Consider the following 71,820-nt stretch of genomic DNA (forward strand, 5'->3'; position numbering starts at 1 on the left):
ACCACACGCCCGAGGGCACAGACACGGGCTCAACCCGTCAGGGTCAACGAGACCACGACGGGAAGGAAGAATCAGGAAGGGAGACGCCCCTACGAGGCGAGAAAACCCCAACCCAGGGGTCAAGCGAGAGGAAATCATCCGGCCAAGGAAAGGGCCAGACCAACAAGGTACGACTTCGTGGTGGAGTTGAAGTACTTGATCGCCGTACCTAATATAGCCGAAAGATTGAGGCGACCAGTGAAGTCTGACAAGGTGCTGGGGCCTCGCAAGGACTCTTGGTGTGAGTTCCACGAAGCTTTCGGTCACCATATCAACAACTGCCTATCGCTGGGGTACCAGTTAGACGAGTTAGTAAAAAGCGGGTTCTTGAAGGATTATCTCACTAAACCCGCCATGACCGTAGCCCTGCCGGAACCAGCGGAGGATCAAGCGCATGAGATGCCGGTCCACGGCGAAGTTCACACCATTTCTGGTGGTTTTTCGGGAGGGGGACCCACTGCATCCGAACGCAAGAAATATGCGAGGGGAGTAAATTCGATTGACGAAAAAATCTCAGGCGACCCGTGGGAGTCAGACCTCGTTTTCAAGAGGGCGGACCTACGAGATTGTGTCCCGCACGACAATGACCCTGTGGTCATTTCGGTTGTCACGGCTGGAAGGAAGGTGCACAGGGTTCTAGTCGACCAGGGAAGCTCGGTAGACGTTATGTTTTGGTCGACATTCAACAAGCTACGGTTGTCCCCCGACCTTTTGAGACCCTACACCGGGTGCTTGTATGGGTTTGCTGACAACCAGGTGGAAGTACGTGGCTACTTGGAGTTGAGGACGACATTCACAGATGGAGCGGCCTCACGTACTGAAAGCATTCGGTACTTAGTTGTAAATGCCAATTCGGCTTGCAACATCCTGTTGGGAAGACCAGCGTTGAATAGGCTGAGAGCAGTAGCCTCCACGTGCCACATGAACATGAAGCTGCCGGATCTCAGTGGCAGGGTGATCTTCATCAAGTCAGATCAAGAAGAAGCGCGAAAATTCTATGAAAACAGTTTAAAGACAAAGAGAGGTGTAATCATGGTATTCGAACGTCCACCGAGTTCAGACACAGCGATGGAAGTAGAACCCTCGAATGAGGCGACGCCTACAGAGTCAACGCCTGGCGAGGCCGCACCCGTAGGGGCAACCCCTAAAGCAGACGCGCGCACAGATGAGAGGCATGACGACGCTTCGCTCGTAGAAGAGGCGTTGCCTAGAGAGCACTATAAGGCGACGCCCCAAAAAGAAGATAGCAGAGACCAACCGGCGGCCAATGTGGTGGAGAGACAGATCGGCGGCAAAGCGTTCAAGCTGGGGCGTTTGTTGAGCCAAGAGGAACAGGACGAAGTGGCGAAGGTAATTTCACGCCACTTAGATGCTTTTGCGTGGTCCGCCTTAGACATGCCGGGCATCCACCACCTTAGCATGGACGCCACGGTTCGCCCTGTGCGACAGAGGAGGAGAAAGTTTAACGAAGAAAGGCGGCTCGTGGTGAGGGAAGAGACACAGAAGTTGTTGAGTGCTGGAAACATCCGGGAAATCCAATACCCCAAGTGGCTGGCCAACGTCGTTCTGGTGAAGAAAGCAAACGGGAAGTGGAGGATGTGTGTGGACTTCACATACTTGAACAAGGCGTGCCCCAAGGATTCATATCCACTACCCAGCATTGACGCCCTGGTGGATAGTGCCTCGGATTGCGAGATGCTGAGTTTTTTGGACGCTTTTTCGGGGTACAATCAGATCAAGATGCACCCGAGGGACGAGGGTAAAATAACATTCATGTCAGAGACATGTAGCTACTGCTATAAAGTGATGTCGTTCGGGTTAAAGAATGCAGGCGCCACCTACCAGAGGTTAATGGACAAGGTCCTGACGCCTATGTTAGGGAGGAACGTACATGCCTACGTGGATGACATGGTGGTAGCTTCGCGCGATAGGAGGCAACATACAACAGATCTGAAAGAGTTGTTTGCCACCATCTCAAAGTATCGCCTCAAGCTGAACCCTGAGAAGTGTGTTTTTGGGGTTGAGGCGGGAAAGTTTTTAGGCTTCATGCTTACGGAGAGGGGAATTAAGGAAAACCCTGATAAGTGCGCAGCCATCATCGCTATGAGGAGCCCGACATCAGTGAAGGAAATGCAACAACTGACAGGGCGAATGGCAGCATTATCAAGGTTCGTTTCTGCAGCAGGAGAGAAGGGACACCCTTATTTACAGTGCCTCAAGAGAAATAGCCGCTTTGCGTGGACTGACGAGTGTGAAGCAGCATTCCTCAAGTTGAAAGAGTACTTGGCGACACCACCAGTGCTTTGCAAACCAGTGGCAGGCGTGCCCCTCCGACTATACTTTGCGGTAACAGAGCAAGCCATCAGTTCTGTGCTAGTCCAGGAGCAGGACCAAGTACAGAGGCCCATCTATTTTGTGAGTAAAGCCTTGCAAGGCCCGGAGACGAGGTATCAGTCGCTGGAGAAGGCAGCATTGGCCGTGGTATTCTCGGCCAGGAGGCTCCGCCACTACTTTCACAGTTTTACAGTAGTGGTGATGACGAACTTTCCCATCCAAAAGGTACTACAGAAACCTGACCTTGCTGGAAGGATGCTTCGCTGGGCAGTGGAGCTGTCGGAGTTTGATATCCGGTACGAATCCAGAGGATCTATCAAAGGTCAAGTATATGCGGACTTCTTGCAGAGCTATCACCCAGAGGCGACCAAGAGGCGGACCTAGGATCGACGTGGTCGCTCTCGGTCGATGGTTCGTCCAACCAACAAGGAAGTGGAGCAGGAATAGTCTTGGAAGGACCTAATGGCTTGCTGATCGAGCAAGCTCTACGCCTTGCTTTTAAAGCGAGCAATAACCAAGCTGAGTACGAGGCACTGATAGCAGGGATGCTCCTGGCCAAAGAAATGGGTGCACAGAACCTCTTGGTAAAGAGTGATTCACAGCTGATCACAGGGCAAGTCTCGGGAGAATTTCAGGCTAAGGACCCACAAATGCCGGTGTACCTGAGGTATGTCCAGCTGCTAAGGGGAGCATTCAGCGCTCTTGAACTAGTACATGTCCCAAGGGAGCAGAATGCCAGAGCTGACCTGCTTGCCAAGCTGGCTAGCTCAGGCAAGGGGGGCAGACAGAGGATAGTGATCCAAGAGACGCTCAAAGCTCCGCGGAAATTCGTGGAAGATAACAAGGTGGACGTCCTCCATATTGGTACAGCAAGAGGAAGGCCGAGGAGTCATCGTTCTTTGACTCAAGATACGATGAAGACACCTCGCATCAGCACATATGCGGACGCACCCGAGGAAGGAAAGCATACACAGGTATATACTTTGGCCGAGGGAGACACTTGGATGACGCCATACAGGCGATACCTGGCGGATGGGATTCTCCCAGCGGAACCAGAAGAAGGCAAGAAGATTAAGAGGAACGTTGAAAGATATACCCTGGTAGACGGGATATTGTTCAGACACGGGTTCACATACCCCATCCTGACGTGCGTAAGCGGCGACGAGTGCACCAGGATAATGGCTGAACTCCACGAAGGTATTTGCGGGAGCCACGTGGGGGGAAGGTCTTTAGCTTCTAAAGTGCTACGTGCCGGCTTCTACTGGCCAACGGTGAAAGAGGATTGCGTGCGACACGCCCAGCGTTGCAAGCAGTGTCAGAGGCACGCTGATTGGCACAAGGCGCCGCCAGAGGAGCTGAGATCCATATATAGTCCATGGCCCTTTCATACGTGGGGAATCGACATCCTAGGCCCGTCCCCACTGGTGATAAGACAGATGAAGTACCTGATCGTCGCCATTGAATACTTCACCAAGTGGATAGAGGCAGAGCCCGTGGCCCAGATTACTGCGCACAAGGTGCAGCACTTTGTTTGGAAGAACATCGTGTGTCGCTCCAGTGTGCCTAGGCGGCTGGTGTCCGACAATGACACCCAGTTTGCAAGCCAACAACTGAGAAACCTGTGCGCAGAGGTAGGCATCAAGCAGGTGTTCGCATCAGTCGAACACCCCCAGACGAATGGACAAGTAGAGTCAGCAAATAGAGTTTTGCTGAGAGGGCTGAAGAGAAGATTAGAGAAAGCTAAAGGGGCGTGGGCAGAAGAAGTGCCGAGGATTGTATGGGCATACCACAACACACCCCAATCTGCCACCATGGAAATGCCTTTCAATCTAGTATATGGGTCAGACGCGATGATTCCAGTCCAGATCCACGAGAGCTCGCCACATTACCAGAATTTTGTGGCTGAAGAGTCCAATGAAGAAAGGCAAGTGAACCTAGACTTACTAAACGAAGCCAGGGAGGAAGCAAGAATAAAGGCTGAGGCAGTGAAGAGAAGAGTGGAGCGACAATATAGCTCCAAGGTGAAGCCGCAGCAATTCCAGGTTGGTGACTTAGTCATGAGGAAGGCTCACCCATATGAACTAGAGAATAAGTTATCTCCCAAATGGACCGGACCCTTCAGAGTCACCAAAGCCAAGGGGAATGGTTCTACAATCTAGAGACTTTGGAAGGAGGTCCCATTCCACGCAGCTGGAACGCGGCCAATTTGAAATTTTATTTCAGTTAAGTTATGTCAGTTAAGAGTAACGAAATACAAGTTGTAAAGGGGACACTCTTTTTCCCTCTCGGGGGTTTTTTAATGAGGTCACCCAAGTAAAAAAGAAGTTCAAGAAAACTGTCTCAGTTTTTCTCCTCCCACTCAAAGTGTAAGACCAAAGGCTAAAGAAATAAAAGACAAAGACTCAAGGCAACGCCAGGCGTCGCCAAGATGAGGCGTCGCTAGGATGAGGCATCGCCAAGGAGGGGGCGTCGCTAAAATGAGACGTCGCCAAGGTGGAACATCGGCGCTGCTGTAATAGGCCTCTCCTCAGGCGTGGGCACCAAGCACCAAGAGATAAGAGACAAGTCGCCTTGGTGTTTGAGACACTCCATGGACGATACGGCGCTGTTATACAGGCCTCTCCATGGGCGTGGGCACCAAAGCGCGACTTTGTCCCAAGTGTTTAGACACGCTAAGGGCACCCAGAGCAGGTATTTCCTCGAGCGTGGACACTCTGTACAGATGAGATAAGCCCTCCTCTCCATTGAGCAACGTCAAAGCCAAAGAAGAAACGAGACCCCTCCCCCTTTTTCCCATCTTGAAGTGATGGAAGAACCAGCTGTGCCTTTAGCAGTAAGTGCCTGAGAGCTCGAAACAAGCAAGTAGAAAGCTAATTGAGGGCTTTCATGAGCCCAGAAAGCTGGGGAGACTCGAAGAATAAGAAGAAGAAGAAGCGTGAAAGCGTGAGATGCCAAAGGCAAGAAAAATACGAGAGCCAAGTGAGGCTCTAAGAGTAGAGATAGCAGTCCAATGGCGTTCGGTTTCTCAGGAATGAACAAGCAATAAAGTGGAGATTAATAATGAAAGTAAAGCATAGATTGTGTTCCCAGTAAATGTATAGAAGGGCCAAGTGCTACAAACGTTGAGATATTTACAAGTCACAAAAGCAAAGGAAAAGACAAAAGGTAAAAATGGAGGCTGAGGGCCTGCAGTTCAATCATCCAAATCAAGAGGCACCACTTTTCCATCAACGATGTGGCTAGTATGGTAGCAGTTCGAGACGTTAATCCCTGGGTTCTCGCAAGATGCTTGAGCCAGGGCCTCCTTGAAGCCTTCATCGAACACGCCCGCCATCTCGTTGGTGAGCTCCTGGTTTGCCCTCTCCAGCTCGTCGATCCTGGAATCCTTGGACACCAGCTGCTTGTCAAAGAACTCCTTCCCCACCTGGAACTTGTTGGCTTCAGTGTGGAGTCTCTTACACTCAGCTTGGAGAAGGACGAGGGCCTCGACCTTTGCCGCCAGGGCACCCTCAGCCTCAGTCAGCTTCTGCCCCCGAGAAGCACACAGTTCTTCAAGTTTTTTCTGCTGCACTTCGGAGGCACGAACCACCTCTTGGAGACCAATGTTCTGGATTTGGTGCAAGGTGAGGTGGGCCAGCAGGTCTGCATACGCTTGTTCGACCTCATGTGCGTATGCTTCGGCCCCCTCTTTGGCCTCTTGGGTCATCTTCAGTGAAGCTTGGTGGGCTTCCTCCCTAAGCCCTCAAGCCTGTTTCTCCTCCTTCAGTGCCCCCACCTCCTGCTTCAGGCCCTCCCCGTTACAACGCTCTGGGCCTGGGAGCGCCAGTCGAGTGCTATCGCCAGGAAGGCCCCCATGTAGTAGGGCATGCCTTCTCCCCTGTTGGGGTTTCCTGGCGACATCCCCTCGGTGAATCCCCGCGCCAACTGCCTGAAGACGGGGCGGGGGATCAGAATTTCGGGGGGAGAAGGGACAGGAGCAGGCGCGGGAGGGGCTGAACCTGAACCTGCAGCTGCTTCAGGCAGTGGTAGTGGCAGAGGAACAGACTCAGCCCCTTCATCTCTTTCTTCTTGGACTGTTTGAGGTGGAGGCGACGTGGTACTTGGAGGGCTGTCCCTTAGAGAATCCACGCCACCTGGAGACGCGGTTGGTAGGGTAGGGACCCTAGTAGCCCTCCGCTTTTTGAAGACCAAGCCGCCATCTGAGTCTTCGCTATCAGAGGTTATCTCTAGCACCTTCTTCCCTTTATCTGGGGGTGCCAGAGCACATGTTGACGTCGCGGCCATTGGGACCACATCAATGGGAGAGGGGGAGGTAGGAGTTTGGTATGTTTGGAGAGAGGATGGTGGAGATGGTAGGGAAGTGACGGGCGCGGGGGAAGTAGTGGGAGGCACGTTGAGGGCGAGGGAGTCCCCACCTCCCTTGGCGGGTTTTATTTGCTTCAAGGCCTTGGCGAGTGTGCGGCGCCTTGAATAGTCCATTATCGAACCTGCATCAGTCAGAATAACCAAGCAAAGATTAATTCGGGTGAGGAAGAATGAAAGCACATGCAGGCAAACCACTGAAGTTCAAGCAATTCAAGTAAGTTCACATAACCTCAACGATTCAAACAATCCAAGCATATTCAAACAAGACCAAGTAAGTGCAAGCAAGTTCGAGCAGATGTAATCAAAAGCAAATACCGAAGTAGGTGGAGAGGCCATGAGCCTTGAACTCGTTGGCAATGAGCTTGGCGGTGTCAAAGACTACCCCGAGCCCAGCCAAGGCCTTGCATACCTCCCTGTCAGCGGAGGCAAGTTCATCCAAGGCCTTGGGCTTGGTCGATAGGGGCTTCTCCGACCAGTACAGGGGAAAGCCCTCTAGTGCAGTGGGATCGAATTTAGTGGCGTGCACCTTGAAGAACTTTCCCCTCCACCCCTTGAATGAGTTTTGGAAGAGGGTAAGGATGATGCGGCTGGCGACGCCGGAGAAGCTCATCCAGAGACTCTTGCCCTGCTTCTTCACCTCGAAGAAGTGAAGAAAGACGTCCACGGAGGGGAGGATGCCCAGGTACCTACAGAGAATTTGGAAGCCCCTTACGAACGCCCAGCTGTTGGGGTGAAGCTTGGCAGGGGCAGTATTAATCTCGGTGAGTAACTCCCTTTCGAAAGGAGTAAAGGGAAGGCGCAGACCCACTCGCTTAAACACCATTTGGTAGATGAAGAAGAAAGGGCTTCCCCTAGTGGCCCTTTCGTCTACGCATCATTCTGATAACCTCGTCCTCCGTACTTGTACCTCTTGAAAGCCTTAAGCAAGCCTTCCTGATCTTTCGGCGATGTGCCCCTTTCGGCGGTCTCTAACCACCTGATCTCCTAGTACTCATGTATGGCGACTATGGCGCAACTCTGGCGACCGCCGGTTACACACACTAGAGATCGAAGAACGCCAACTCAATGATTGGTGACTACACAGACTTCCCGTTGTACTTCCCTTCTGTCAGCCAGGTGTCCTGTTCAACACGCCTATATTATCGCTTGCTCCCACGTCATCACTTCCGATTACCTGATCGGTACACGTATAAAAACATTCCTTGGAACATTCGAATCTTAACCGAATTAACGCATACCTTGGCAAACTTTCACTGAAACCTTTAATGAGCACGTGTGCCTTGCCACGTGCCCTTCTGACTTGATCGTTATTCTGTGCAGAGGGTCTCACAGCGCCGTAACCCAACTTAGGGTTATTCCATTGTGTGAGCCCTCTTTCCTGCGAAGTGTGTCTGGCACGTGGGTTGACTTTCTGGGTGCCAACTCATGCGCCCCAATCACTAGTTACTTGCATTGGGGGTGGATGCACCTTTCCCTCGTACCATGCACGTGGTTCTCCCCTGGTTATGGCCCTCTCATGGGTCGTATCTGTTCCAGGGTCTCCCAGCGGTGGCATGGGTACTTCACGAGTCAGGATATCCCCTTCTGGTGCTAGACTTATGGCCTTGAAGCCATCTTTCTCTTCTCCTTACTACTATTCTGTATGGTCGAGGCTCGAAGCCTCTCGAGCGATGTCTTTACTCGGCGATGTCTCTCTTTAGGCGATGTCTTTTTTGGGCGATGCCTCTCTTGGGCGACGCCTCAGCGAGGCAATGACTCGAGCGGTCAACCTGTTGACTTCTCTTCCTTGGGTCCCTTGAGGGGCCCCACCATGCGTTGACTTTGACCTTTGGTCAACGCCCGAGGATGGGACGGTACAAGATTTAAAAATCAAAATGACACAAACACAATGTATTAAGAACAAGAAAACAGCAAGACATACCCAAAAATAAACCTAAAACAAAAAGGTAAAGACAAGAATATAAAGTTCTTGAATTAAAAGTGCCAAAACAACTCAAACACACACAAGAACACACCTAAGACTCATGATACCCCATGATATGATTTCAATAACATGATAGAGATATGATATGAACATGTTATGGATTCAATAAGAGTTGGAATATGATTAGGCACTTTTTAAGAATTGGATCAATGTTCTTTAACATTCAAGAACTCACCAAAACCAAGTAACCAAGCCAAACTCACATAGAAACCTATTTTTTGGTAATATGAACCGATTGAAACAAGGAAGAACACAAATGCACCGATTAAAAGTCCAAGAAACACAGTCTAAACCACAAGAACCGCAAACCAAATGAAAAGACTAAGGCTAGTCTTGCCCCCATTGTCCTTGCGGTATTTTGATGACGCGTCACTCCCTGACCGGTTGACGTGACCTTTTTTGCACCGCCGGCGCAGCGCACCCTCGAGGACTCTAACGATGTGATACTCTCTGAGTAGGAAAAGTGACTCTTCAAGTCATGCCTTAATCTCGTGACACGTGGCCCAATCGCACGATACCCTTTTAGCGTCCTTTGGCGCCTCAACTGTAACGTTTGGGTCTTTGAAATCCCGCACTTGCACTCATTGTTTCTACCTTTTCGCATCTTCTACGCAGTGTTCATCTTCCTTCCAAAGAGTTCTTCCTGCGTTCTTTCCTCGTCGACTCTTTCCTTCTGCACTACTGCTGAACCTTTCTTCTTTGATTTTTTAGTTCCTTCATTGAAAGTTCGTGCCAACATGTCTACCAACCCTCCTTCCTCCAAAGTTAACCATAAGGATCTTTACGCGTGGGCTTCGCGCGAACTTCTTGACGAGTGCTCGAGCCTAGTTTCCGTCAGAGCCTGGAGGGACCATGTAGGGGACCCGAGCACCTACGATCACCGTGCCTTCGTGAAAAGGCACGATGACGATATCCCCGTTCTTCCTTGTACCCTAGGGGAGCCGGTGTGTGGGGACGAGCGGGCCAACAACGTGGTCCCCTTTTTCTACTTCTATCAGGTGGTCTTTAAGTGCGTCGGCGTGCGCTTGCCTTTCTCTAGGTTCGAGAGAGAACTGCTAACGGAGATCAATGCTGCCCCCCAGCCCAGCTGTACCCTAACAGCTAGGCCTTTGTTAAAGCCTTCGACATACTGTTTGGTTTCCTAGGGTGTGCACCTTCTGTTGACATCTTTCTTCACTTCTTCGAAGTGAAAAGGCAAAGAAATAACCTCTGGGTGACTCTCAGCAATGTTCCCGGTAGGGTCCTCTTAACCCCCTTCCAGCAATCCTTCACGGGGTGGAAAGGCAAGTTCTTCAAGGTTTGTTGTTCCGACCTTGTACCCTCCGCCCTTGACGGCTTTCCCCTGTATTCGGTGAAGGAGGCCAGAGCCCTGAAGTCCAAGCCCCTCAAGAGGTTGCCTTCGAGCGATCGGGAGGCTTGCCGGATCTTGGCGGGTGCAGGGGGCTTTGACGCTGCTGCTTTGATAAGCCTGGAATACAATGCTGAGGCCCTGGAAAAATACATATGTATGAGAAATTCCCCGTATGACCTTCCTATTCCTCGCTTTTGCTGGGTTCTTGCATGATTTTATTTTGTAGTGCCTTAGTTTGTGCCTGTCTTTTACCATGCTTGTCCCTTTTTTGCACAAGTTCTAAGATAAACAGGAAACAAAAGCAACTGTGCTCGAATACTAAAACTGGGTTGCCCTAATTGTCTTATGCCCACAGTGGGTGCGCAGCAAAAGCAACTAGGGTTTGTGTTCTATGTAACTGCGAGAATTAGGTCAAAACTCGGATCCTCCTCTCAAACGACCCAAGGCCCCTTTTTATATACTTTCTGCATTTAAAGCGCGTTGAAGCGCATTGAAGACGTATAAAAATGTGCCTTGAAACATTTGATACGTACACTAAATTAACGCGTACCTTGGCAAACTTTCACTGAAACCTTTAATGAGCACGTGTGCATTGCCACGTGCCCTTCTGACTTGATCGTTTATTCTGCGCAGAGGGTCTCACAGCGCCGTAACCCAACTTAGGGTTAATCCATTGTGTGAGTCCTCCTTCCTTGAAGTGCATCTGGCGCGGGGGGTGACTTTCTGGGTGCCAACTCATTCGCCCCAACCTCTAGTCACTCACCTTGGGGGTGTATCTACCTCTCTCTCGTACCATGCACGCGGTTCTCCCCTGGGCGTGGCCTCCTCATGGGTCGTATCTGTCTCATGGTTTCCCAGCGGTGGTGTGGGTACTTCACGAGTCAGGTTACCCCCTCCTGGTACTAAAACTTATGGCTTTGAAGCCACCTTTTTCTTCTCTTCATTGTTGTTTTGAGCCATCGGAGCCCGAGACTTTCTCACGGTGTTGCCCCCTCCATGGTCTTTCCTACCCATGGGTATCGGGGGGTAACACCGTCGATGTCTTAACTTGACTATTTCTTAACTTGATGACGCCTTAATCTGGTGACGCCTTTGCGAGGCGACGCCTTTCTTAGGCGATGCCCCAAACGGTCCCACCATGTATTGACTTTGACTTTGACTTTTGGTCAACGCCCCGGGACAGTACATAAACACAAGACAAACAAGTTCTACCGATTGAAATAACAAGAAACAGCAAAGACAATTTTTAGAGTTTGTTTTGGAATGGAAATGGAAGAAGAAGATGAAAAGGACAAGGAAACTTATGTGGTTGGAGCTCTTGGAAATGTGCACGCCACTTGAAGGATGGTTGGCTTTAAGATGAGTGTTGTTGCCACCACTTGAGAGACCAAGAATTCACTCAAGATAAGACTAGAAGAGAAGAAGACACAAGTTTCTCTCAATCACTCACCAATGTGGTAGAGGTTCATTACTCACAAAATCAATCTTATTATTTTAAAAAATGGATAAGCTCCCCTTTTATAATAGAGAGGGCTAGTCACAAAGTACAAGAGAAGCTTTTGAAAGGTCACCTTCCAACTCCTTCTATTCTAGGGCCTAAAGGAGTGTGAAGAGACAACTTTCTAGTTTCTTCCTAAAAACTAACGCCTAAGGTACTTACAAAAGAGGTGCCTTTTTGGTTTCCCTCTTAGTACCTTCCTAAACACTACTCCTATATGTTTTACAAATTTATTCAAAAGAAATTACAAAGAAAGATATTAATTGGAGCCCATTCTTGATTGCTTGTAGTCATCTTGTTGGCTTTGGGTTTGATCCTCTCTTTATTTAATTCTTCTTTAATTTTTTAGAAGACTAGAAGGAAGAACAATCGGTTGTTTCTGCGAAATAATCGGTTGTTTATACCAGTAAAGCTAAAAACAAAATGTAAATGAGTTTAAGGGTAAGTGAAAAATACACCAACAGTTTATACTGGTTCACTCTTAAACCAACAGCTACATCCAGTGCCCAGAAAACCACTAGGTAATCCACTAAGTAATCAAACCAGATTACAACACACAATCCACCAAAGTAGTGACCTTAAACCCTTTAAGAAACACACTTGTACCGCCCTGGTAGTCGGAAGTGATGACGTGGCATCCAGCTACAGTATAGGTGTGTTGACAAGGCGCCAGGTTAGCAGAAGGGGAGGAAGTCGGGGGGCTCATGAAGTCGCCAGTTGTTAAGTTGGCGTGCTCCGATCTCCAGCATACCAGAACCGGCGATCACCGTGTTAAAGGTGAAGTCGCCAGATGTAAGCTCAGGCGACCTAGTGATTGGAGATCGCCAGAGAAAGCACATCGCCAGAGAATGAAGTTGGTGCAGATTATAAAGGCGGCCGGCGAGACCACAAGGAAGGTGTATGAAGGCACCCTAACTCGCCAGTTCCAGTAGAGATCGCACTCCCAAGTTAAGCTATGCACTGGGCAGTACCATGCATAAGTAACTTAGCCAAAAACGAGAGTAGAAGCAGCGCCCAAGTCAAGGAGGCTCCAGATGAAGGCACGTGTACGACTAGATGAGAGCCACGTGTCCAAGTCTGTAACTGCCAGGAGAGAGAAAGTAACCAGGTATATAAGAGTTCTCAACGAACTTTCTCAGGTACGCACGTTCAGATTATACTCTTTACGCTTGCGAGTTCTAGAGCACACTGTGAGAGAGAATTTGCACGGTTCCTGATCTCTTAGTATTTGGTGATTCGGTCACTGACTTGGGCGTTGGAGTGCGATCGGCCGCAGCGGCGTCGTTCTGTTCCTTTGCAGGTTCTTGAGGTGGATCTCGAAGAGGAACGGAGGGTTTGAAGCGGTGCGCACGTCGATCCCTTGACGAGGCAGTTTCCAGCGTTCCGGTCAACAGGCAGGATCAACACTCACTTTGGCAAATCACACACCAAGAGTATTGATCTTGACCACCTCAAGAGCATACAACACTCCTTGCCAACACAACACCATAAATACAGAAGGTTGAGAAGAGATTACACTTGTTTACAGAACAATGTAAAATCAATACAAATGCAATCCTATTCCACTCTCTTAGAAAACCCAAAGTTTTGATGTGAATGTTCAAATCTTGAATCAACTCTTTCACAACTGAAAAACTCAAATTTGTTTCCATTTTCTATTTGAAAACATAAACAACCTTTTTATATTTTCCAAAGATTGGTCAAAGCATTTAATGAAGGAGCGCATTTAGTTGGAAATCATTTAAAGCACATTCAACCACCAAAATAGAATTTTGTTAGGATTTTCAAAGAAACAACTGGTTGAAACCACGAAACAACCGATTGTTTGGTTTGGCAGTTAAGTCAACCAAATATAAACAATTTTCAACCTTTTCCAAAAACTCCTAAGAGTATAATAACCGGTCGACAAAACAACAGGTTGTTTTTCATTTAGTTTGAAAAACACTTTATTTCAAAAAGGTTGTTTTTCACATAGTTTGAAAAACACTTTATTTCAAAAAGGATTTAAAACACATTAGCTTTAGATTCAACAAAGGAGTGGATTACAAATAAAACTACCCAGATCCCTCCTAAAACACAGCAGCAACACAATCTTGCATCAAACACATAGGATTTGGATTCTTCAAAGCACAATTTGAATTCTTCAAAGCACTTGATCACTCTTTATCAAGATTTATGACTTGGTCATTTAAGGTGAGCAAAAGAATGGCACACATTCTTTGTGAATGCGTACAAATTCCACACTCATGCATGGAGCAAGGAAAAGAAAACAATAAGTAGTGGGATCCATCTAAAGGGTCTTACAGAAGGAGGTGAGGATGATTTCTACTGTGTGATTCAACACATGTATGAGGTGGAGTACAACTCTTCGACCACAGATAAGAAAGTTGTATTATTTTACTATATTGGTTTGATCCATCAAAAAGAGGTACAAGAGTGGATTCCAAATATGGTATTATGGATATTCGAATGTGATCCGATCGGTCATCGGTAGTCGATGACGTCAGCATCAGAGAACAACGTGGACCACTTGCAGGGTGACACGTGGACCGGGTGGCAGAGAGGTCGGGGGACGATCGCCAAGAGAGGTGATCGGTGGTCAGTAACCAAGTTACCACCGACAGATCAGGCGGCAGAGAGGTCGGGGGATAGATCACCCAGAATGGTGATCGGTGGTCAGTAGCCAAGTGACCACCAGCAGATCAGTTCCTAGACTCGCGCCTGGAGGCAGAGCGCGATAAGCGAATAAACATTGATCAGTCATCGGGTGTACTGTCGTCGGGGTCTCGTGTTACACGCAGTTAAACGGGGACTAAGGTTCCCAGCGAGAGCGTTACGCATGGACCTCGCATGAGCACACCTCAAGGAATCGTGCACGAGAGTGGCCTGAGGGAACTAGTAAGCCAGTCGGTGATTGGTGATTCCCTCAACCCATTACGTGCGTGTCATCCTGAAGGGTAAGTCGCCTACGCAGAGAGTAACGTTTGGTGAGTGTGCCTAGACCAGCCACACCTGACGTTCTCTGAAGAGTATGCAATTTACCCAGATAAGAGAAGCATCCTTAGTTACTCCGCAAGGGCGTAACTTAGGCAGACAAAGAGAGGCGCTAGAGCCCTTCCAATAAGTGACACGTGTGTGGTTAGATGTGAGTTGCAGGCCTCCACGTGTCATCATCTGAGAGGGGTGCGGTCCAGACAAAAGAGCACTCCGTACCGCTAAAGGTACAGACAGGCGCAGCCAAGCGCAGACATGCGCAGACTCTCACGCTCCCCATTGCTGATTCTGAAGGTACGCTTTCTCTGAGAAGCATGACAGGGTTCTGACACATGCCAGAAAAGCATAACAGAATTCTGTTATGCCCAGAAGCAGGGAAAGAGAGATGAAAGGGAGAATCAGAGAGTGAGAGTGGGGAGAGGAAAAAAAGAAAGATAGACGAAAAACAGAGTGCAAGTTTTTTCTCACACACACATTACTAGTTTCCAGTTTCTGGTGGTTCTGTTGGACTAACTTGATCGTCGGAGTGCAAACGGCCGCTAGAGGCGCCGTCTGTGTGTTTTGCAGGTCACATTTGAAGACATCTGAGAGAAAGTTCGGGGAGTCATTCCGCAGAAGACGCAGTCGCGTAGACGGGGCAGTGAGTGCCACGAAGCGATTCCTCCACGTTCGAGTTGCCGGCAGGATCAGAATGGATAGAAGAAATGTGTCATTTGATCCTTTTATCATTCCACATAATGTTCAACAAGTTTATTATATACCATATCCAACAACATGTAGAGACAAACGTGGCTGGTATATTGCAATCAAAACGAAGCCCAGAGGTCGTATAGATTCTGATGATGTAGAAGTTAAAGTGTCATATCAAGTGGATGAAATGTCACAAGTTAATGAAGTTATTGAAGTTGAACAACTTCCAAGATTAAGAGATTTAGAGGTTGAGTTTGAAGAAGTGGACATAAACAATGTATCATCATTTGAAGATGAGATAGTTGAAGAAACAAATGAATGGGAAGAAGACAAGTGAAGATGAATATGGAGCTGGCTTTGACATCTCTAGGTCTGAATAGACTTAGGCAACCAGTGTTAACAAATAATATCTATTATAGGAACTACAGTGGTACTGTTGTTGTTAACAGACTGTTTATTACTCTAGTTAATTTGATGTCATATTCTTAGGTTATGTTTGCTGATGAAATTTTTGCATCTTTATTTGAATTTTTTATTAAACTATATTCAATATTTTTTTCTCCATTGATAAACTTATATTACCTTCATTATCATTTAATGTCATATATATAGATGTCCTCAGGAGGTTCTGATCAACCATCGCCGAGTAACAACAAAAAGAAGGGAAAAAAACCTTATGTGATAAAATTGTAATCACGATTTAACAATCAAAATCCATCATCCAGTCAACCCAATACACATTCCTTCTTCAGCTCATGGATCTACCCCACCAGTAGCAGATGTTACCCAATCCACCCCACTTGATGGATTTGTGCCTTCATGACCGAATTCTTTGATTGAATTTTGGAAAAGATTGGCGAAAGCTTCAATGGATGATACGTGCGAGCAGCTCACTTAGAGCTTGTGGTTTCCTTGGAGGTGCATGCTAAGTATGGAAAGTGATAGGTGAGGCATAATCACTTGAGCTAGGTGGAGAATTCAAGACTAAAGTGTCTATCCTAAAGAGGCAAGACAAGAGTGAGAATTGGCTCAATATTTTGGCAACAATTTCGCTCATTCATTAATCTTACCAAATGAGAGCCAAGCACCTCAAGTTATAGGAGAGAGGGTTCAACATTTTGGATCCAAAATTTGAAAATTCAAAATAAAACTCTCTAATGAGAAGGTGTCATGTTGAGTCATGCTTTCCATGTTTCCATGTTTAGCTCACACCTTCCATGCTAAATCCTCTCCACTCCTAGGTTTCCATGTGGACATCCATGTGCTTCATGCCAAGGTATTTTCGTTCTCCAATATACCCTATACCTTTTATGGTTACATTGGACTCAAACAAGCCGAATTGTTACCCTAACTAGTCACTTTTAAACCTAACTAGTCATATTTTACTATTTCCCAAAAACCTATGCTACTTGGCCCAAATATTCAGTCCATTTATTTTATGCTAATAGGCCTAATACATGGCCCGTAAAATTCTAAACAACTTTATACAATTTATTTAAGCTAAAGCTTGGCCCACAAATAATGTTGACCAGTCAGCAGAAACTCGGTCTTCTTGTGTTCTTATGGCCAAAGCTCTTGTTTATGTTTTGATGACTTGGAGGTCTTCTTGAATATGTTTGTAAATTCCTTCACCCTAGAGTTTTCCTCTTGATAAGGCCTACAGAAATAAACAAAAGCCCAATTAGACCCATATTTGCAATTAAATCAATAAACAACCTTTAGGTCTTCATCCTCCTTATTATGGGGTTGTGTGTGGTTGGACGGTTTCCAACACCATCTCCACATGTTAGTTCTAATGCATCAACCCTAAACCCAACTATTACACCATCTCCATATACAAATCTTGGAGGGATGCATTCAAATTCTATAGCCAATAACTCAGAGGACGAGGTCCTCTCAGTTGGTGATCACCCTCTGATTCAACCTATTGGGGGAGGGTAAGAATATAATAAAATTAAATTTATATAATTTACTATTATTGTCTTATAATTTTGACTAACTTTGTTTTGGTATTTAGCTTTTATCCATCAAAAGTTGCATCAAAGGCCATCATTGCCACCATTAAGCAACAATTTGGTGAGGCATGGCTAACATGGGGGGCAATCCCAAAGGCTGACTGGGATCTATTTTTTCAATGTTTTAAGGTAGTCGTTTTTTATTCCCTTTAAAAATGCTTATATTTTACAATTTGGATTGATGATTTTTGTTGTTTTACAGAGGAAGGTCACGTGGAGGGTTGAGGATGAGGAAAAAGTTAAGAAAATTTTCCATACGAAGGCTTCTCACACCCTTTCACAAATGTTTAAAATGGTTCCAAGAAGGTAAACGACCAGAATGGATTGGCAATAATGTTTGGAACAGCCTCTTGGAACAGTGGAACATGCCTTTGTATCGATCCAAATGCAGTACAGCTAAAAAAAATTATTTGTCTGAAAAAGGTGGATGTTTGCACACCGGAGGATAACATTAGTGTGCATGAACACGCTATTCGTTTGGTATGACTTCCATATAAAATTTTGTATTAATCTATGATTAATTATTACTGTTGGGTTTAATAGTGCCAAAGTTCAAGAGGGGGGGTGAATTGACCTTTTAAAAGTTTATCGCAGAATCAGTATTTATCACAGTACACAAAAAATAAATCGATTTATTTGGAAATGAACAGATTTATTTTGGCACTGTTTATGTTTGAAAACGTTTATATCAGCCAAGTTAATCACGAGATTATGCAGATTGATTTTCCAGATACACACACTGATTTTAGGAGTATATTATGAAACACACAAAACAGTGACCTTCAATTTTATAGGCAAGTGATAAAAGTTCGATTATTAGCTTGACAATCAATTGGGTAACCTATCACAATCAACCTGTTCCAGTTGTATTTAACAGATCATATATCTTCTTCACAGAACCAAGATGATTTTCCAGAAAATAAGAACTGTATGAACAAGCCTAGAAAGAACATATTTATTTTTAATTGAACAGATTCAATTTCTGGCAGGTTAACAGATAAGCGTGAATTAGAGTGCAGAGATTAAGGGAGAATGAACACAAAGCAATTATACTGGTTCACTCTAATGAGCTACATCCAGAATTCACCTAAACCAAGGTGAAATTCACTAAATCACAATTCAAACAACCACAAACACAACTGTACTTGAACCCTACAAGAACTTTGGTACACTTGCTGAAAAACACTATTTCAGCATACACACTCTTTAAGAAACCCTATCAAGAAGAGTGTACCGTCCCGTACCCGGGCGTTGACTAAGTCAAGGTCAAAGTCAACACCAGGGGTCAAAGTCAACACAAGGCGTTGCCTAGGTGAAGAGACGCCAAGTGCCAGCGTCGCCAAGAAGGTGCGTCGCCAGGGCAAGGCGTCGCCTAGGTAAGGCGTCGCCCAGGTGAAGGCGTCGCCCAACCAGGGCGTCGCCAGATCAAACAGTACCAAAGCAAGGCAATCGCCGTGTGGTTCCCCGATACCCATGGGTAGGAAAGACCATGGTGGGAGCGACGCCGTGGGAAGGCCTCAAGTCCCGATAACCCGGGGCAATGATAAGGAGAAGGAAAAGGTGGCTTCAAGGCCATAGTGATAGCACCAGTGTAGGGCAGCCTGACTCGCGAAGTACCCCTGCCGCCCCAGAGACGCCTTTGGGACAGATACGACCCAAGAGGAAGGTCACGCCCAGGGTAACCGGGTGCAGGGTACGAGAGGAAGGCAGATACGCTCTCAGAGTAAGTGACTAGATGATTGGGGGCATGAGTTGGCACCCAAAAAGTCACCCCTAGCGCAGTAGCACTCCCAAGCAGGAGGACTCACACGTAGAAATGTCCCCAGGTGGGCAGAAACGCCCCCAGATGGGGTCACAATAACCATGTCAGAATAGAAACACCCTTTAGTCAGGTGCCAGGTAATTAAAGTCATTCAATACAGTTTCCGTTTCGAGCATTCAGGTACTATAATGGCTCCCAAGCGTTTCAACGTCTTAAATGCGCTACGTTTTCTAATTAGATACGCTGATTGAGTGCGTTACATTTGTAATTAAAGGCGCTTTAAGGCGCTTTGAATGCTTGGGTAGTTTAAATAGCGCGGAGAATGTTGGAAACATGGTTGGAACTTTTGGCAAATTTACCAGAACTCTCTTGTTGCTTGCTCGTGCTTCAAGGTTACGGACAAGGGACTGGGGAATATCTTTGCCTGAGAGAGAGAACACAGACACACAATACACAGTTCTTTTTACCACCTTCAGAGTGCCATACGCGGTGCTCAGAGACGTAGGTGAACAGTTTTGGTGTTTCTTGCTGGCTGACTTGAGCGTTGGAGTGCAAACGGCCGCTAGGGCGCCTCTTTGTCCTCTTTTTGCAGGAATCCACAGGTAACCAGTGGGAAGGAGTCCCTAGCTGACGGCTGAGGTCGCGCACGAAGACGTCCCGGTCAACCGGACGGAACATTTGGCGCCCACCGTGGGGCCGATATAAAACATCAGTCCCATCACAAGTTCGAGAAAATCTACTAAGTCGCAGTAACGTTGGAGGAGGTTGGAGTGACCATGGCCCCCACCAGACGAAGTACAACACGCGCAGCCCCAGCAGAACTATCCATGCAACAGGTCCTGGAGATAATGAGGGGGCTGCAGCAGGAGATGGCGGAGTCGAAAATGGAACAGGAACGCATGCAGGCAGATCTCGATGCCTCGCATGAGCGAAATGAAGAGCTCCACCGTGTAAATGAGGAGTTGCGCCAGGGCCTGAGAAATGATCGGAGGCGGCCTGGACATGACGAGATGGATAACCATTCCCCACCAAGGGAGTTTTCCACTCCTTTCTCACAGAAGATCCTAGATGCAGTGATCTCGAACACGTTCGCGGGGCCCAAGGTGATCTTCACCGGGATGGAGGACCCAGAGACGCACCTTGCTGCATTTCACACACAGATGGTCCTGGTAGGCGGTTCTGACGCTGCCAAGTGCAAGCTCTTTATGAGCACCCTGACCGGGATGGCTATGGACTGGTTCATCAGCCTTTCGGATGGTCATATCACATCTTTCCTCCAATTGTCACGATTGTTCAGGGAACAATACTTAGCAAACAAGGCCTCGCCGCCAGTCTCTTACGATCTGTTTGATGTGAAGTAGTATCAAGGGGAGACCCTAAAGGAGTATATCAATCGCTTCGGGGCCCAGGTCGTGAAGGTTGGTATGACAGAGGAGCCTATGATTGTGTACGCATTTGTGAAAGGCGTATGCCCCGGTCCTTTTGGAGAATACATCATCCGCAACCGCCCTAGGACTTTCGCTGATCTACGGCGTAGGGCGGTAGAACATGTTGCTTCTGAAGGGGAGGTGTGTGTGAAGCGCACCAATGTCGTACCCTCACGCCCGAGGGGACCGGCGCGAGCTCAACCCGTCAGGGTCAATGAGACCACGACGGGAAGAAAGAAGCCAGAGGCGAGACGGCCTTACGAGGCCAGAAAACCCCAGCCCCGGGGTCCAGCGGGAGGCGATCGCCCGGCCAGAGAAAGAGCGAGACCGGCGAGGTACAATTTTGTGGTAGAACTGAAAGACCTGATCGCCGTGCCTAATATAGCCGAGAGGCTGAGGCGACCGGCGAAGACCGACAAGGTGTTAGGCCCTCGCAAATACTCTTGGTGCGAGTTCCACGAAGCTTTCGGGCACCACATTGATAACTGCCTGTCGTTGGGTTACCAGCTAGATGAGCTGGTGAGAACTGGGTTTTTGAAGGATTATGTCGCAGAGCCCACAACGACCGCCACCTTGCCGCCGTCGGCGGAAGAACCAGCACACGAGATGCCTGTGCTTGGTGAGGTCCACACCATTGCTAGAGGTTTTTCCGGCGGGGACCCACCGCCTCCCAGCGGAAGAAATACGCGAGGGGGGTAAATTCGAGTTAGGAAGTTCGATGAGCCCAGAAGAACAGGAAGGAGTGGCGGAAGTGATTTCATGCCACCTGGATGCCTTCGCATGGTCCGCCTCGGATATGCTAGGCATCGATCCCAATTTCCTGTGTCACCACCTCAGCATGGACGCCACGGTCTGCCCCGTGCGTCAGAGAAGGAGAAAGTTCAATGAGGAACGACAGCAGGTGGTGAAAGACGAAACGCAGAAGTTGTTGAGTGCAGGCCACATCAGGGAGATTCAATACCCTGAGTGGCTTGCCAACGTCGTCTTGGTGAAAAAGGCAAACGGAAAGTGGAGGATGTGTGTTGACTTCACGGACCTGAATAAGGCATGCCCAAAGGACTCGTATCCGCTGCCCAGCATCGACGCCTTGGTAGACAGTGCGTCCGGCAGCAAGGTGCTGAGTTTCCTGGACGCCTTTTCAGGGTACAACCAATTCAAGATGCACCCAAGAGACGAGAACAAAACGGCATTCATGACTGAGACCTGCAGTTACTGCTATAAGGTGATGCCTTTTGGGCTGAAAAATGCGGGCGCCACGTACCAAAGGTTAATGGACAAGGTCCTGGCACCAATGCTCGGGAGGAATGTGTACGCCTATGTAGACGACATGGTGGTGGCGTTGCAGAATAGGGCGCAGCACATGGCGGACCTGGAGGAGTTGTTCGTCACAATATCCAAGTACCGCCTCAAGTTAAACCCTGAGAAGTGTGTTTTCGAGGTAGAGGCCGGTAAGTTCTTGGGTTTTATACTCACAGAGAGGGGGATAGAGGCGAACCCCGACAAATGCGCGGCGATTATCGCCATGCGAAGCCCGACGTCGGTAAAGGAGGTGCAACAGCTGACAGGGCGGATGGCGGTGCTCTCGAGGTTTGTTTCCGCCGGAGGAGAGAAGGGGCAACTATATTTCCAGTGCCTCAAGAGAAACACTCGCTTTGCATGGACTGATGAATGCGAAGCGGCTTTCATTAAGCTGAAGGAGTACCTAGCGACGCCACCGGTCCTCTGCAAGCCGGTAGCGGGCGTGCCCCTCCGGTTATATTTTACTGTAACGGAGCGGGCCATCAGTTCTGTGTTAGTCCAGGAGCAGGACTAGAGTCAAAAGCCCATGTATTTTGTAAGTAAGGCATTACAGGGAGCTGAGACGAGGTACCAAGCGCTAGAGAAGGCGGCGCTAGCGGTAGTATTTTCTGCCAGGAGGCCCCGTCATTACTTCCACAGCTTTACGGTGGTGGTGATGACCAACCTCCCTATACAGAAAGTGCTGCAGAAGCCTGATGTGGCGGGAAGAATGGTGCGCTGGGCGATAGAACTGTCAGAATTCCACATCCAGTATGAGCCTAGAGGATCCATCAAAGGGCAGGTGTACGCAGATTTTATAGCGGAACTTTCGCCCGGAGGTGAGCAAGAGGTGGAAGTAGGTTCGCAGTGGCTGCTCTCGGTTGATGGCTCTTCCAACCAACAAGGGAGCGGTGCGGGAATAGTCTTGGAAGGACCCGACGGCATACTGATCGAGTAGGCCCTGCGCTTCGCCTTCAAGGCAAGTAACAATCAGGCAGAATACGAAGCCCTGATAGCAGGAATGCTCCTGGCCAAGGAGATGGGCGCGCAGAACCTCCTGGTGAAGAGCGACTCCCAGCTGATTACGGGGCAGGTGTCGGGTGAGTTCCAGGCGAAGGACCCACAGATGGCGGCGTATTTGAAATACGTCCAGTTATTGAAGGGAGCATTCAACGCTCTTGAGCTGATACATGTCCCGAGGGAGCAGAATGCCAGAGCTGACCTGCTTGCAAAGCTGGCCAGCTCAGGCAAGGGGGGTAGACAGAGGACAATGATCCAAGAGACTCTCAAAGCTCCGCGTAGATTCGTGGAAGACAACAGGGTGGATGTCCTCTAGATTTATACATCAAGGGGAAGGCCGAGGAGTCATTGCTCTTTGACCCAAGATACGCAGAGGGCGCCCCGCATCAGCATGTACGCGGGCGTGCCCGAGGGAGATCAGATGCAGGTATGCGTTTTGGCCAAGGGAGACACCTGGATGACGCCCTACAAGCGATACCTGGCGGATGGGGCTCTCCTAGTGGAGCCTGAAGAGGGTAAAAAAGTCAAAAGAAATGCCGCAAGATATACTTTGGTGGATGGGGTGCTGTTCAGGCACGGTTTCACTCACCCTATCCTAACATGCGTCAGTGGCGACGAGTGCACCAGGATAATGGCGGAGCTACACGAAGGCATCTGCGGGAGCCATGTAGGGGGAAGATCCCTAGCCTCCAAGGTAATACGCGCAGGTTTCTTCTGGCCAACAGTGAAAGAGGACTGCGCACGACACGCTCAGCGGTGCAGGCAATGCCAAAAGCACGCCGACTGGCACAAGGCGCCGCCAGAAGAATTGCGATCCATATACAGCCCGTGGCCTTTCCATACATGGGGAATCGACATCCTAGGCCCGTTCCCACTGGCAATCAGGCAGATGAAGTATCTGATCGTCGCCATCGAATACTTCACTAAGTGGATAGAGGCAGAGCCCGTAGCACAGATCACTGTTACAAGGTACAACATTTTGTGTGGAAGAACATTGTGTGCCGCTTTGGCGTACCCAGGCGCTTGATATCCGATAACGGGACCCAGTTTGCCAGCCAGCAGTTGAGAAATCTGTGCACTGAGGTAGGAATCAAACAGGTGTTCGCATCGGTTGAACACCCCCAGACCAACGGACAAGTGGAGTCAGCAAACAGAGTTCTGCTGAGGGGGTTAAAAAGAAGGTTAGAGAAAGCCAAAGGGGCGTGGGCGGAAGAGGTACCAAGAATCGCATGGGCATATCACACCACGCCCCAATCCTCTACTATGGAGACGCCTTTCAGTTTGGTGTACGGGTCGGACGCCTCTGGTCAAAACTTTGTGCTGGAGGAATCCAATGAAGAAAGGCGGGTTAACCTGAATCTACTAGAGGAGGCCAGAGAAGAAGCCAGAATCAAGGCGGAAGCAGTAAAGAGGAGAGTAGAGCGACGACACAGCTCTAAGCTAAAGCCGCGGCAGTTTCAGATTGGCGACTTGGTTATGAGAAAGGCTCACCCATACGAGTTGGAGAATAAGCTGTCTCCTAAGTGGACCGGACCCTTCAGAGTTACTGAGGCTAAGGGCAACGGTTCATACAACCTAGAGACCTTGGAGGGGGATCCCATCCCACGCAGTTGGAATGCAGCCAACTTAAAATTTTATTTCAGTTGACTTATGTAAGCAATTATGTGATCCTGCCTGTTGACCGGAACGCTGGAAACTGCCTCGTCAAGGGATCGACGTGCGCACCGCTTCAAACCCTCCGTTCCTCTTCGAGATCCACCTCAAGAACCTGCAAAGGAACAAAACGGCGCCGCTTCGGCCGATCGCACTCCAACGCCCAAGTCAGTGACCGAATCACCAAATACTAAGAGAACAGGAACCGTGCAAATTCTCTCTCACAGTGTGCTCTAGAACTCGCGAGCGTAAAGAGTATAATCTGAACGTGCGTACCTGAGAAAGTTCGTTGAGAACTCTTATATACCTGGTTACTTTCTCTCTCCTGGCAGTTACAGACTTGGACACGTGGCTCTCATCTAGTCGTACACGTGCCTTCATCTGGAGCCTCCTTGACTTGGGCGCTGCTTCTACTCTCGTTTTTGGCTAAGTTACTTATGCATGGTACTGCCCAGTGCATAGCTTAACTTGGGAGTGCGATCTCTACTGGAACTGGCGAGTTAGGGTGCCTTCATACACCTTCCCTGTGGTCTCGCCGGCCGCCTTCATAATCTGCACCAACTTCATTCTCTGGCGATGTGCTTTCTCTAGCGATCTCCAATCACTAGGTCGCCTGAGCTTACATCTGGCGACTTCACCTTTAACACGGTGATCGCCGGTTCTGGTATGCTGGAGATCGGAGCACGCCAACTTAACAATTGGCGACTTCACGAGCCCCCCGACTTCCTCCCCTTCTGCCAACCTGGCGCCTTGTCAACACACCTATACTGTAGCTGGATGCCACGTCATCACTTCCGACTACCAGGGGTTTTCAGCCTCTATCTTTCTCCGTTTGAAGTAATGTAAGGCGTCGCCAAGAAAGAAGGCGTCGCCTAGGTCAAGGCGTCGCCAAGAAGGAAGGCGTCGCCAAGAAAGAAGGCGTCGCCTGGGTGGAGGTAGGCGTCGTTGATGAACATGGCGAAGGAAAGCGCACAATATGCGAAACGTATGCAGAGTAAAGTGACGTTGCACAAATCAATTATGATATAGAAAAAGTTGGTGTTACAAGCAATGTTCAATACAATGGAAGTATCGCAAATAGGGCAAATATTACAACTCATGCAAGTCACAAAAGAGCCACGTTTCAGTGGCCATCAGAGTCAGCACTGGAAGAAGACGAAGCCCTGATCCCAGCCCGCAGAGCTCGAGTAAGTCGTGTCCTCCTTTCTTGGCTTATTTTCGAACCTGCACCAAGGGAGATAAATGTGTCAGAGGTACCATGAAGCAAGACATGCACGTTTGGAAAGCGATAAAGGCCAAAGTTTCTAGGGCAGTGACTCTTACATATGTACTTTTCGAGAGTCCCAGCGTTGAACTCCAGGCTGATCAAAGTGGCAGAGTCAAAACCTCCCGCCTCAGCAAGAATCCGGCAAGCTATTTGATCACTTGGAGCCAGTTTCTTGAAGGGTTTGGTTTTGAGGGCCCTCGCCTCTCTCACCCAGTACAGCGGAAACCCGTCCAGGGCGTCGGGAACAAGGTCAGTGCAGCAGATCTTGAAGAACCGGCCTTTCCACCCGGTGAACGAGTTTTGGAAGGGTGTGAAGAGAACTCTCCCGGGTACATTACTGAGAGTTACCCAGAGGTTGTGTCTCTGCCTCTTCACCTCAAAGAAGTGAAGAAAGAGGTCAACCGAGGGTGCACAACCCAGAAACCCGAAGAGAATGTCGAAGGCTTTGACAAAGGCCCAGCTGTTGGGGTATAACTGGGCCGGAGCAACGTTGATCTCCGTCAGCAGTTCCTTCTCGAACCAGGAGAAGGGTAGGCGCACTCCGATGGTCTTGAACACCACCTGGTAAAAGTAAAAGAAAGGGACCCCTTCGTTGGCCCGTTTGTCTCCGCATACTGGCTCCCCTGGAGTGCAAGGGAGCACAGCAATGTCGTCGTCATGCCTCCTCGCGAAGGCCCGGTGATCATAGGAACACGAATCCCCTTTGTGTTCCCTTATGGCCCTGGTAGCAAGCAAGCATGAACATTCGTCAAGAAGTTCACTCGAAGCCCAAGGGTACAGGTCCCTGGGACTGACCCTGGGAGAGGCAGCATGAGAGGACATTCTTTAACAAGATCTGGGATCGTCAAAGGCGTGTGGCCCGCCGAAAATGCAGGAGTCGAACGATGGGAGCGAAGGCTGGAAGAACCCTTCGTGAGAAAAGAAAGGGTGCAAGAAGAGAGAACGTAAGTAGGTTATGAAGAGTGAGAAAATGATGAGGATAGTTTCAGAGTTTGAAGAGTTAAATAAAGCGGTTAGAGCGCCAAACGACGCGAATGGATGCACCGCACGATCGAGCCACGCGGCAGCAGATGGAAGGGTGGCCCTGGCATCCCTGGTTAAACTCAGAACACGTCGTATCAATGGAATACCTGATGGTACGATGCGCCGTCGAAAGGGGATCAGGGGCACAGTAGGAGTCAGGATCAAATCGAATGACTGGATGTCCCATCAGCCATACAGAAAGCGCCACGTGGATCAAATCGAATGACTGGATGTCCCATCAGCCATACAGAAAGCGCCACGTGGATCAAGTTGAATGACTGAACGTCTCATCAGCTATACAAGAAGCGCCTCGTGGAAGATACGGGAAGGGCCTCGAGCTCTTCGCTGTCCCCAGGCGTCGACCAAGCCCAAGGTCAAAGTCAATGTCAAGGTAGGGACGATGCCCAAGGCGACGCTAGCATTAGACACCCGAGGTGTCGCCTGTAATGACATAAAGGACGACGCCAGCCTGAGACGTCGTGGGCGTCGCCCACCAAAATATCAGCGAGTTTGCCTCCCCGATACCCACAGGTAGGAAAGACTGTGGAGGGAGACGAAGTCGAAGAAGGTGAAGTTAATTACTGGCGTCGCATCCCTGAGACCCACAGGTAGGAAAGACCGTGGAGGGAGGCGGGACCGCCAAAACGCCAGCGAATCGCTGGCAGGGCGTTCCCCGATACCTATGGGAAGGAAAGACCATGGAGGGAACGACTCCCTCTCAAAACACTCGGCGTTTCAGACACCCGAGGACGATACGGCGCTGTTGTAGCAGGCCTCTCCTTAGGCGTGGGCGTCGGGTGCTAGGGATCAGGGGAAGGACCGTTTGGGTGTTAGAAGCACCCCGTGGACGATACGGCTCCATTAGATGAGCCTCTCCGTGGGTGTGGGCATTGGCGCGTGACCTTTCCCAGGCCTACAAGGCCGCCCGACGAAGTGAAAGAAGCGAGTATAATGCAAGCCAAACAACCAAGGCACAAGAAGGCAAAGGATGAGAATAAAATCACACAGGCAGAATTTTATGTCGCGAGGACACGAAAGCAATCATAACAGATTTCCAGAGTTATATCAAGAGTGCATATGATTCAAAGAATTACAAATTTGTCAGAGAAGGTTAAAACAAGTATAAAGGGATGGGCTGATGATCAAGGGCGGCGGCTCAATCGTCTAGCTCGAAGGGCACGACCTTTCCATCAACAATGTGGTGAGTGGAATCGCAGCTGGAGATGTCAATCCCCGGATTTGTGCAGACTGCTTGAGCCAAAGCTTCTTAGAACCCCTCCTCGAAAGTACCCGCCATCTTCTGGATGAGGGCCTTTTTGTCCTTCTCTAGCTCCTCAACGGCGGCATCCCCAGAGGCTACCTCCTTCTCTAGAGCCTCCTTTTCCACGTGAAGCCGACTGACCTCGACCTGTAGTTTTTCGTAGTCAGCCTGGAGAAGGCCCATAGCTTTGGCCTGGGTGGCCATTTCCCCTTTTGTCCGCTCCATCTCGTCAGCCTGCTTACAGCAACGGTCCTTCAAGTCCTTTTGAACTTCTGCATCAGCTTTGACCAATTCTTGAAGGCCCGTTAACTGGACTTGGAGGGCGACTTCCCGAGTATAAAAGTCAGCCTGGAGCTCCAATGCCTCTGCCAGTTGCCTCTCAGTTTCTGCTTTGGACTTTTGCGCCTGCTTCAGGGAGGTTTGGTAGGTTTCATTCTGGCATCCCAGGGTTTTCTTCTCCTCCTCCAGAGCAGTCACCTTTGTTTCCAAGGCCTGGAGAGTTTGAGTTTGTAAGGCAGCGTTCCTGGCCTGGGCGCGCCATTCAAGGGCCACCGCCAAGAAGGCCCACAAGTAGAAAGGCATGCCTTCCTTCCTGTCGGTGCCCTCTGGCAGAGTCCCGCCACTGAAGCCCCTCATTAGATGCATGATTGGAGGAGGGATGGCAATGAGATCGGGGGCGGCAGAAGCAACTATACAAAATTACAAAGCGCATAGAAGCGTGAGATGCAAGTAACGGGACACCATGAGAAACAGGGGGGGAAGCAGTGGAAACAAACGTCTGGTAAACAAGGTGTTCACAGCAAAAGGGGAGAAGGGAAGCATCTCCTTACCAAAATATGTTGTCAGGGCGTGAGCGTTGTACTCATTAGCAACAAGCTTAAGGGTATCAAAAACGATCCCCAGCCCAGCCAAGGCCTTGCTTACCTCCCTGTCAGCAGGAGATAACTCTTCCAGGGCTTTGGCCCTAAGCAGCTTAGGACGCTCCGTCCAATAGAGGGGAAAGCCGTCCAAGGCGGTAGGGTCATACTTGGCGCTGCACACCCTAAAGAACTTCCCTTTCCAGTTCTTGTAAGAGTTTTGGAAGAGGGAGAGGAGGATCCTGCCCGCGATCCCGGAAAAGCTTACCCAGAAGCTTTTCCCCTGCTTTTTCACCTCAAAGAAATGCAGGAAAACGTCTACAGAAGGGAGGATGCCCAGGTGTCCGCAAAGAATTTGAAAACCCCTCACGAATGCCCAGCTGTTGGGATGGAGCTGGGCGGGGGCAATATTGATTTCAGTAAGGAGTTCCCGTTCAAAGGGGGTGAATGGGAGACGTACTCCTACGCGTTTGAACACGGTCTGGTACATGAAGAAGAAGGGTTTCCTCTTTCTAGGTTTGTCGTCCAAACAAACAGGTTCTCCAGGCCTGCCGGGACGGACGGATATGTGGGCGTCGTGAGTGCGGCAGAAAGCATTAAAGTTATATGATCCTGCCTGTTGACCGGAGCGCTGGAGAATGCCTCGTCAAAGGATCGACGTGCGCACCGCTTATCACCTTCGTTCCTCCCCTGGATCTACTTCAAGAACCTGCAAAGAAACAACACGGCGCCACTGCGGCCGATCGCACTCCGACGCTCAAGTCAGTGACGGTATCACCAAATACTAAGAACTAGAACCGTGCAAATCCTCTCACAAACAGCTCTGTCACTCGCAAGCGTAAAGTGTATGAACTGAACGTGCGTACCTCAGAAAGTCTGTTAAGAACTCTTATATACCTGGTGGTTTTCTCTCTCCTGGCAGTTACAGACTTGGACACGTGGCTCGCATCCAACTGTACACGTGCCATCATCTGGAGGCTCCCTGACTTGGCGCCGCTTCTGCTCTCATTTTGGCTAAGTTACTTATGCATGGTACTGCCCAGTGCATAGCTAACTTAGGAGTGCGATCTCTACTGGAACTGGCGAGTTAGGGCCTTCATACACCTTCCCTGTGGTCTCGCCGGCCGCCTTCATAATCTGCTTCTCCTCCATCTTCGGCGATGTGCTTGTTCTGGCGATCTCCGACTGCTTGGTCGCCTGGGTCTGCATCTGGCGACTTGATCTTTAACCTAGCGATCGCCTATTCTGGTAAACTGGAAGTCGGAACACGCCAACTTAACAGCTGGCGACTACACGTGCCTCCCGACTTCCTTCCCTTCTTGCCAACCTGGCGCCTTGTCAACACGCCTTCACTGTAGCAGGATGCCACGTCATCATACCCGACCACCAGGGCGGTACATTATACAAATGGGGATCCCCACGGTGAGCTTCCAGGTCCTGGAAAGTGGTCAGGATGGTACACTCGTTCAAAAGCTCGTCGGGGGCCCATGGGTAGTAGGCTTTGTAGTTGGACTTGGGGGTCTTGGGGGAAGAATCAGGCTCCGCGTTTGTGCGCGTCATGGTGTAAATAAATAGCTGAAGAAAGAAGAGAGGAAAAAGGTTTTAGCAAGTGTAGCCATGACAGGAAAGGGAGTGAACCCCTGGAAACATCACCCACGCGAGAGAACCCAGAAGGAAGGAGAAGGGACAAAGAAGGAAGGAGAAACGGAAGAACACAGTGATGCATGAATATTAACAGTCCCAGGCAGTTCAATAAATCATGCAATGCGACGAAAGGGAAGAATCGTGAGTACTCGAAATCGTACCTTTGCTATCGGAGTGAAGGCAGAGAAAGGGGGTTTGAATGTAACAGTGGGGTGAGCACGGGGTTTGGGGATAACTTAAACGTTACATTTCGTAACCCAAGAGGTGCTAAATAAGAGCCGTGAGATCGTGCCACGTGTCAAAGGATCAATTGCCCAAGGGAAACGCAAGGGTCTCTAGAGGCTGGCCGTGCGATGGGCTACGTGGCGCGCGATCAAGGGTAGTGGTTCTTAAATTAGCAGTTCTATGGATCGGAGTTGGATTAATACACCACGAATAAGTGATGCTTACGAAAAAGGGGTGGAAGAATTCATACAATTCGCAGAACATAATGCCGTTAGTTGTAATAATGGAGTAAGAATAAGGTGTCCTTGTGTCAATTGTTTGAATGGAAGGATATTGAGTGTTTCCGAAATTAGAGAACATCTTTTGTGTGATGGATTTTTGAAAAGTTATACAACATGGACGTGGCATGGTGAATTGTTAGACTTGCCAAGTGTGCGTGGAGCTTCGGAGGAAGTTCATTTCTCAATGGATGATAGATTAGAAGACATGATTCGTGACGTGGGAGCAGAATCATTTGCTAATGTAGTTTTTGAAAATATGTCTAATGATGCAGAGACTCCTTTGTATCCTGGTTCAACTAACTTCACACGATTATCAGCAGTGTTAAGGTTGATGAATTTGAAGGCAATGAATGGATGGACCGACAAAAGTTTTACAAAATTGCTTCAATTGCTTAAGGACATGCTTCCAGAAGGAAATACCTTGCCCAATCGAAATTATGAGGCGAAAAAAATACTTTGTCCAATGGGTATGGAGTATAGAAAAATACATTCATGTCCTAACGATTGTTGTACCGCCCTGGTGGTCGGGTGTGATGACGTGGCATCCTGCTACAGTGTAGGTGTGTTAACAAGGCGCCAGGTTGGCATAAGGGAAGGAAGTCGGGGGGCACGTGTGGTCGCCAGTTGTTAAGTTGGCGTGTTCCGATTTCCAGTTTACCAGAATAGGCGATCGCCAGGTTGAAGATGAAGTCGCCCGATGTAGATTCAGGCGACCTAGTCATTGGAGATCGCCAGAGCAAGCACATCGCCGAAGATGAAGGAGAAGCAGATTATGAAGGCGGCTGGCGAGACCACAGGGAAGGTGTATGAAGGCCCCTAACTCGCCAGTTCCAGCAGAGATCGCAGTCCTAAGTTAGCTATGCACTGGGCAGTACCATGCATAAGTAACTTAGCCAAAATGAGAGTAGAAGCAGCGCCAAGTCAGGGAGCCTCCGGATGATGGCACGTGTACAGTTGCATGCGAGCCAGGTGTCCGAGTCTGTAACTGCCAGGAGAGAGAAAGCCACCAGGTATATAAGAGTTCTTAACAAACTTTCTGAGGTACGCACGTTCAGTTCATACACTTTACGCTTGCGAGTTACAGCTGACTGTGAGAGAGGATTTGCACGGTTCTAGTTCTCTTAGTTTTTGGTGATACCGTCACTGACTTGAGCGTTGGAGTGCGATCGACCGCAGCGGCGCCGTGCTGTTTCTTTGCAGGTTCTTGAGATAGATCCCGAAGAGGAACGGAGGTGAGAAGCGGTGCGCACGTCGATCCTTTGACGAGGCAGTCTCCAGCGTTCCGGTCAACAGGCAGGATCATCAGGCGCCCACCGTGGGGCCGTGTAAAACTTGCTCCCATCCACAGCGTGAGTTCTTGGAAGTTTTCGAAGTTTTCTGCGCGGTTGCGTGCTGGTGCAACTGTCGTTCGCGGTTTCTTTGAATTTCGTTAGGTGAGTTTGCGTTTTGAACCGTTCGTTTGGCTTTTCGATCGGTGGAGTAAGGTTTTCTGCTGCTTACGCGTAATCTGTTTGGTGGAAGTTCGAGTTCTTTCGTTTGTTTGGTTGTTCGCGGGGAAGTGGTGGTTTCTGGCGAAGTTGTGGTTTTCTTTGAAGGCTTACGGTGTTCTTGAGTTTTCTTGCACCGTTTCGCACTGTTTTCTCCGGTTGATCGCTGATTCGATCGAGGCTGAAGTGTTGTTCGCTGCATTCCTGTGATTCGCTGAAGTTAATGAGAAAAATGAGAAGCAATCGTTCCAGTCCCGTGGTGCCTGTCGCTGCTGAAGGCGACACCGCCATGACCATGGCGCAGATGGCAGAGATGATGCGCTCGTTGCAGGCAACTGTGGAAGCCTCGCGCGTAGAGCAAGCGAGGATAAATGAGGACCTGGTCGCCTCTCGCGCCAGGAACGAGGAGCTCAGCAAGGTGACTGAGGAGCTGCGTCGAGCCCTTCAGGAGCAGCAAGGACGTTCTTCTGCTGAAGAGGTGGCGCCGTCGACGCCACCTCGTGTTTTCCCAATGCCTTTTGTTCAGGCGATTACCGACACGCCTATTCCCACGAGCGTGGTTCCGGTTAAGGCTGTCTTTACCGGCGTGGAGGATCCAGAGGCTCATCTGACCACGTTCCACACGCAGATGATGCTGTCGGGAGGTTCAGACGCCGTCTACTGCAAGATGTTCGTGAGTACGCTCCAGGGAACGGCGATGGAGTGGTTTGTGAGCCTGCCTAACGGCCACATAACCAATTTTCAACAGTTCTCGAAAATCATTGTCGAGCAGTACATTGTGAATAAGGCACCGCCCAGGGTGTCTTATGATCTGTTTGATATAAGGCAGTACCATGGGGAGTCCCTCAGAGACTACCTCAATCGCTTCGGAGCGCAGATGGTCAGATCGCCGGCCAAGGATGAAGAAATGCTGGTCTATGCCTTCAAGAAGGGCATGCAGCCAGGGCCATTCTGCGAGGCCTTGATCAGGGCCCATCCTGCGACGTTTGCTGAAGTCAAGCGACTTGTGGTGGCCCACATCGCCGACGAGAGTGAAGTCGCCGAGAAGAGAGGCAGCGTGGCTCCCACCAGGCCACGCTCCCAGACCAGGATCCAGCCGCAGAGGGTGCTGGAAACGGCGGCGGCGGCCAGAAAAGACCAGAGGACTCGCCATACTTACGACAGGAGAAACAAGGGAAGAAGCCAAGCGCGCCAACAACCAGCACGCCGGGATTACAATCGCCCGCCTAAGCACAAATTTGTCATGGGACTAGCGAACCTGATCGCTATCCCTAACATATCTGCTAGGTTGAAGGCGCCTGAGAAGGTGGGCGACAAGGTGCTGGGGTCAAAGCCGGACGCCTGGTGCGAGTTCCACCAATGTTTTGGCCACACCTTGGACTCGTGTTTGTCTTTGGGATATCAGCTCGACGATCTGGTTAAGAGCGGGTTCCTAAACGACTATCTGCTGGATAGGAGGACGGGGGAAGCGTCGAGTTCCCAGCCAGCAGGTGGAGAAGCCCAACAACACGAGATGCCTATCCACGGGGAGATCCACACCATTGCAGGGGGTTTCTCAGGTGGCGGATGCACCGCATCGCAGAGGAAAAAGTATGCGCGATCGGTGATGACAGTGGACATGTTTGAAGATCACTCGCCGGAAGTGGACATTACGTTCACCAAGCAGGATCTTCGGGACGTTGTGCCTCATGACAACGATCCCATAGTTATTTCGTTGGTTACAGCAGGGAGGAAGGTCCATAGAGTTCTGGTGAACCAAGGAAGCTCGGCAGATGTGATGTTCTGGCCGACTTTCACGCAGCTGGAATTGCCCCTTGACCAGCTAAGGCCCTATGGAGGGTGCTTATATGGGTTCGCTGGTGACCAGGTGGAGGTCAGGGGGTACATTGAGCTGAGAACCACGTTTACAGATGAGGCTGGGTCGAGGACGGAGAAAATCAAGTACCTCATCGTAAACGCCCCTTCAGCATATAACATCCTGTTGGGAAGGCCCACTCTTAACAGGATAGGTGCCATTCCGTCGACTCGGCACATGAAGGTGAAGCTGTCGTCCGTGGAAGGGGTGGTGATCACGATTAAGTCTGATCAGAAAGAAGCTAAAAGGTGCTATGAGAATAGCCTGAAAAACAAAAGATCAGTGAGTTATGTAACAACCAACCCACCTCCCGGTGTGAAGCCCAGACCGCCGGTAACAGAGGAGGCTGCCGGAAGGGATGTAGAGATGGTAGACGTTGAGCTGGGGGAGAGGAATGCTGGCCTGGAGGAGGAAGAGGCGCGGAATCACCCCGAGGAAGCGAGGGAACAGGGAATCGCCAGGGCGGTGATCGCCAGAGAATCCAGGCCTAAACCTGTCGAGCAGTGGCTCGAGAAGGAGATCGGAGGGAAAATCTTCAAGCTCGGAAGATCTCTGGAGGTCGATCTCCAGGACCAGATCGCCAAGGTGATTGAGCGGCATCTGGACGCATTTGCGTGGTCCGCTTCGGACATGCCCGGGATTGATCCCGACTTCTTGTGCCATCATTTGGCGATGGACAACATGGTGAGACAAAGGAGAAGAAAATTCAACGAGGAGAGGAGGCAGGCGATCAGGGACGAAACACAGAAACTCCTCGCTGCAGGCCACATCAGGGAAGTCCAGTACCCTGAATGGTTGGCAAATGTCGTACTGGTGAAGAAGAGTAACGGGAAATGGCGCATGTGCGTCGATTTCACCGATCTGAACAAAGCTTGCCCAAAGGATTCGTATCCTTTACCAAGCATTGATGCCCTGGTTGATAGTGCTGCAGGGTGCAAGCTGCTGAGTTTCCTGGATGCCTTCTCGGGCTATAATCAGATCAAGATGCATCCCATGGATGAAGAAAAAACAACCTTCATGATGGAGAGGTCGTGCTACTGCTATAAGGTGATGCCGTTTGGGCTGAAGAACGCGGGGGCCACGTACCAGAGGCTGATGGATCGAGTACTTGCACCAATGCTGGGAAGGAATGTGCAAGCCTACGTCGATGACATGGTTGTGACCTCGCAGGAGAAAAGCAAGCACATTGCAGACTTGGAAGAATTGTTCACGACGATCGCCAAGTTCAAGTTAAAGCTCAACCCGGAAAAATGCATTTTCGGCGTGGAGGCTGGAAAGTTCTTGGGTTTTCTCTTGACTGAAAGAGGAATAGAAGCCAACCCGGACAAGTGTGCCGCCATCTTGGCGATGAGAAGCCCGGCTACGGTAAAAGAAGTCCAGCAGCTAACAGGTCGGATGGCAGCCCTATCTCGCTTCATGTCAGCTAGCGGAGAAAAGGGGCATCCCTATTTTCAATGTCTGCGGCGCAATAATAAGTTTGCTTGGACGAAGGAGTGCGAGGAAGCTTTCGTCAAACTGAAGGAGTATCTGGCGAGCCCGCCGGTTCTGTGCAAACCGCTGGCGGGAATCACTCTCAGGTTGTATTTCGCTGTGACTGAGAGGGCGGTGAGTGCGGTGCTCGCCCAGGATCAAGATCAGGCTCAGAAGCCTATTTATTTCGTGAGCAAGGTGTTGCAGGGCCCAGAAACGAGATATCAGGCCCTGGAGAAGGCTGCGCTGGCTGTGGTGTTTTCGGCGAGGAGGTTGCGCCACTACTTCCACAGTTTCACAATACTGGTGATGACTGACCTGCCCATCCAGAAGGTCTTGAAGAAACCCGACGTCGCGGGAAGGATGGTGAAGTGGGCGGTAGAGTTGTCAGAGTTTGATATTAAGTACGAGCCCCGAGGCCCGATCAAGGGGCAAATCTTTGCAGATTTCGTGGTTGAGCTCTCATCAGAGGCGACGCGGGTTGAAGGAGACGGTTTCCGTTGGGTACTTTCGGTGGATGGATCGTCGAACCAGCAGGGCAGCGATGCTGGAGTCATATTGGAAGGACCCAACGGCGTGCTGATTGAACAATCTTTGAGGTTTGCCTTCAAAGCCAGCAACAATCAAGCAGAGTATGAGGCGCTGATCGCCGGGATTTTGCTGGCCAAGGAGATGGGAGCTAGGGTGCTGATGGCTAAGAGTGACTCGCTGCTAGTCACAGGGCAAGTAACCGGCGAGTTCCAGGCTAAAGATCCACAAATGGCGGCTTACTTGGCGTATGTGCAGGAATTGAAGAGTTCCTTTGCCTCTTTTGAAGTAGTACATGTGCCCCGAGAGCAGAATGCCCGAGCTGACTTGCTTGCTAAGCTCGCCAGCTCAGGCAAGGGGGGTAGGCAGAGGACGGTGATTCAAGAAACTCTAAAGGCGCCAAGGGCATTTGTAGCAGATCACCTGGTCCTTCAGATAAGCAGGTCGACGGAGAGAGCAGCGAGAAGCCATAAGTCCTTGACGCAAGAAACTCTGAGATCGCCGAGAGTTAGAGCATGTCGAGGAGAGAAGGTGGACGTGATGCAGGTCTGCGCCGCCCATGAGCCAGACACTTGGATAACGCAATACAAACGGTGCCTGGCAGATGGCCTCCTCCCGTTGGATCCGACGGAAGCTAGGAAGGTAAAGAAAAATTCCAGCAAGTATACGTTGATTGATGGCGATCTGTACAGGTTTGGGTTCACTCACCCACTCCTGGAATGTATACACGGCGAGAAGTGCACGAGAATCATGGCGGAGCTCCACGAAGGTATATGCGGAAGCCACGTCGGGGGTCGAGCTCTGGCCGCGAGGACTCTCCGTGCAGGCTACTACTGGCCATCCATGAGAGGAGATTGCAAGAAATATGCCCAATGTTGTAAACAATGCCAGCAGCACGCCGATTGGCATAAGGCACCTCCCGAGGAGTTGAAGTCGATCTATAGCCCTTGGCCGTTTCATACTTGGGGAATCGACATCCTGGGACCTTTCCCGCTGGCGATCAGGCAAATGAAGTACTTGGTGGTGGCGATTGAGTATTTCACCAAGTGGATTGAAGCAGAACCAGTGGCCCAGATCACCGCACACAAGATCGAAGGTTTTGTATGGAAAAACATCGTGTGCCGGTTTGGAGTGCCTAAACGCCTGGTGTCAGATAATGGGACGCAGTTTGCAAGCCACCTGTTGAAGAAGCTTTGCGAAGGGGTGAGAATTCAACAAGTGTTTGCATCCGTCGAGCACCCTCAGACAAATGGCCAGGTGGAGTCAGCTAATCGGGTGTTGTTGAGAGGTTTGAAGAGAAGGCTTGAGAAGGCCAATGGAAGTTGGGCTGAGGAGGTGCCCCGTATAGTCTGGGCGTACCACACCACCGAGCAGTCAGGAACCCACGAGACCCCGTTCAGCTTGGTCTATGGGTGTGATGCCATGATTCCAGTGGAGATCCAGGAGAGCTCGCCGAGATTCCAGAACTTCGTAGAGGAAGACTCGAATGAAGAAAGAAGGCTGAACCTGGATCTGCTGGATGAGGTCAGGGAAGGGGCGAGGTTGAAAGCTGAAGCTGTGAAAAGAAGGGTTGAACGAAGATACAACTCAAAGGTGATGCCAAGGCAGTTTAGAGAGGGCGACTTGGTGATGAGGAAGGCCCACCAGTACGAGATGGAGAATAAATTGTCACCCAAGTGGACGGGACCGTTCAGAATAACCGAGGTGCTCGGGAATGGGGCCTACCGCTTAGAGACGCTGGAAGGAGGGGCGATCCCTCGCACCTGGAACGCCACACACCTGAAGTTGTACTATAGTTAAGAGCTTTGTAAGTAAAGACAAACACAAATGTTATGTTACAATGTCTCTGCTAAAACAGTTTCAAGGGGGCACTCTTTTTTCCCTAAGGAGGGTTTTTAATGAGGCCACCCAATAAAGAAGAGTTTTTGAAGTATAAGGCGTTTTCAGATTGCATGTTTGCTTTTTTCCAAAAGTTTTGAAGAAAAACCTTGTCGCTTGTACGTGATTTAAGGCGAGAAAAGATATATCGCATGCTTTCTAAAAAGTTTTAAGTCCTCATCGTTTTTCGGCGATTGGAGGCACCAGTTAAGTTTTAAGTCCTCATCGTTTTTCGGCGATTGGAGGCACCAGTTAAGTTTTAAGTCCTCATCGTTTTTCGGCGATTGGAGGCACCAGTTAAGTTTTAAAGTCCTCATCGTCTTTCGGCGATCGGAGGCACCAGATGAAAGACCTCAACGCCCTCGCGCGTCCTGAGGCAAGTTAAAGACCTCCTCGCCGTCGAGCGAGTGCAAGCGAGAAAGAGAAAAGGTCCTCAGTGCATCCAGGGGGGAGGAGATGTACACCCTGGGCAAGTTGAGGCACCAGATAAAGTCCTTCTCGCTGTTGTGCGAGCTAAGGCCAGTTAAAGACCTCCTCGCCGTCGAGCGAGTGCAGGCGAGAGAAAGAAAAGGTCCTCAGTGCATCTAGGGGGGAGGAGATGTACGCCCTGGGCAAGTTGAAGCACCAGATAAAGTCCTTCTCGCCGTTGAGCGAGTTCAGGCGAGTTAAGACCTTCTCGCTTATATGCGAGCTTAGGCAAGATAAATCCTTCTCGTCTCGAACGAGTTCAGCCGAGGGTGGAAGAAGTATGGAAGGTGGCTAAGGTAGGTTCGAAGAGAACGCCTGGTCAGCCGGTCTTTGTTCTGAAGTCCAGGAGGGTAAAGAGAGATCCCTAAAGGCGTCTCTGCCCCATGCGAAGGAACGATTGCCAAAGCATGAGGCCAGGAAGAGCTAATGGTACCAAGAGTTCTTGGCGATCGGGAAATATTAAACAGCGGCGAGAAGGTTAAAGGACTTCTTTGATAAAGCAGGTCGAGTGGGACGTTGTTTGAGCCAATAATTGTGTTACAGTTCGATGCTTGAAGGGTATTCTTGTGATAAGGTTAGTTGCTTTAAGAGTACAAGTGGGTTAAAGTGATTTTTGCTTGAGTTTGAAGTGGTTCAAAGCAGTTAAGTCAAAAGGTCGTGTTTGCAAAATCGTTAAGTTATATCCGACAAAGTTAAACATGCAAAGAAGGTTAAAGCGCTTAAAGAAGTCAAGAGAGTGAATACCCAAACTTAGTCGTTGAGATAAGTATTTGCTAAAGGCATACATACAGGAGTTTTTATAGAATAATACAAGGGAAATCATAAAAGTAGCAGATGAGGTGGAGTTGATTAGTCTTCAGCAGGAACGACCTTTCCATCTACTACTTCGTTGTTCAGCGACACCAGGCTGAGATCCAGATCGGGAAATAGGCAAGCGAATTGTTCCCGCGCAGCTTCGAATCCAGCAGCCAGAATCTGAGCAGAATTTAGCTTGAGTGCTTCGTTTTGCCCCTGAAGTTCCTCAATCCGCTTCTTGAGGTCTTCGGTTTGCTCTTTCAGCTCTTTGTTCTGCTGTTCCAGCTCTTCAACCTGTTTTTTAAGTTGTTCGTTGGTCTTTTGAGCCTGGAGAAGGTCTTCAGTAACCTTCTTGGAGTCCGATTGTGCTTGGGCCAACTCAGCGGCCATCTTTCCCTTCTCTTTGTTGGCCTCGACGAGATCAGCCATGGCGTCGTCCCTCGCCTTTTCTACTTGCCCAAGTAGTTTCTCTCGGTCGATCGACCTCTGCTCCAGTTTTTGCACCTTAGCGGCGTCAGCTTGAATGTGAGCCTCCAGGTCGATCGCCTTGGCGCGAAGAGGCACGATTTTGCTTTCCAGCTCGACCTTCTCTTGGGCAAGATCGTGAACTTTGCGGCGAAGGTCAGTAGCCTCCTTGCGCGCCAGCCTGAGCTCGGTACTCATTGCATCCTCCACCCGGGAGTGTTCGATTTCTGCGAGCGTCAGGCTGAAGGACAACTTCTCCACCTCGATCTTCATAGTGCTGTTTTCGGTTTTGAGGTTGAAGAGGTCATCTTGGAGCCTCCTGGTTGAGCCTTCCACAGCCCTGGTTATAATCGCTGGGATGTCCTCTGCTATGGTTTTCAGTTTGGCAGTCAGAGGTTCCCACATCCTTGTGACCTCAAGGGGAAGGTTTGCTGCTTGGAGAGGCGCCAGGTGGGCTTGTTGTGGGTTCTCGTCGCCACCTTCCTTAGCAGGATCTTCGGTGTTTGCTTCCTGGCGTGGCGACGGGATCGGGGATTCGGTGATTAGAATCGGAGAAGTATGAGCAACCTCATCCCCGATTGGAACATCTCCTGCAGCGAAGGCGTTTGAAGGGGGACCCCCTCCGGCTGACACATACGGTGTAGAGGCGCTCGGGGGGTCCTCCAGGAAATTTGGCTCTTGGGCCTCAGCTGCAGGTGGCGCAGTGGCCAGTGGAACCGCTTGGACTGGTGAAGAAGGAGCCTGTGGTGTTGGCGAGGATGGAGGAGGAGCAGGCGTTGATGGTGGTGTCGAGCTTGGAAGAGGTGGTGGGGCAGGTGGTGAAGATGGTGCCACCCTTTTCCTCTTCGTAACGAGGCCATCCTCGGTGACCTCGTCGTCCTCTTCTTCCTCCTCATGGACGACTTGAGGGGCTTTCCTTTTGGGTCTCTTAAGGACCAATTTTTTGCGTTGAGCGGGCTCCTTGGGTGGTGATCGCCCTTGGACAATGGCGGCCTCCACCACCGAGTTGGGCACCGTTTGGGAACCGGTTGCCAACCCGTGGTTTCGGGCGAGTGACTTTAGTTCGGTGAGCATGTTCCTGGGCAACATGTTGTCTGCAGGGGACGGAGATGCATGGGTTAACTCAAGGAAAACAGATAAGTGCATAATGTAATAAACAGCAAAGCAGGTGATATGTGCAGAAAAAGTAAAGCCAAAGTCTTGCGCATAACGCACAAGACGCCCAGAAACAGTTAAACAGGAGCAGTATTAAAGCAATAGTTCAAATGACCTAACCTATTTGAAATTCTAGCTGATCTTCGTAGAATTCAAAGCTGATCAGGGAGGTGGTGAGGAAAGTTATATTGGCATCCGCCACCTTCTTCCAGAAGAGACAAAGGTCTCTGTCCAATGCTCCCATGCTATCAGGACTTCTGGGCCTCCTGAAGCAGCTCTTGGACTCCTTTTTCCCCTTGTCCACCCAGTACAAGGGGAAGCCATCAAGAAGGGAGGTGTCCTTGTCGTTTGCACGTACTTGGACGAATTTCCCCTTCCAGTCTTTGTACGATTGCTGGAAGATGGTAAAAATGGATCTCCCAGCAATCGCATTCAAGCTGACCCACAGGCGATCTCCTGGGTGCTTGGCTTCGAAAAGGAACAAAAACACGTCCACCGACGCGGGCAACCCCAGGTGGGCGCACGTTACTTGGAAGGCTCGAACAAACGCCCAGCTGTTGGGGTGGAGCTGGGCGGCAGCAATGTTGAGCTCGGTAAGAAGTTCCCTCTCGAATCGGGTGAGAGGGAACCTGAGCCTAACCTTCTTGAACAGAGTCGTGTAGACAAAGCAGAAGGGCCCGTCGGCGCTTACTTTGTCATCAGCACACACGGGCAGGTCGGCGGGGCAAGGCAGCACCATCATCCTTTCGTCGTGCTCCTTGTGAAACGACTGGTAGATCTCGTCCCCCTTAGTCAGCCGCAAGACTGCCCCCGCAGTGTTCACAGAGGATATTTCTTTCAGAAGGGTTGAGTTAGCCCAGGGGTATAAAGTTTTGAAGTCTGGCGGAGGAACGGGAACTCCTCCGGCGTTAGATGGAGTCGCCTGGGCCAGGGCAGATTGGGAAGACGCAGGCCTCTCAGCCTGCGAAGAGGGAGCGCCACGAACTTGTGTTGAGTCGTGTGCTTGTGAAGGAAGGTTTCGTGCTGATGGAGGGGGGTTCGGGGTAATCTTTGTACGAGTCATGATAGCAACTGCAAAGGAAGAAGAAAGGAAAAATGATCAGGGGGTTACAGAGGCTGACTCGATCATAGAAGGAAGGTGAAAAAACGAACGAATGTAAGTTCGTTGCGACGATCGACAAAGCCCTAAGTTACGCAGAAGGAGAAATGGAAAAACAACCCACAGCGTATGCACCAAGCAGTTACAGGATGATGCAAATCGGTGAAAATGCAAGGAAAGCCAGCAGATGAAGGAAAGTAGTTACCTTTCGATCAGGAAGACGATGCAGGAAGATGGTGATCTCGAGCGTTGAGAGTTTTCGCAGAAGGAAGTTAGAGCGTTTGCAAGCACGAAGAAAGTGATGGAACAGTGAAGCGAAATGGGTTTAAGGGTTTTTTGAAATGGGTTTAGGAAGCGCAAACGGCAAATGAAGAGAGCCGTTGATGAAGCCACGTGTCGAGCGATGAGTGAGGGGTTTGGTGGGGCGTTAGAGCAGCAGAAGGTACAACCGCTTGGAATTCTGCATCAAGGCCACGTAGATCGGTGTTAACGAAGGCTCTTTCAGTCTTTTCGCTAGACAAGTCTTCGCTTAAGACTGGGGGGCTTGTGTACCGCCCTGGTGGTCGGGTGTGATGACGTGGCATCCTGCTACAGTGTAGGTGTGTTGACAAGGCGCCAGGTTGGCATAAGGGAAGGAAGTCGGGGGGCACGTGTGGTCGCCAGTTGTTAAGTTGGCGTGTTCCGATTTCCAGTTTACCAGAATAGGCGATCGCCATGTTGAAGATGAAGTCGCCCGATGTAGATTCAGGCGACCTAGTCATTGGAGATCGCCAGAGCAAGCACATCGCCGAAGATGAAGGAGAAGCAGATTATGAAGGCGGCCGGCGAGACCACAGGGAAGGTGTATGAAGGCCCCTAACTCGCCAGTTCCAGCAGAGATCGCACTCCTAAGTTAGCTATGCACTGGGCAGTACCATGCATAAGTAACTTAGCCAAAATGAGAGTAGAAGCAGCGCCAAGTCAGGGAGCCTCCGGATGATGGCACGTGTACAGTTGGATGCGAGCCACGTGTCCGAGTCTGTAACTGCCAGGAGAGAGAAAGCCACCAGGTATATAAGAGTTCTTAACAAACTTTCTGAGGTACGCACGTTCAGTTCATACACTTTACGCTTGCGAGTTAGAGCTGACTGTGAGAGAGGATTTGCACGGTTCTAGTTCTCTTAGTTTTTGGTGATACCGTCACTGACTTGAGCGTTGGAGTGCGATCGGCCGCAGCGGCGTCGTGCTGTTTCTTTGCAGGTTCTTGAGATAGATCCCGAAGAGGAACGGAGGTGAGAAGCGGTGCGCACGTCGATCCTTTGACGAGGCAGTCTCCAGCGTTCCGGTCAACAGGCAGGATCAATTGTATTTTATACAGAAATGAGTATGAAGATTTAAGAAGATGTCCCAGGTGTGGTTTGTCACGCTATAAGGTTAAGGTTCGTCAAAATGATGAAATTGATGAATTGACAAAGGAAGGTCCTCCTGCTAAGGTTGTTTGGTATCTTCCGATAATTCCAAGGCTTAAGCGTTTGTTTGCAAATGCAGATGACGCTAAAAACCTTAGGTGGCATGCAGATAATAGAAAATGTGATGGATTACTTCGTCATCCTGCTGATTCTTTGCAGTGGAAGAATATTGATAAAGAATTTCTTGAATTTGGAAAAGAATCAAGAAACTTAAGACTTGGATTGGCAACTGATGGAATGAATCCCTTTGGAAATTTAAGTAGTAATCATAGTTCATGGCCCGTTTTGTTAGTGATTTACAACTTACCTCCTGCGTTGTGTATGAAGCGCAAATACATGATGTTATCTATGATGATCTCTGGTCCAAAACAACCTGGAAATGACATAGATGTTTATCTTAATCCATTGATTGAAGATTTGAAATTATTGTGGAATGAAGGGGTTGATGTGTTTGACGCGTTTAAAAATGAATCTTTCCGATTGCATGCGATGTTGTTTTGTACTATCAATGACTTCCCTGCATATGGGAACTTGTCAGGTTATAGTGTGAAAGGCCATAGAGCATGTCCAATATGTCAAGACAAGACATCTTATGAGCAGTTGAAACATGGAAGAAAAACCGTGTATCTTGGGCATCGTAGATTTCTAAAGAAATATCATCCGTATCGTCGATTGAAAAAAGCTTTTAACGGATACCAAGAACATGACATTTGTCCCACTCCCTTAAGTGGTGTTGAAATTTATAAAAAAATCAAAAATGTTAATGTGACTTTTGGAAAAATGAAGAAGAAGCAAACGGTTACTGAAATATGGAAGAAGAGATCAATCTTTTTTTATCTTCCGTATTGGTGTAAGTTAGATGTTAGACACTGTCTAGATGTAATGCACGTAGAGAAGAATGTGTGTGACAGTCTAATAGGAACACTTCTGAACATTAAAGGCAAAACAAAGGATGGTGTGAATGCACGTCTGGATTTGATTGAAATGAATATACGAGAGGAATTGGCACCGAGAGAAGTTGGTAAACGTACATACTTGCCTGCAGCGTGTTACACTTTGTCAAAGAAAGAGAAAACAAGTTTTTGTGAATGTCTTAAAGGTGTTAAGGTACCACAATGCTACTCTTCAAATGTGAAGAGTCTTGTATCTATGAATGATTTGAAACTAATTGGCTTAAAGTCACATGATTGTCACGTTCTAATGCAACAATTATTACCGGTGGCTATTCGTGGAATCTTGCCCAAAAATGTTAGGCATACAATCACTCGACTATGTTCATTTTTCAATTCCATATGTAGTAAAGAGATTGACTCTCAGAAGTTGGATGAACTTGAAGAAGAAATAATTGTTATCTTGTGTCAACTCAAGATGTTTTTTCCTCCATCTTTTTTTGATATTATGGTACACTTGGTTGTTCATCTTGTAAGAGAAATCAGATTGTGTGGGCCAGTTTATATGCGATGGATGTATCCAGTTGAACGATACATGAAGATTTTGAAGGGATATGTGAAGAATCAATGTCGTCCAAAAGCTTCCATTATTGAAAGATACATTTCAGAAGAATCTATTGAGTTTTGTTCTGAGTACATGTCAAAAGCCAAATGTATAGGAGTTCCCGAAAAAGGTTGGCACTCTCGTAGATTCATAAGTAAATCTTCAAGAGGTGTACATGTCATAAGCAAATCTAGAGAAGAGGTTCTGCAAGCACACTTGTATATCTTGAATAACACTGATGAGGTGTTACCATACTTAGATAAACACAAAGACATTGTCAAATATAAAAATCCAAGACAATCAGAAAAATGGGTGTTAATTGAGCATAACAAAACTTTCATGTCATGGTTTAAGCAACAAATAATGAATGATCCATCAGCATCTGAAACATTAACATGGCTTGCAAACGGTCTCAAATTTGATGTTTTATGTTGTTCTGGCTATGAAGTAAATGGTTGTTTGTTTTACACAAAGTCTCGAGATGATAGGAGTACAGTGCAAAATAGCGGAGTCACCTTGGAGGCAGAGTCTATGCAGTTTTCAACTGCAAAGGATCAAAATCCTGTTGTGGGATCAATGCCTTATTATGGTGTCATAGTAGAGATTTGGGAAGTTAATTATACCAAGTTTACTGTACCTGTTTTCAAATGCAAGTGGGTTGACAATAAGACTGGTGTCAAAGTTGATGAATCAGGAATGACTTTGGTTGACTTTCGAAAGATAGGTTATCATGACGAACCATTTATAATGGCACATCAAGCTTCCCAAGTTTTCTATATCCAAGATCCTACGTCTAACCACTGGTCTGTTGTGCTACATGGAAAAAAACAACATAATGACCCAGAAGATACAAACAATGACATTTGTGAGATTGAATCACTTACAAGAATGACCATCAATAAAGAGTACGAGGATGTTGCTGATGTTGTACATGCAACTCGAAATGATCATGATGAAGGAATATATATTTGTATGTACATGTGATTCATGTTTAGTTTTACAATATATTTCATTTTCATTATATTTCATATTCTTGATGCTTATTATATTTTTTTAATAATAGGAACATGGCAGATGATAAAGTTTCCCATTCAAAAACTGGTAAAGGACCTACAAGATTGAAGAATATGTTTAAGAAGATAACTAAAGATGACAAAATACCTTTGTCTATTGATATCCACACTGGTGTGCCCACTGGGCAACATGCAAAGAAATATAGGAGTTATCTCGGAGTACTTTCTCGTGAAAGGATCTCTATCTTAACTCAGTCCTGGGATCACGTGACTGACCACGAGAAAAACATGATTTGGCAAGATATTCAGGTATGTAACTGTTTTTACTTTGCTAAATCTAAAGTTCTTTTATACTCTGTTTTTGTTTATGAACTAATTCTTTCAAACAATGTAGACACATTACAACATCCCGAATGTGGAAACCTTGAAAGCGAAGGTTCTTTCAGATGTGGGTGTCAAGTTTCGTCAGTTTAAATCAAAATTGACAACAGATTATATATATGGGAAAAGGAAAGAAGAAAATCCTTGTGCAAAATATGCATCCATTGATGAAGAAACTTGGCAGCAGTTTGTCAATATTCGACAAACTAAAAAATGGCAGGTTAGTATCACTTTTATATTTGAATATAGTTTATATTAACGTATTACTAAATTTTGAGTGTTATGATAGGAGGTTCGAAACAAAGCAAAAGCCAATCAGGCACATAATGATACCCCACACTTATTCTCTCGTGGTGGTTATAAGTTGCTAGAGCAGAGGATGCTTGAAGAAAAGATTAAAGCACGTTCTACTTCCATTGAGGAAATGAATAGTGTAGATTCTTTAAGACCTCCATCCCCACCACTCCGACATGAGATGTGGAAGGGTGCCCGTATAAACACATTAGGGACATGGAGTTCTAAGTCTACAGAACAAACAGTTGAACGCATTGTAAGTTTGACAATTTCTTTTCAATGTGTTATTTTAAATTCAATGTGTTGAAGTTTGTCAATTTCTTTTCATTTGTTTTTTATCCTTCCTGTTGACCAGAACGCTGGAACTTGCCTCGTCAAACTTGGATCGACGTGTGCACCGCTTCAACCTCCGTCCTCCGCCAAGATCCACCTCAAGAACCTGCAAAAGAACAGAGCGACGCCGCTGCGGCCGATCGCACTCCAACGCCCAAGTCAGTGACCGAACCACCAAATACTAAGAGCAATAACACTCAAGAACTCTCAAGGAACCGTGCAATGTTCTCTCTCACAGTATGCTCAAGAACTCGCAAGCGTAAAGAGTATAATCTGAACGTGCGTACCTCAGAAGTTCGTTGGGGAGCCCTTAAATACCTGGTTACTTTCTCTCTCCTGGCAGTTACAGACCTGGACACGTGGCTCGCATCCAGTCGTACACGTGCCATCATCTGGAGCCTCCTTGACTTGGGCGCTGCTTCTGACTCTCTTTTTGGCTAAGTTACTTATGCATGGTACTGCCCAGTGCATAGCTAACTTGGGAGTGCAATCTCTACTGGAACTGGCGAGTTAGGGTGCCTTCGTATACCTTCCCTGTGGTCTCGCCGGCTGCTTTCATAATCTGCACCACCTTCATCTCTGGCGATGTGCTTGCTCTGGCGATCTCCAATCACTTGGTCGCCTGGGTTTACATCTGGCGACTTCATCTTTAACCCGGTGATCGCCGGTTCTGGTATGCTGGAGATCGGAACATGCCAACTTAATAACTGGCGACTTCACGAGCCCCCCCGACTTCCTCCCCTTCTGCCAACCTGGCGCCTTGTCAACACGCCTATACTGTAGCTGGATGCCACGTCATCACTTCCGACTGCCAGGGCGGTACACAAGCCTCCCAGTCTTAAGCGAAGACTCGTCTAGCGAAAAGACTAAAAGAGTCACGTCATCTACGTGGCACTGGCGCAGAATTCCAAGCGGTTGCACTTTCTGCTCCTCTGACGCTCCACCAAACATTCCCCATCGTTCGACACGTGGCTTCATCAACGGTTACCTTCAGTTAACGTTTGCGCAGCCCAAACCCATTTCGAAAAACCCTTAAACCCATTTTCGCTCCACTGTTCCATCACTTTTCTTCGTATCCTCAAACGCTCCAACTCTCTTCTGCAAAAAAAAGCTCTCAGCGTTCTTCAACATTCTGAATCACCAACATTCTTCATCGCCTTCCTGATTATAAAAAGGTACTTCCTTTCCTTCTTCTACTGGTTTTTCCTGCATTTTAACCGATTCGCATCATCCTTTAACTGTCTGGTGCTTACGTTGTGGGTTGTTTTTGCGATTTCTCCTTCTTCGTAACTTAGGGCTCTGTCAACGTCACAACGAACCTACGTTCGTTCGTTTTTCACCTTTCTTCCATGATCGAGTCAGCCTCTGTGAACCCTGATCATTTTTCCTTTTCTTCTTCCTTTGCAGCTTCAACAATGACTCGCTCAAAGATCACCCCAAATCCTCCTCCTTCATCACGAAACCCTTCCTCACGAGCACACGACCCACCGCGAGCACGCGGCGCTTCGTCTTCTCAGGCTGAGAGGCCTGCACCTTCCCGCCCCAACCTGGCCCAGGCTACTCCGCCTATCACCGGAGGAGCCTCCGTCCCCTCACCAGACTTCAAAAAACTATATCCCTGGGCCAACTCGACCCTGTTGGGGGAAACATCTTCTGTGAACACTGCTGGGGCAGTTCTGCGACTGACGAAGGGGGATGAACCTCACCAATCATTCCACAAGGAGCACGACGAGAAGATGACAGTGCTACCTTGCCCCCCTGGCCTGCCAGTTTGTGCTGACGACAAGGCAAACAACGGTGGACCCTTCTGCTTTGTCTACACAACCCTGTTCAAGAAGGTGAAACTCAGGTTTCCCTTCACCCGCTTTGAGAGGGAGCTTCTCACCGAGCTCAACATCGCCGCTGCCCAGCTTCATCCCAACAGCTGGACGTTCGTGCGAGCGTTCCAAGTCATGTGCGACCACCTGGGGTTGCCAGCATCGGTGGATGTCTTCTTATTTCTCTTCGAAGCCAAGCACCCAGGAGACCGCCTGTGGGTAAGCTTGAATGGGATTGCTGGGAGATCGATCCTCTCCATCTTCCAGCAATCCTATAAAGACTGGAAGGGCAAATTCGTCCAGGTGCGTCCCAATGACAAAGACGCTTCCTTGCTCGACGGTTTCCCCTTGTATTGGGTAAACAAGGGCAACAAAGAGTCCAAAAGCTGCTTCAGGAGACCCAGAAGCCCTGATAGCATGGGCGCTTTGGACAGAGATCTCTGTTTCTTCTGGAAGAGTGTGGCGGACGCCAACATCACCTAACTCACCACCACACTTATCTACTTCGAGTTCTTCGAGGACCAACTCGAAATTCGAATAGGTTAGAACGTTTAAGTTCTTGTTCTAATACTTACTTCTGTTAACTGTTTCTGGGCGTCTTGTGCGTTGTGCGCAAGACTTTGGTTTTATTTTTCTGCACCCTCTATCCGCTTTGCTGCATATTGCCTTATGCATTTATTTTCTCTCTGAACTAACCCATGCATTTTTGCTCTGTGCAGATAATATGTTGGGCCAGGGCAAGCTCGCTGAACTGAGGGCGCTCGCCCGAACCCACGGGCTGGCATCGGGTTCACAAACCGTGCCAAACTCGGTGGTGGAGATCGCCGCCGCACAGGGCCGATCGCCACCCAAGGGCCCCACACCTCCCGATGTCCAACCCGCCGCCCAAAGTAAGAAGCTTGTCCTCAGGAAACCCAAGAGGAAAGCTCCCCAAATAGTCCACGAGGAGGAGGAGGAAAGCGACGAGGCAACTGAAGATGGCCTTGTCACAAAGAGGAAGAGGGTGGCACCTTCTTCTCCACCTGCTCCACTCCCTCTTCCAACATCAACACCGCCGTCTACGCCCGCTCCTCCTCCATCATTGCCACCTCCACCAGCTCCTGCTTCACCAGTCCAAGCCATTCCATTGGCATCCGCGCCACCTGCGGTTGAGGCCCCCGAGCCAAACTTCATGGAGGACCCCCCGAGCGCCTCCACACCTTGTGCAACAGTTGGAGGGGGTCCTCCTTCAAATGCCTCAGCCGCAGATGTTGCTCCAATCGGGGATGAAGTTGCTCATGACTCTCCAATCTTAATTACTGAGTCCCCGACGTCGCCACCACGCCAAGAAGCACCTGCTGATCAACCTACTAAAGAAGGTGGCGGCGAGAGCCAACAACAGGCCCAACCGGCGCCTCCACATGCGGGTCTCTCCACCGAGGTTAAGAGGATGTGGGAGCCTTTCTCTGCTAAACTGAAGATGATGGCAGAAGACTTCCCCACCATTATCTCTAGAGCTGTGGAGAGCTCCACTAGGAAGCTCCAGGACGACCTCTTCAACCTTCGAACTGAGAATAGCACTATGAGGGTTGAGGTGGAGAAGTTGTCCTTCAATCTGACACTCGCGGAGGTTGAACACTCCTGAGTAGAAGATGCGATGAGCACTGAGCTCCGGTTGGCGCGCAAGGAAGCTACCGACCTCCGCCATAAGGTACAACTCTTGGCTCAAGAAAAAATCGAGCTGGAGAGTAAGATCGTGCCTTATCGCGTTAAGGTGGCTGACTTGGAGGCTCTCATAAAAACTGACACCGCCAAGGTGAAGAAACTGGAGCAAAGGTCAGCTGATCGGGAGATCTTCCTGGGAAAGGTGGAAAAAGAAAGGGATGACACCATGGCGAAACTTGTTGAAGCCAATACAGAGAAGGGAAAGATCGCTGCTGAACTGGGCCAAGTGCAAGCAGAATCCAAGAAGGTTGCTGAAGACCTTCTCCAGGCTCAAGAAATCAACGAAAAACTCAAGAAGCAAGTTGACGAGCTGGAGCAGCAGAACAAGGGGCTGAAGGAACAAACTGAAGAACTCAAGAAACAGATTGAAGAGCTTAATCTGAGTTCTGCCCAAATTCTGGCTGCTGGATTCGAAGCTGCACGGGAACAGTTCGCATGCTTATTCCCTGATTTGGATCTCAGCATGGTGTCCCTCAACAACGAGGTGGTGGATGGGAAGGTGGTTCCCGCTGAAGACTGATCAATTTCCTCCATCCACCACCTTTATGCTTTCTCTTTGTATTTTGTAATGAACTTTTTTTTTCTTTTTCTGTTTATGTACCCCGAACTGATATTTACTTAATGAAATTGCCTTTGTATTTCTTCCTGTAACTGCTTTGGCTGCTTTAACTTCCCTCGCGCAATTTACTTCAGAGAAATGACTTAATAATTACGTAGGCACGATCTTATTTGACTATTTTGAACCATTTCAACTTCGAATAATAATCACTTTAACAACTTGTAATCTTAAGGTAATTAACCTCAGCGCAAATTTACTCTTCAAGCAACGAACTTTAACTCCACTATTGGCTTAAAGCATTGCTTCACCCGATCTGCTTCATCAAAACAGGTTTTTAACTTTCTCGCCCCTGTTTGGACTTTTTCCGGTCGCCAAAGACTCTTGGCGATATCAGCTTCTTTCTGGCTTCATACCTTGGCCACTGTTCTTCATCTGGGGTAGAGGCGCCTTTCGGATCCTTCTCTACCCTCCTGAACTTCAGAACAAAAGACCGGGTAGCTAGGCGTTCTCTTCGAACCTACCTTAACCACCTTCCAAACTTCGTCCACCCTTAACACCATACCTGAACTCGTTCGAGACGAGAAGGATTTTACCTTGCCTGAACTCGCTCATCGGCGAGAAGGTCTTTTACTTGCCTCTACATTGCCCTGGGGGTTACATCTTCTCACCCCCAGAAACACTGAGGACTTTTCACTGGTGCCTCTACATTGCCCCAGGGGTGACATCTCCTCGCCCACAGAAACACTGAGGACTTTTCGCTCTTCCTCGCCTGCACTCGCTCGACGGCGAGGAGGTCTTTAACTCGCCTCAGGACGCGCGAGGGCGTTTAGGTCTTTTAGCTGGTCCCTCCGATCGCCGAAAGACGATGAGGACTTTAACTTTAACTTGTGCCTCCGATCGCCAAAAGACGATGAGGACTTAAAACTTTTAACTGGTGCCTCCGATCGCCGAAAGACGATGAGGGCTTAAAACTTTTAACTGGTGCCTCCGATCGCCGAAAGACGATAAGGACTTAAAACTTTTAACTGGTGCCTCCAATCGCCGAAAGACGATGAGGACTTAAAACTTTTAACTGGTGCCTCCGATCGCCGAAAGACGATGAGGACTTAAAACTCTTTAGAAAGCATGCAATATATCTTTAACTTGCCTTAAGCCACATACAAGTGACAAGGTCTTCCTTCAAAACTTTCTGAAAACAACAGGCACACAATCTAAAACAACTTGTACTTTGAAAACTTCTCTTTATTGGGTGGCCTCATTAAAAACCCTCCTTAGGGAAAAAAGAGTGCCCCCTTCAAACTGTTCTAACAGAGACATTGTAATATAACTTCGTGTTTGTCTTTACTTACAAGGCTTCTTAACTGTAATACAACTTCAGGTGCGTGGCATTCCAAGTGCGAGGAATCGCCCCTCCTTCCAATGTCTCTAAGCGGTAGGCGCCGTTCCCGAGCGCCTCGGTTATTCTGAACGGCCCCGTCCACTTGGGCGACAGTTTATTCTCCATCTCGTACTGATGGGCTTTCCTCATCACCAGGTCGCCTTCTCTAAACTGTCTTGGCATCACCTTCGAGTTGTATCTTCGTTCAATCCTTCTCTTCACCGCTTCAGCCTTCAATCTCGCCTCTTCCCTGACCTCATCCAGCAGATCCAGGTTCAGCCTTCTCTCTTCATTCGAGTCTTCCTCTACGAAGTTCTGGAATCTCGGCGAGTTCTCCTGGATCTCCACTGGAATCATTGCGTCGCATCCATAGACCAAGCTGAACGGGGTCTCATGGGTTCCTGATTGCTCAGTGGTGTGGTACGCCCAGACTATACGGGGTACCTCCTCAGCCCAGCTTCCTTTGGCTTTCTCTAGCCTTCTCTTCAAACCTCTCAGCAACACCCGATTAGCTGACTCTGCTTGGCCATTTGTCTGAGGGTGCTCGACGGATGCAAACACTTGTTGAATTCCCACCCCTTCGCACAGCTTCTTCAACAAGTGGCTTGCAAACTGAGTCCCATTGTCCGACACCAGGCGCTTGGGCACTCCAAACCGGCACACAATATTCTTCCACACGAAACCTTCGATCTTGTGTGCGGTGATCTGGGCCACTGGTTCTGCTTCGATCCACTTGGTGAAATACTCAATCGCCACCACCAAGTACTTCATCTGCCTGATCGCCAGCGGGAATGGTCCCAGGATGTCGATTCCCCAAGTATGAAACGGCCAAGGGCTGTAGATCGACTTCAACTCCTCGGGAGGCGCCTTGTGCCAATCGGCGTGCTGTTGGCATTGTTTGCAACATTGGGCATACTTCTTGCAGTCTTCTCTCATCGATGGCCAGTAGTAACCTGCACGCAGAGTCCTCGCGGCCAGAGCTCGACCCCCGACGTGACTTCCGCATATTCCTTCGTGGAGCTCTGCCATGATTCTCGTGCACTTCTCGCCATGTACGCATTCCAGGAGCGGGTGAGTGAACCCAAACCTGTACAGATCGCCATCAATCAATGTGTACTTGCTAGAATTTTTCTTTACCTTCCTAGCCTCTGTCGGATCCAGCGGGAGAAGGCCATCTGCCAGGCACCGCTTGTACTGTGTCATCCAAGTGTCTGGCTCATGGGTAGCGCAGACCTGTGTCATGTTCACCCTCTCTCCCCGACACGCTCTAATTCTCGGCGATCTCAACGTTTCTTGCGTTAAAGACTTGTGACTTCTTGCCACTTTTTCCGTCGACCTGCTTATCTGAAGAACCAGGTGATCTGCTACAAATGCCCTCGGCGTCTTCAGAGTTTCTTGAATCACCGTCCTCTGCCTACCCCCCTTGCCTGAACTGGCGAGCTTGGCCAGCAAGTCAGCTCGGGCATTCTGCTCTCTGGGCACATGCACCACTTCAAAAGAGGCAAAGGAACTCTTCAATTCCAGCACATACTCCAAGTAAGCCGCCATTTGTGGATCTTTAGCCTGGAACTCGCTTGTTACTTGTCCCGTGACTAGCAGCGAGTCACTCTTAGCCATCAACACCCTGGCTCCCATCTCTTTGGCCAGCAAAATCCCGGCGATCAGCGCCTCATATTCTGCTTGATTGTTGCTGGCTTTGAAGGCAAACCTCAAAGATTGTTCGATCAACACGCCGTTGGGTCCTTCCAAGATGACTCCAGCACCGCTACCCTGCTGGTTCGACGATCCATCCACCGAGAGCACCCAACGGAAGTCGTCCCCTTCAACTCGTGTCGCCTCAGATGAGAGCTCAACCACGAAATCTGCAAAGATTTGCCCCTTGATCGGGCCTCGGGGCTCATACTTAATATCAAACTCTGACAGTTCGACTGCCCACTTCACCATCCTCCCAGCGACGTCAGGCTTCTTCAACACCTTCTGGATGGGCAAGTCAGTCATCACCAGAATCGTGAAGCTGTGGAAATAGTGGCGCAACCTCCTTGCCGAAAATACCACAGCCAGCGCAGCCTTTTCCAGGGCCTGATATCTCGTTTCGGGGCCTTGCAACACCTTACTAACAAAATAAATAGGCTTCTGAGCCTGATCTTGATCCTGGGCGAGCACCGCACTCACCGCCCTCTCAGTTACAGCAAAATACAACCTGAGAGGGGTTCCCACCAGCGGTTTACACAGAACCGGCGGGCTCGCCAGATATTCCTTCAGCTTGACGAAGGCTTCCTCGCACTCCTTCGTCCAAGCAAACTTGTTATTCCTCCTTAGGCACTGAAAATAGGGATGGCCCTTTTCTCCGCTAGCTGACACGAAGCGAGACAGGGCTGCCATCCGACCTGTTAGCTGTTGAACCTCCTTCACCGTAGCTGGGCTCCTCATCGCCAAGATGGCGGCACACTTATCAGGGTTGGCCTCTATGCCTCTTTCAGTTAAGAGGAAACCCAAAAACTTTCCAGCCTCCACGCTGAAAATGCATTCCTCTGGATTCAGCTTCAATTTGAACTTGGCGATCGTCGTGAACAACTCTTCCAAGTCTGCAACGTGCTTGCCTTTCTCTGGCGAGGTCACAACCATGTCATCGACGTACGCTTGCACATTCCTTCCCAGCATCGGCGCAAGTACTCGATCCATCAACCTCTGGTACGTGGCCCCCGCGTTCTTCAGCCCAAACGGCATCACCTTATAGCAGTAGCACGATCTCTCGGTCATGAAGGCGGTCTTCTCTTCATCCATGGGATGCATCTTTATCTGATTATACCCCGAGAAGGCATCCAGGAAGCTCAACAACTTACACCCTACAGCACTGTCCACCAGGGCATCAATGCTTGGCAAAGGGTATGAGTCCTTCGGACAAGTTTTATTCAGATCGGTGAAATCGACGCACATGCGCCATTTCCCATTACTCTTCTTCACCAACACGACATTTGCCAGCCATTCAGGGTACTGGACTTCCCTGATGTGGCCTGCAGCAAGGAGTTTCTGTGTTTCGTCCCTAATCGCCTGCCTCCTCTCCTCGTTGAACTTTCTTCTTCTTTGTCGCACTGGTCTTACCAAGTTGTCCATCGCCAGATGATGGCACAAGAAGTCGGGATCGATCCCGGGCATGTCCGAAGCGGACCATGCAAACGCATCCAGATGCCATTCTATCACCTTGGCGATCTGGTCCTGGAGCTCATCCGCCAGGGATCTTCCTAGCTTGAAGATCTTTCCCCCGATTTCTCTCTCGAGCCACTGCTCGACGGGTTTTGGTCTGGTCTCTTTGGCGATCACCGCCCTGGCGATTCCCAGTTCTCTCGCTTCCTCAGGGCGGTCCCTGGCCTCTTCTTCCTCCAGACCAACGTTCCCCTCCCCTAGCTCAGCATCCACCATCTCCACGTCTCTTCCGACGGTCTCTTCTATTTCCGTCGACCTGAGCTTCATACCGGGAGGCGGGGTGGTTGTCACGTAACTCACCGATCTTTGTTTTTCAGGCTATTCTCATAGCACTTCTTCGCTTCTTTCTGATCGGATTTGATGGTGATCACCACCCCCTCCATAGATGGCAACTTCACCTTCATGTGTCGAGTTGACGGTATGGCACCTATCCTGTTGAGCGTGGGTCTTCCCAACAGGATGTTGTATGCTGAAGGAGCGTTTACAACAAGATATTTGATTTTTTCCGTTCTTGAACCCGCCACATCTGTAAACGTTGTCCTCAACTCTATGTACCCCCTGACCTCCACCTGGTCACCAGCGAAACCATACAAGCACCCTCCATAGGGCCTCAGCTGGTCAAGGGGCAACTCCAGCTGCGTGAAAGTCGGCCAAAACATCACGTCTGCCGAGCTTCCTTGGTCCACCAGCACCCTGTGGACCTTTCTTCCTGCTATTATCAGCGAAATTACTATGGGATCGTTGTCGTGAGGCACAACATCCCTAAGATCTTGCTTGGTGAAGGTAATATCGACTTCCGGCGAGTGGTCTTCAAACATCCCTAAGATCTCTCCGTGAGGCACAACATCCCTAAGACCTTTCTTCCTGCTATTATCAGCGAAATTACTATGGGATCGTTGTCGTGAGGCACAACATCCCTAAGATCTTGCTTGGTGAAGGTAATATCGACTTCCGGCGAGTGGTCTTCAAACATATCCACCGTCATTACAGACCTCGTGTACCTCTTCCTCTGTGATGCAGTGCATCCACCTCCTGAGAAACCCCCTGCAATGGTGTGGATCTCTCCGTGCGTAGGCATCTCGTGCTGCTGAGCCTCAGCACCTGCTGGTTGGGAGCTCGACGCGCCCCCCGTCCTTCTATCCAGCAAATAGTCGTTTAGGAACCCGCTCTTAACCAGATCGTCGAGCTGGTATCCTAATGCCAAACACCAGTCCACTGTATGGCCAAAGCCCTGGTGAAACTCACACCAGGCGTCTGGCTTTGGTCCCAGCACCTTGTCGCCCACCTTTTCTGGCGCCTTCAACCTAGCAGATATATTGGGAATGGCAATCAGGTCCGCCAAACCCATGACAAACTTGTGCTTAGGCGGGCGATTGTATTCCCGGCGTGCTGGTTGCTGGCGTCCTTGGCCCCTACCCTTGTTCTTCCTTGGATCATAAGGATGGCGAGTCCTCTGATCCCTTCTGGCTGCCGCTGTCTCCAGCACCCTCTGTGGCTGGATCCTGGTATGGGCGCGTGGCCTAGCGGGAGCCACGCTTCCTCTCTTCTCGGCGACTTCGCTCTCGTCAGCGATGTGGGCCACCGCAAGTCGCCTAACCTCAGCAAACGTGGCGGGGTGAGCCTTGATCAATGCCTCGCAGAATGGTCCCGGCAGCACGCCCTTCTTAAATGCGTAGACCAGCATTTCTTCATCTTTGGCCGGCGATCTGACCATCTGCGCCCCAAAGCGATTTAGGTAGTCCTTGAGGGACTCTCCCTGATATTGCCTTATATCAAACAAATCATAAGACACCCTGGGCGGTGCCTTATTCACAATGTACTGCTCGACGAAAATCTTCGAGAACTGTTGGAAATTGGTAATGTGACCGTTAGGCAGGCTCACAAACCATTCCAGCGCCGTTCCCTGGAGTGTGCTCACGAACATCTTGCAGTACACGGCGTCTGATCCCCCTGACAACATCATCTGCGTATGGAACGTGGTGAGATGAGCCTCAGGATCCTCCACGCCGGTGAAAACAGCCTTAACAGGAACCACACTCGCAAGAATAGGCGTGTCAGTAATCGCCTGAGCGAAAGGCATAGGAAAAACACGAGGTGGCGACGACGGCGCAACCTCTTCAGCAGTAGAACGCCCTTGCTGCTCCTGAAGAGCTTGACGCAGCTCCTCAGTCACCTTGCTAAGCTCATCATTCCTGGCGCGAGAGGCAACCAGGTCCTCATGCATTCTCGCCTGTTCTATGCGCGAGGCTTCCACAGTTGCCTGCAACGAACGCATCATCTCTGCCATCTGCGCCATGGTCATGGCGGCGGCGCCTTCAGCAGCGACGGGCGCAACCGGACTTGAACGATTGCTTCTCATTTTTCTCATGAAACTTGGCGAATCACAGAATGCAGCGAACAACACTTACTTCAGCTACGATTGATTCAGCGATCAATCGGTCAGAAGCTCGCAAAACTTCGCAAAAACTCAAGAACACCGCGAATCCTCCAAAGAAACCTGCAACTCCACCAGAAACCACCGCTTCTCCTACGGATAACACAACGAGCCAAAGAACTCAAACTTCACCGAACAAATCTCGCGTAAACAGCGGAAAACCTCACTTCACCGAACAAAACCCCGAACGAACGGTGGAAAACGCGAAATCACCGAACAAATCTCAAACGAACAACGAACAGTGGTTGCACCAGCACACAACCATGCAGAAAACTACGAAAACCTCCAAGAACTCACGCTGTGGATGGGAACAAGTTTTACACGGCCCCACGGTGGGCGCCTGATGATCCTGCCTATTGACCAGAACGCTGGAACTTGCCTCGTCAAACTTGGATCGACGTGTGCACCGCTTCAACCTCCGTCCTCCGCCAAGATCCATCTCAAGAACCTGCAAAAGAACAGAGCAGCGCCGCTGCGGCCGATCGCACTCCAACACCCAAGTCAGTGACCGAACCACCAAATACTAAGAGCAATAACACTCAAGAACTCTCAAGGAACCGTGCAATGTTCTCTCTCACAGTATGCTCAAGAACTCGCAAGCGTAAAGAGTATAATCTGAACGTGCGTACCTCAGAAGTTCGTTGGGGAGCCCTTAAATACCTGGTTACTTTCTCTCTCCTGGCAGTTACAGACCTGGACACGTGGCTCGCATCCAGTCGTACACGTGCCATCATCTGGAGCCTCCTTGACTTGGGCGCTGCTTCTGACTCTCTTTTTGGCTAAGTTACTTATGCATGGTACTGCCCAGTGCATAGCTAACTTGGGAGTGCAATCTCTACTGGAACTGGCGAGTTAGGGTGCCTTCGTATACCTTCCCTGTGGTCTCGCCGGCCGCCTTCATAATCTGCACCACCTTCATCTCTGGCGATGTGCTTGCTCTGGCGATCTCCAATCACTTGGTCGCCTGGGTTTACATCTGGCGACTTCATCTTTAACCCGGTGATCGCCGGTTCTGGTATGCTGGAGATCGGAACACGCCAACTTAATAACTGGCGACTTCACGAGCCCCCCCGACTTCCTCCCCTTCTGCCAACCTGGCGCCTTGTCAACACGCCTATACTGTAGCTGGATGCCACGTCATCACTTCCGACTGCCAGGGCGGTACAGTTTTAGGATTCTCTTAATGAGCAATCAACACAGGGGACTTTTAAACCATGTGGTCGCAATGATATTCTTAATGTTGCTCTCGGACGACCTGAACACCCTAGACGTGTTCGTGTAGTTGGATATGGGGTTGGGATTCGGTCATACTTTGGACCTCCATCACACAGCAAGGAACAATTGTCCAATGAACCTAGCCAAGAGTATTTACTACAACTACGTGAGCAGTTAAAGGCTGAGGTAACTCAAGAGCTTAAAGAAAGTTTCATGGAGGAGTTTAGTGCGCGAATGGAAATGGAGTTCAAAAAGCGGTTGGAGGGTTTAGGACACTCACAGCAACCACCTACTATGGTAGAAGATGAACCACCTCCGCCTCCTATTAAGAAAGTCAGCACTAAAGGGAGTTGTTCGGCAGTTGATTTATCAGGGGATGACTTTGGCTCAACTAGCCAATGCGAATTATATGTTGAGTGTAATTCTTTGACCCGATTCGTTGCCTTGGGTAAGTGTTATGAAGGGGTCACAATGTTACACAATGTGCCTCTTCCTTCTAATTTCATGAAGGTCACGGTGGAGAAGGTCCTTTATGGTGATCTTGGAGTTCCTGTGCCGACATCAAAGGTGACATTTGTGGCAGAGGCATTACATACTTTCGTTGCCTGGCCTAGACATCTCGCCAGACCTATAGACTCTATGGTATATATTTGCACTAATATTAATAGAATTATATATCAGATATATTACATTCTAACTAATTTAAGTATTTTTTTGTTTTGATGAGTAGCAGGAACCTAAGACAAATCTGCCTTTGGGAAAGAAGAAAATAGTCTCCATTGATGATCCTCTGGCGGCATTGGTAGAAGTTGCTACAGCTTTAGATACAACCGTGTTAGAGGTTCCATGGGATGCCAATGTTTTTAGAAGGCATAGTAATCTACCGTTGTACGTTCACATGTCTGATTTGTTGGACCTTGCATCCGGAGATCAAGAGATTAACATAACAGTTCTGCAATTATGGATGATGTAAGTTCAAATTTTAATATCTTTATACTTTTGATTTATTAAATATATTAGTACTAACTTATTGAAATTTAGGTATCTTTCTGGATTATGCTTTGATGAGGGGAAACACAATATATATGGGTTTTTAGACTCTCAAATCACTCAATCAATTGGAAACAAGAAGTCGGAAACACAAACATACATCACTACTGCCTTAAAGAATGGTGGAAAACACATTTATTTTGCAACGTACATCCATGAGTAAGTTTTTATTTAATAAGTTTTAATAAATTATTGAAATAAGAGAAACTAATTAACTGATTTGTTATACAAGCGTCATTGGCAACTATTGATCATATCTATTCTAGATCATACCGCTGCATGGTTTTGCTCCTTGCATAAAAAACCTCCTGCCTATTTTAAAAACATTATAGATAGGTACGACAGTTTCATTTAACATTAATTATTACTTATATATTATATAATGTTATGTATTTTAACATGAAATCTTGTTATTTTAGTGCTTACTCTGGATATAATATGTTATGTGGGAGGAGAACTTCAAACGCACAAAAACTCACTTGGATGTACCTTAAGGTATTTAAAGTATATTTGTTTACTTAATTTAATGTGTTTCACTCATTTATTTAATACATTTATTTTCACATGCAGTCCAACAGGCAACCTGAAAATTATGAGTGCGGTTATTATGTTATGCAGTGGATGTTGACTATTTTGCAAGCTGAAATTAAGAAAGGTTGGGATAAGGTAATACCTCAATACAATAAACACTTTAAAATTTGAGATTTATTATTCATGTACTAATTCAAAATATTTCAAATGTCACAGTTGTTCAACGACCAACACCCGCTAGATTTAGAAGCATTGGAGTATGTGAGAACAACATGGTCAAAGTATTTTGTAACCATGTATAACACTCTAGTATAGATAAATCATTACAATGACAAATTTTTTTATATATTACCAAACTTTTTTTGTATAATGTTATAATTTGTTGTATTTAATTTTTATGTTTAAATTATGATTTGAAATGTTTTTATTTTCTGGAATTGAAAACTTTAAACAGGTTATTTGAAATTTAAATTTTTTATTTTTTTTAATCACGACATATAACGACGGTTCCACTTGGAACCGTCTTTAAAAAAACCATACTTATAACGACGGTTCCTATGGGAACCGTCTTTAAAAGTGCCTCCCAATTTTTAAAATTCAAAAATCGCAACCCATCTTTAACGACAGTTGTGGGAACCGTCGTTATAAGTTGGAGTTTTAACGACGGTTATGGGAACCGTCGTGAAAAACCCATACCTTTTAACAACGCCGGTAATAACGACGGTTCCAGAACCGTCTTTAAATGTCGATTTTAACCGTCGTTAATTTACCTTTTTGTACTGGTGGTATATGATATAGTTAGCTTAATTTGCAACTATCATGAACTTTATTTGTAATTATAACTACTTCACTTTTGCTTGAATGTTTATTTGCTTTATCTTCGCATACTTGTGCGTTTTAGCTTCTCTCACACCTTTATCTACTTTCGTCTTCTTTGCTATATCGAGCGTGCTATCTCCGATGCTCCTCTTCATTCTGTTTGACCTTAACCCTTTGGGGTGGCACGTGATCTCCTCACCTACTTGCCCCCCTTAAGTCGTGATGCGTACCTTTCCCTTGGTCTCTCTATCATGAAACTTACTTGGCCTTCGTATCTGCGAGGAATCTTCCCCTTGAAAGCGTCTCCTGCCTCGTCATTGCCGAAAGGCAAAGAAGGATTTGATCTCTTCCATGGCCTCAACTTTGCTCGCAGGCGAGGGAGGACTATATCTGTTCGTCCTCGGTGCCTCACATCGCTCAAAGGCGTAGAGGGCTTACCTCACCTCTGCTGGGTGTCTATACTCGAGGGAGACCTACTCTGGGTGTCCCCAGGGTTCCTAAATGCTTTGGGACAAAGTCTCACTTTGGTGCCCACGCCTAGCTATTCATACTTGAGGAGGGGGCGTCCCAAAGGAATCCCTTAACCCCTGCTCAAGGACAAAACGCCCGGATCTTAACTTATACTGGTATCTGGTACCGGGGCTAGCTGTTCATACTTGAGGAGAGGGTGTCCTAAAGGAATCCCTTAACCCCTGCTCAAGGAGTAAGCGCCCGGATTTTAACTTATACTGATATCTGGTACCGGGGCTAGCTGTTCATACTTGAGGAGGGGGCGTCCCAAAGGAATCCCTTAACCCCTGCTCAAGGACTAAGCGCCCGGATTTTAACTTATACTGGCATACCTGTTATTTCGCTCGAGGCTTGACTTCCACTTGATTATCTGGTGGCGACGCCTACTTCTGGCGACGCCTTGTCCTGGCGATGCCTTATCTTGGCATTGCTATCTTAGCGACGCCTTCTCTGGGTGACGTCTTTTCTTGCCGAAGCCTCGTCCTGGCGACGCCTTACCTTGGCGATGCCCTGTTCGGGCAACGCCTTACCTTGGCGACGCCTTGCCCGGGCGACGCCTTACCCTGGGCGACGCCTTACCTTGGCGACGCCGATATTGTCTTTTTCTTTGATCTTTGATTTTACAAGGCAATGAAAAACTAAGGCAAATATATCTTTAAACTTTCCTTTTCTTTATTTGGGTGACCTCATTAAGAAACCCCGAGAGGGAAAAAGAGTGCCCCCTTTACAAAATCTTAACTGAACTAAAACTTCAAATTTGTCGCGTTCCAACTACGTGGGATGGGGCCTCCTTCTAAAGTCTCTAGCTTGTACGACCCATTCCCTTTGGCCTTGGTTACTCTAAACGGTCCAGTCCACTTGGGGAGACAATTTATTTTCTATCTCGTAAGGGTGAGCCTTCCTCATGACCAAATCCCCGACCTGGAATTGTCGTATCTTCACCTTAGAGTTGTATTGACGCTCCACTCTTCTCTTCACGGACTCAGCCTTAATTTTCGCTTCTTCTCTAGCTTCATCTATCAGGTCCAGGTTCACCCTCCTTTCTTCGTTGGACTCTTCTGCCACGAAACCTAGGAAACGGGGCGAGCTCTCGTGTATCTCCACTGGGATCATGGCGTCCGATCTGTACACTAGGCTGAAAGGTGTCTCTATGGTGGAGGATTGAGGCGTGGTGTGGTAAGCCCATACAATCCTTGGCACTTCTTCTGCCCATGCCCCTTTAGCCTTCTCTAATCTGCGCTTCAATCCTCTCAACAAAACTCTATTTGCTTATTCGACCTGCCCATTTGTCTGGGGGTGTTCGACTGATGCGAATACCTGCTTGATTCCCACTTCTGTACATAACTTCCCCAACTGCTAGCTCGTGAACTGGGTGCCATTGTCTGAAATGAGATGCCTTGGCTCCCCAAAACGACATACAATGTTTTTCAAAACAAAGTGTTGTACCTTGTGGGCAGTGATCTGTGCCACCGGCTCTGCCTCTATCCACTTGGTGAAGTATTCGATGGCAACAATCAGGTACTTCATCTGCCTTATTGCCAATGGAAACGGGCCTAGGATATCAATTCCCCAGGTGTGGAAGGGCCACGGGCTGTATATGGATCTTAACTCCTCTAGCGGCGCCTTGTGCCAATGGGCATGCTTCTGGCACTGCTTGCAATGCTGGGCGTATCGTACACAATCCTCTCTTACTGTTGGCCAGAAGAAACCTGCACGTATCACCTTGGACGACAAGGATCTTCCTCCCACGTGGCTCCCACAAATACCTTCGTGAAGTTCGGCCATTATCCTGGTGCACTCGTCGCCGCTTAAGCACGTCAAGATAGGGTGCGTAAACCCATGCCTGAACAATATCCCATCCACTATGGTGTACCTGGCGACGTTTCTCTTAATCTTCTTGCCCTCCTCTGGCTCTGCTGGGAGGATCCCATCCGCCAGGTATTGCCTGTAAGGGGTCATCCAAGTGTCGCCTTCCTCCAAAGCGCATACCTGTACACCCCTTTCTTCATCTGGCGAGGCTACGTAAGTACTGATGCAAGGTGCCCTCACCGTATCTTGACTCAACGAGCGATGACTCCTTGGTTTTCCTCTCGTTGTACTAACGTGAAGGACTTCCACCCTGTTGTGTGCCACGAACTTTCGCGGTGTCTTGAGGGTCTCCTGTATTACGGTCCTCTGCCTTCCCCCCTTGCCTGAGCTGGCCAGCTTGGCAAGCAGGTCAGCTCTGGCATTTTGCTCCCTGGGGACATGCACCAGCTCAAACGCAGCGAAGGCTCTTTTCAACACCTCGGCGTACCTCAGATACGCAGCCATTTATGGGTCCTTCGCTTGGTACTCCCCTGTTACTTGTTCTGTGACCAATTGTGAGTCGCTCTTTGCCAAGAGGCTCTGAGCACCCATTTCTTTAGCCAAAAGCATCCCGGCAATCAACGCCTCGTACTCCGCCTGGTTGTTGCTTGCCTTGAAGGCAAAGCGCAAAGCCTGCTCGATTAATACCCAATTAGGCCCTTCCAGGATTATTCCAGCACCACTCCCTTGTTGGTTGGAAGATGCATCCACTAAGAGCATCCACTGTGCCCCTGATTCCACCTCTTGAGGATCTCCTCCTGGTGAAAGCTCTGCTACAAAGTCAGCATAGACCTGGCCTTTGATGGATCCCCGGGTCTCGTACTGGATGTCAAATTCTGACAATTTCACTGCCCAGTGTACCATCCTCCCAGCCACGTCTGGCTTTTGGAGTACCTTCTGGATGGGAAGGTTCGTCATTACCACCACCGTGAAACTGTGGAAATAGTGGCGAAGCCTTCATGCTGAGAATACTACCGCCAGTGCTGCCTTCTCTAGTGACTGGTATCTTGACTCTGGGCCTTGCAAGGCCTTGCTTACGAAGTATATTGGCTTCAGTACTTGGTCTTGTTCCTGGACCAGTACAGAGATAATGGCCCACTCTGTTACTGCAAAGTATAGACGGAGGGGGACGCCTACTTGTGGCTTGCAAAGCACGGGTGGCGTCGCCAAGTACTCCTTCAGCTTGAGAAACGCTGCTTCGCACTCGTCTGTCCACGTAAAACGACTATTCCTCTTGAGGCATTGGAAGTAGTGGTGGCCCTTTTCCCCACCAGCTGATACGAATCTCGATAATGCTGCCATTCGCCCCGTCAGTTGTTGAACTTCCTTCACTGATGTTGGGCTCCTCATGGCGATGATGGCTGCACACTTGTCAGGATTCGCTTCTATTCCTCTTTCCGTGAGCATGAAACCTAGGAACTTTCCTGCCTCTACGCCGAAGACGCACTTCTCTGGGTTCAACTTTAGGTGGTACTTTGATATGGTGGCGAACAACTCTTCCAGATAAGTTGCGTGTCGCCCTCTCTCGCTCGAGGTTACCACCATGTCGTCTACGTAGGCCTGCACGTTTCTTCCTAGCATTGGTGCAAGGATTTTGTCCATCAATCTCTAGTAGGTGGCGCCTGCATTTTTCAAACCAAACGGCATTACCTTATAACAGTAGCTACATGTATCTGTCATAAACGCCGTTTTGCTTTCGTCCCTGGGATGCATCTTGATCTGACTGTAACTTGAGAATGCATCCAAGAAACTCAGCATCTTGCAGCCCAAGGCATTGTCTACTAATATGTCACTGTTGGGGAGTGGGTACGAATCCTTCGGGCATGCCTTGTTCAGATCTGTGAAGTCTACGCACATCCTCCACTTCCCATTTGCCTTCTTGACTAGGACTACGTTGGGCAGCCACTCGGGGTATTGTATTTCCCTGATGTGCCCAGCGTTTAGTAGCTTCTGAGTCTCTTCCTTCACGATGAGGCATCGCTCCTCGTTGAACTTCCTCCTTCTCTGCCGCACAGGGCGGACCTTGGTGTCCATGGTAAGGCGATCGGACAAGAAATCTGGGTCGATACCTGGCATGTCTGCCGCGGTCCGTGCAAATGCGTCCAGGTGCCGCGAGATCACTGTCTTTACCTCTTTTCGTTCTTCCCGGCTCAAGTGGTGTCCTAATTTGAACGCCTTACCCCCTATTTGTCTTTCCACCACGGTGTCCTCTGGTTGGGATCCTCTTCCATAGGCGTCGCCTCATCGGGTGTCGCCTCCTCTGACTCTTCTTCCATAGGCGAGGCGCCATGACGTCTTCCACAGGCATCGTCACTGTAGATGAAGCATCGTCGGGCGTGGACTCCGTGGGCATCGCCTCTTCTACGGATTCTAGCTCTGCTGACGAGCCTGAAACGGGAGGTCGTTCAATTACCATCACCACGCCTCTCTTTGTTTTTAGACTATTCTCATAGCACTTTCGGGCTTCTTCCTGGTCTGACTTGATGACTATCACTTTGCCGCTAAGGTCTGGCAACTTCATCTTCATGTGGCGAGTGGAAGGTACTGCCCTCAATCTGTTTAGGGCGGGTCTGCCCAACAAAATGTTATAGGCTGAGTTGGCATTAGCCACCAGGTACCGGATACTTTCGATACGTGATGCCGTTCCATCAGTGAACGTCGTCCTCAGCTCCAAGTACCCACGTACCTCCACTGGGTTATCTGCAAACTCGTACAAGCATCCGGTATAGGGTCTCAAGAGGTCCGGGGACAACTGTAGCTTGTTGAAGGTCGTCCAGAACATGACATCTGCGGAACTGCCCTGGTCGACGAGAACCCTATGTACCTTCCTTCCTGCTGTAACTACTGAGATGACCACGGGGTCATTGTCGTGTTGGACGACATCCCGTAGGTCAGCCCTTGTGAACACAAGGCCTGATTCCCAAGGGTCGTCCGGAAATTCTTCTGCAACTGAATTTACTGACCTCACATACTTTTTACTTTGAGAGGCAGTAGGCCCTCCTCCAGAAAATCCACCAGAAATGGTGTGAACCTCCCCATGGACTAGCATCTTGTGTGCCTGGCCTTCCTCTTGTACTGCCGTGGCTGCTGTTGTAGTAGGCCCTGCGAGGTAATCCTTTATGAAGCCACTCTTCACAAGCTCATCCAACTGATAGCCCAGCGCAAAACAGTTGTTAATATGATGTCCAAATGCTTCGTGGAATTCGCACCACAATTCCTTGTGGGGTCCCAGAATTTTGTCATACTTCGCCAGTGGCCTCAACCTGTCCGCTATATTGGGCACAATGATGAGGTCTTTGAGCTCCACCACAAAGTTGTGCCTCAGTGGTCTACTTCCCTCTCTCCTTCCTTCGGCTCGGCCCCTTAGTGGGGCCCTCCTCGCCTCGTAGGTGCGCTTCCTGTCTGGGTTCCTTCTCTCTGTGGCAGCTTCGTGGATCCTAGCAGGTTGTGTGCGTATCTGCGCCCTTGGTCACGCAGGTGCAGTAGGCATGCACTTCTCGTATGTCTCGCCCTCTGAGGCAATGTGCTCCAACGCTCGTCGCCTCACTTCAGCAAAGGTCTTGGGAAGCTTGCAGTTAAGCGACTTACCGAAAGACCCGGGTCGCACCCCCTTCCTGAATGCGAATACAATCATGGGTTCATCGGTGGTACCCACCTTCACCACTTGTGCTCCAAAGCGGCTTATGTATTCCTTCAGGGTCTCACCTTGGAATTGTTTCACGTCGAAAAGGTCGTACAAAACTGGGACTAGGGCCCTATTGGCTAAATACTGTTCTCTGAACAGTCGCGAGAGCTGGGCGAAAGACGCGATGTGGCCCTCTGGAAGGCTGATGAACCAATCCATAGCCATTCCCGTCAACGTGCTCATGAAAAGCTTGCACCTCGTAGCGTCAGAACCGCCTACCAGCAACATTTGTGTGTGGAGCGCTGTGAGGTGTGCCTCAGGATCCTCCACCCCTGTGAAGGTCACCTTGGGCCCCGTGAACGTACTGGGTATCGCCGTCTCCAAGATTGCCTGCGAGAATGGTGTTGTGAATTCCCTAGGTGGGGATGCAGCCTCAGGTTCATCTGCACCGCGCCATCCACGGTGCAACTCCTCGTTGGTACGATGGAGTTCATCGTTCCTCGCTTGAGAGGCTGCAAGATCTGCTCGCATGCGCTCCTGCTCCACTTTCGAGGCCGCCATTGCGTCCTGCAGCCCTTGCATCATGCCCATGAGTTGTTGCATGGTCATTTCTTCACTCCTAGCGCGTGCTGGTCTCGTGGTCATGGCTTTTTGGAAATTTTCTTAACTTGTCTAGGTCTTAAGAACTGGAACTGAGAATCTTGTGTGGTGGGACTGACGTTTTAGATCGGCCCCACGGTGGGCGCCAAATGTTCCGGCCGGCTGACCGGGATCGTCTCCGTACGTGGCTTGTCCTCGCGGGCTAGGGCACCTTCGTTTTGCTCCGTCTGTGAGTACCTGAAAAGAAGTGAACAAAGGGGCGCCCTCGCTGCCGTTTGCACTCCGACGATCAAGTCAGCTAGCGAGAAACATCAAAAACTGCAGTGAATGATTGAAACTGCGTAACTAGAACTGTGTTGCCCTAATTGCCTTGTACTCACTGTGAGTGTGCCGCGAAGACAACTAGGGTTTTCTCTGTGTATCTGTGTGTATTAGGTTAAAACTCTCTCCTCTCTCAAGTGCCCCAAGGTTCCTTTTTATACACATCCAGCATTTAAAGCGCGTTGAAGCGCATTGAAAGCGTATAAAAATGTCCCCTGAAACATTTGATACGTAATCTTAAATTAGCGCGTACCTTAGCAAACTTTCACTGAAACCTTTAATGGGCACGTGGGCATTGCCACGTAACTTTCTGACTTAACCGTTTATTCTGTGCAGAGGGTCCCTCAGCACCGCAACCCAACTTAGGGTTATTCTATTGTTGTGATCTTCCCTTCGAAGTACTCTTTGGCACGTGGGCTAACTTTCTGGGTACCAACCCACGCTTCCCAATCACTAGTCACTCACCCTGGAGGGCGTATCTACCTTGCTCTCGTACCATGCACGTGGTTCTTCCCTGATCATGGCCCTCTCATGGGTCGTATCTGTCCCAGGGTCTCCCAGCAGTGGCATGGGTACTTCACGAGTCAGGTTACCCCCTACTGGTACTAGAACTCATGGCCTTGAAGCCACCTTTCTCTTCTCCTTACTACTGTTCTGTATGGTCGAGGCTCGAAGCCTCTCTGGCGATGTCTTTACTCGGCGGTGCCTCTCTCGGGCGACGGCTCTCTTGGGCGACGCCTCACTTAGGCGATGCCTCTCTTGGGCGACGCCTCAGTGAGGCGATGACTCGAGCGGTCAACCTGTTGACTTCTCTTCCTTGGGTACCTTGAGGGGTCCCACCATGCGTTGACTCTGACCTTTGGTCAACGCCCGGGGACGGGACGGTACAGAGTGCAAACAGCCGTGAGGGCACCCCTTTGTTCACTTCTTTCAGGTACTCACGGCGGTGAAGGGTGGAGATTTGGAGCAAAGACGAGGGAGTCCTTGATACGCGATTCTTGGCTACGCACGAAGCATAATCTGGTCAGCCGGCGGGAACATTTGGCACCCACCGTGGAGTACGATCTAAAACATCAGTCCCACCGCAAGTATTCAGTTTTCCAGTTGCATTTTCCAACTCAGTTCCTTCGAGATTTTACCAAGAGCCCCTGTTCGTTGAGAAATTGGTGCAATTTTCATCGATTTCTTTTGGTTGAGTTCGCTGTTTGATCGTGTTCGTTCGAGTTCAAGTTCCCAACGTTTTCTTTATCCCTTGGAGTTGCACGACAGCTAGAAGAAGTTCCAGAAACCGCAGATGGTGAGGTCCACGAGGCAAGGTTTGACGCGCGCTGAGAGTGAAGAGATGACCATGGAACAAGTCATGTGTATGATGTAGGGATTGCAGGAGGCAATGGCAGCGTCGAAGGTTCCACTCCACCAAGGGATGAGCCCGAGGGTTCCACTCCACCAAGGGAGTTCTCCACGCCGTTCTCGCAACCGATTCTGGAGACGATGATCCCAACACGTTTGTGGGGCCCAAGGTAACCTTCACAGGGATGGAGGACCCCGAAGCGCATCTCACTGTGTTCCACACGCAAATTATGCTGGTAGGCGGCTCCGACGCTGTAAAGTGCAAGCTCTTCATGAGCACTTTGACTGGGATGGCCATGGACTGGTTCATTAGTCTTCCAAATGGCCATATCACCTCCTTCGCACAGCTCTCGCAGCTGTTCAAGGAGCAGTATCTAGCAAACAAGGCCCCACTGCCGGTCTCGTATGACTTATTCGATGTAAAGCAGTATCAGGGTGAGACCCTCAAGGAATACATCAATCACTTTGGAGCGCAGGTGGTGAAGGTTGGCACCACAGAGGAGTTTATGATCGTCTAAGCATTCAGGAAAGGAATGTGCCCTGGACCCTTCTGTGAATCGATCATACGAAGCCGCCCCAAGACCTTTGCTGAGATAAGGCGTCGCGCGGTGGAACAAATCACCTCTGAGGGTGAGGTGCGGAAGAAGCGCACAAGTGTCGCACCCGCACGCCCAAGAGCGCAGTCGCGTGCACAAGCCCGGGTCAACGAGGCCACGACAGGGAAGAAGAACTGATGGAGATCAAGCTCAAGTGGACATGGAGGCCAATCATCAAGAGCAATAAGAGGTTGGGGCTCAAGTGGAGGACGCCCATGGAGGTCAAAGCCCACCTCAAAGGCTTACAAGAAGCTTATTCAAAGCTTTAGGAGCTAAGGGTCGTTTATTTTCTCTTTTTGTAATTTCTTTGTATGAAGATGCTTAAGAGGGAAACATTAGAAACCTCTTTTGTTAAAGCATCTTTAGGTCCTTAGTTAGGAGTATTAGAGGGGGGTGCGTTAGTAGATAGGTGTAGAAGTAACTAGGGAGGTGCCAAAGTGAGAAAGAGGGTCACACCTTCTCCATGACCTTAGTTGGCGCCGGTTGCATTTGAATTTAGGAGGGAATTTTGAATTCTTTTAGCTTGCATTTCAGCACCTCTAGGCTATAAATTAAGGTGCTCCCTTGTACATTTCAGATTTGAATTTTAATTAGAGAAACTATACTCAATTTTTGAGAGAGCATTGGAGAGCTTTGTGCCTTCTTCACTAGTCTTATCTTGATGGTTCCATGGTTACCTCAAGTGGCGGCTTGCACACTTATCTTGGAGTCTCCATCCTCCTAGTGGCGTGATCATCCAACCATTCCTCCATCTTCATGAGCTTTCTCTTCTCCTTCCTTCCTTCTCTTTAATTGTTCATGTCTTAGCTTGCCTCCTTCGAAATTCTGTTCGGTATTTTCAGCTTGTGTTAGTTTTGCTTCGGTGCTTTTGTTTCTTGGCTGTTCTTCATCCTTTCTTCTTCAATTCAAGTCTTTTGTTCGGTGCAATGTAGTTTTTGTGTTGTTTAATCGGTGCCTTTGCATTTTCTTTCAATTCAATCGGTTCAATTTGACAATATGTGGAACTTCCATATGAGTTTGTGTTTTGGCACTAGTTTTGGTGAGTTCTTGTTCATAGAACCTTGATCCAATTCTATGATAAAGTGCCTATCTCATAACCAACTAAAGATGATTCCTAAGAATGTCAAG

At 49.0% G+C, this 71,820-nt stretch overlaps 1 protein-coding gene across 1 annotated transcript; it reads left to right on the forward strand.

Annotated features, from left to right (window-relative positions):
* The first annotated feature begins 30,867 nt into the window (after positions 1-30,867).
* LOC150023135 (uncharacterized) lies at positions 30,868-47,058 on the forward strand. Its single transcript, XM_090297730.1, has 6 exons — positions 30,868-31,474; positions 43,501-46,090; positions 46,174-46,432; positions 46,518-46,571; positions 46,794-46,937; positions 47,035-47,058. The coding sequence occupies exons 1-6, from the start codon at positions 30,868-30,870 to the stop codon at positions 47,056-47,058; spliced, it is 3,678 nt and encodes a 1,225-aa protein (XP_090153856.1).
* The last annotated feature ends 24,762 nt before the right edge of the window (positions 47,059-71,820 follow it).

Source organism: Phaseolus vulgaris, chromosome 11 (genome assembly GCF_051622355.1).
Source record: "Phaseolus vulgaris cultivar YP4 chromosome 11, ASM5162235v1, whole genome shotgun sequence".
Classification (NCBI taxonomy): domain Eukaryota; kingdom Viridiplantae; phylum Streptophyta; class Magnoliopsida; order Fabales; family Fabaceae; genus Phaseolus; species Phaseolus vulgaris.

Coding starts and splice junctions, on each gene's coding strand:
- LOC150023135 (XM_090297730.1), top strand. CDS start 30,868: ATGGATCGGAGTTGGATTAATACACCACGAATAAGTGATGCTTACGAA. Junction 46,572..46,793: donor AAGCGAAGGTTCTTTCAGAT/GTGGGTGTCAAG, acceptor GTGTTATGATAG/GAGGTTCGAAACAAAGCAAA. Junction 46,938..47,034: donor CCATTGAGGAAATGAATAGT/GTAGATTCTTTA, acceptor CTAAGTCTACAG/AACAAACAGTTGAACGCATT.